The 65,360-nt window shown below is 39.7% G+C and overlaps 3 protein-coding genes and 1 long non-coding RNA gene across 5 annotated transcripts; 1 reads left to right on the top strand and 3 right to left on the bottom strand.

Moving 5' to 3' along the window:
• Nucleotides 1-26,464: 26,464 nt before the first annotated feature.
• On the bottom strand, nucleotides 26,465-29,194 carry LOC131311979 (uncharacterized). Its single transcript, XM_058339652.1, has 2 exons — nucleotides 28,813-29,194; nucleotides 26,465-27,581 (listed from the first exon to the last, which is right to left on the bottom strand). Exon 2 carries the CDS (start codon nucleotides 27,548-27,550, stop codon nucleotides 26,738-26,740), a length of 813 nt encoding a protein of 270 aa, XP_058195635.1. The 5' UTR covers nucleotides 27,551-27,581; nucleotides 28,813-29,194; the 3' UTR covers nucleotides 26,465-26,737.
• Nucleotides 27,636-29,117, bottom strand: LOC131309416 (uncharacterized). Its single transcript, XM_058336057.1, has 3 exons — nucleotides 28,920-29,117; nucleotides 28,813-28,876; nucleotides 27,636-27,808 (listed from the first exon to the last, which is right to left on the bottom strand). Exons 1-3 carry the CDS (start codon nucleotides 29,115-29,117, stop codon nucleotides 27,636-27,638), a joined length of 435 nt encoding a protein of 144 aa, XP_058192040.1.
• Nucleotides 29,195-31,610: 2,416 nt separating the features above from the next.
• On the bottom strand, nucleotides 31,611-34,511 carry LOC131311977 (uncharacterized). The gene is made up of 2 exons (XM_058339650.1): nucleotides 34,100-34,511; nucleotides 31,611-32,708 (listed from the first exon to the last, which is right to left on the bottom strand). Exons 1-2 carry the CDS (start codon nucleotides 34,414-34,416, stop codon nucleotides 31,865-31,867), a joined length of 1,161 nt encoding a protein of 386 aa, XP_058195633.1. The 5' UTR covers nucleotides 34,417-34,511; the 3' UTR covers nucleotides 31,611-31,864.
• An 8,099-nt stretch (nucleotides 34,512-42,610) lies between these two features.
• Nucleotides 42,611-45,829, top strand: LOC131311982 (uncharacterized). 2 transcript variants are annotated; one of them, XR_009195674.1, is made up of 3 exons: nucleotides 42,611-42,902; nucleotides 45,378-45,711; nucleotides 45,769-45,829. It is a non-coding gene; the product is annotated as an uncharacterized LOC131311982 (long non-coding RNA). The 2 variants fall into 2 exon arrangements; XR_009195675.1 differs by lacking the exon at nucleotides 42,611-42,902 and adding an exon at nucleotides 44,796-45,307.
• The last annotated feature ends 19,531 nt before the right edge of the window (nucleotides 45,830-65,360 follow it).

The following is a 65,360-nucleotide window of genomic DNA, read 5'->3' as shown; positions in this document are numbered from 1 at the left end:
CTTAGAAGCAAGATAATGCATATCATAAAGAAAGCCCCTCAAGGTTGCCAAATACAGCAGACTCAAAACTTGAAACAAATGCTATGATGTGGAGGGCCAAGAGGCACAACCTCCGACTCAGAGCTAGACTTAGACGACTCAAAAGACTCTGTGTTAGACTCAGACAAAACACCAATGCAAACTAGACGCGATTTGAAAATGCAATTTTGATAGCTACCCGTGGCTTTCTAAAAAAGAGGTGGGATCCAATGGGTGTCAGGCCTAAGCAACAGCACTTCGGCTTCCTCAGCTTCTTTGACCAAACCTACTCGGTGCTCCCATGAACAATGGACCTCAGCCCGTCAGTCCGCTCCTTTGTAAGCTCCTCATTACTGTCAGTCCAGGTGTCGGCAGTGAAGACCTCAATTGCCCAACCTACAGCCATCATGTTAATCTCCAGCTCAAACGGGATGGATACGATTGGTTTAGGTTGACTTTCTGGGACGATAAAGTGGCGAGGGTTGAATATGGTAGAGCTCGGGTTGATTTGAGTGGAGGTGATAGATATCTAACCAACCAGAGGGTCAAAGTGGTGTTGAGGCAAGGAGTTGGAAATGACGTTAGGCTTTGGTGGAACTTGAACCGTGCCATTGTCAATGAGATCTTGAATCTCATGTCGAAGACGATAACATGCGTCAGTGGGATGGCCAGGCATTTGGTGGAATGCACAGAAGAGGTGAGGTTTGTAACCAGAAGGTAGGACTTTTGGCGGGGAAGTTGGGGTCAAGGGTTTGAGATGCCCAGACTTGACGAGTTTTTCCATCACTGCGGACAGAGATGCCTCGAAGACAGAGAAATTTTGAGGCTGGGTTCGGGCCCGGTAGCTTTGGGCATTTTGAACCTGGTTGACATCGGCAGCGCGATTGGAGTCGAAAGCCTAAGCATCGTTCCCACTTGTAGCAGTATTAGAGTAGTTGTTGTTACCGAACAACATGCTACTATTTCCAGAGTAGGGCCGCGGTTTCGCTTTTTGTGAGGAAGACTCTCCCCTAGGCAGAATTCCACTCTGCAGTGCATCCTCAATGGCCAAACCAGAATAAAAGAAAGTCTCAAAGTTTGCAGAAGCTTGAACCAACACAAGGTGCTTGGCGAAGTCAGGCTGAAGATTGTGGGAGATGATACGAAGTTGATCCCTCTCGCTCGGGTGCTCAATCATTAGAGCGACTTTGGTTCTCCACCTCTTAACAAAATCCGCAAAGGACTCCTTTGCTTCCATTTTGGTGGACTCCAACTCCTGAGTAGTCATCTTGAGCAGAGAGTTGTAGTTGTACTGTGCAACAAAGGCAACCCCAATATCCTCCCAAGTTCTTCTTTTGGAGATGTCAAGCGACAGAAACCAATGGAAAGCAGGACCAGAGAGAGTTTGAGGGAATAGCTGAGACATAGCCTCGCTTTCCACACCCAACAGTTTCATTGCAGCATGGTAGCCAAAGAGATGAGTCTTGGGATCACCGCTCCCGTCGAACTTAACCAAGTTAGGCATCTTGAATTTGTCAGGAAGCCTAGCATTAGGGTACAAGTAGAGACGATCCAAGTCAATTCCTCCTGCGCTGATCTTCTCAGATTTTGTGATGGCCTCTTCCAACTTAGCCATCTTGGCCATGAGAGCAACCATGTCAGGGTTTTGAACAGGCCTAACAACAGCGGAGTTTGGATTCGGTGTAGGCACACGAGCCTCTCTAGGGGCGGGCTGAACAATGAGTCGGCCCTCACAGTTTGGATCCTCAACAAAAACGAATTCTGCATGAACATCCTCATCGTCCTCGTCCTCCTCTTCAGCTGCTGGTGGAAGACGAGCGTTGATAAGGTCATTCAAGTGAGTGATGTTAGCATCTGTATGAGTGGCCCTCTGTTACATAGCAGTGATGCTAGTCTGGATATTCATGAGGATTGTTTCCAAAGTGAGCGGTTGCGGTTGCGGTTGATCTGCCATGATTGGTTTTTCAATGGAGCTTGAAGAAGCTAAAGATGGGGAAGCCGGCGGCGTGGCTTTTTGCAATATCGATGGCGAACCCGACTGTAGGGCGGCCAACAGTGAACCTGGAGAAGCCTCTGTTGTGACTGACAGGGAATCTAGCCTGACAAGCCTTTGAATCGGATTTTGATGCAGACGTTCCCAAGTAGGTTTGGCTCTTACTTTCGGTACTCTCTTGTTCGGTGCAATGGTTCCAAACTAGACAGTAAAGCAATTGAAGGCTCAGTGACGTTCCTGCGGCATGCTATGTACAAAAATAATGCAATGTACACATTGTCGTCGGTGTCCTCCTAGACTCTACAACTACAGACAAGTCTGTCTCATGATGTTTGGACGCCGCCAAAATCCTCAGAAATCTTTTCAAGGGTGTATCCTTTGAAAAGATCGACTAACACTAAGAGATGTCAAAACAGTCTAAGCCTTTGGCTATTCCTTTTTCGAAGTTTCAACTTTGAATTCGGAACAACTCAGTATTGATGACATGACACCTTAACTTTGTACGCCGCGGTGTATAGTGACTTCGCATTTCAACCTGGGTAGTGCCAGTGTCACGGCATCCATACTTTGTGGTTTCTTATTTTCGGTTGAAACTTCAATCGGGCATGAGCCAAGTACTTAAAATGGTTTGATTTCCCAAAGTCTTGTTGATCCAAGAATTTTGAAAATTAGCAACGTGCACCATCGAGATGCACAACTCTTCATCGGGTCTAGCAGCGTCCTAATAGGCATGAGATAGACTCGAAAGAGAGACAACCTAAAAGCCACCCTAAACATGCTCCTACGCGAAACGGTATGCATGTACAGTGCATGCGATAGGGAAAGCAGTAACACATAGACAATATATGGGGTTAGATGCAAGTAGATCCTACCCTGCAGGTAGCTGTCCTAGTTTGGAGAGTTCTAGTGCTTTGTATATGCAAAGACTGGTTTTGGCTCGTAACGGGTTCCTCGGACTAGAGCCAAGATATACCTCCCACTTCCTGTGTAATCGCAGAGCAACAGTCAAACGGTAGAATGACTCATCATCGTCAAAGGTTGTCGGTCATTCGGGGTCCCCGGGCTCTAGTAAATCGTGCCGGATTGCCAAAACGATCCAACAAGGCTTTATCCCACATCGATGCAAATGAAGATGCTAAAAAAGTTTGATTAATGGAACAGAATCGCAAATTCACAAATGCCTTTTCAAATTTGACTCTCTTTATTGATCAATACTTAGAAGAAACTACACAAGAGAACAATCGAAAAAGCCCCAGTCAGGATGGCCGGACACGAGGTCTTGTTAAATCACCAATCCTTTCTTTAGCAGCGCGAAACTCACTATTTTGACAGACTTTTGTGGGATTGTTCTCAAGCATATTAAAATCTGAGTATAGACCAATATTGATTCGATCCCCAGCAGAGTCGCCACTGTGGGCATGCGTGCCCTTTTCTTTTCTTTCCTTAGAAGGGATTCCGTTCCTTTCCTAAAGAGAGAAGTGCTGGTTCGCGGGAGCGCTTTAAGCTGGACGACAAGCGCTCGCGAAAATACAGAGTCGCCACTCGGGTTTGAAGGTCCGACACTCAAGGAACCGTATTTCGAAGCACTTGCCGCGCTGTTTGATTTGAAAAAGTTAAGGAACCAGTCTGTCATAACCATATCTGGGTTCGGGAGCCAAGTTACGAGAGGGGAAGGGTTTTATGGCACCCCTCTTGCCCAATCCGGAGATCGGTCTCTACTTAGGCATTTGCGAAAAATGTTTGTTTGTGATTCTGTTTCATTAATCAATTTTTAGCCAATTAGGGCGGGGGAACAGTTAATCGGAGATTAAAACTATAACAGTTTGCAGGATGTGAAAAGATAGCACGGATGAGCAATTAGTGTAGGATGAGAACAGACTGCTGTGGGAGTTTAAACAAAATGGAAAGCTCCTGTTTTGGAGTGACGTGCACAGGAAGAAACCAGCATGCATTGAACAAGTCACTGCATGTTGTTCACTCCTACGTGCACAACTCCAAGACATGCGCGCGCCGGTGAGCTCAAGCCCACAACTCTTATTCTCAAACCCTCTGGGCTCTGGAAGGACCAGTGCACACCCAGGACAAACCACGCAGTTCATCTAACAACATAATATACAGTCCTAAGTAATGTTAAAGGCTAAAAAGCCCTGCAAATGAATAAAGCATCCCATAAACAGTGTGGGGATAGAATAACAGCCTCAATCCAAGTTACCCGTGCAAGGCCACTCACTGGTCAGAGGCAGACTATCGCGCGACGGAGTAAGTCTGTCGCGCGAGGGTGCGCCCTGGCGCTCTGTCGCGCGATGGAGTGAGTCAGGTGCACGATGGTGCACCCTGGCGCGGACCAGTGTTTGGTTTACACATTTCTGGGTTCTGGGACAGGTCCAGAATGATCCCAGTGGTACTCCAAAACAGAAGACATGCAAATTGAACTACGGCTAGCAATTTCTAACAAAGGAAAGCAGTAAACTGGTTTTTAACATGCTTAACAATGATCTATGTACAAAATAAAGCATGAAATAGTAGGACACCAATCCCCACGCGGTCCATCGCATGCAGCACCGGAGTGTCGCGCGAGAGAGTTGGACCATCGCGTGCTGGTTCCTACCATGACGGTTTTTGAAACCTTGCTAGCTTTAGGACCAGAACTGGTATTGATTACCAGCCTTGGCCCTGCCAGCCCCCCTTAGGGATCAGAACAGAAAGCAGAACAAAGGTAAGCTATACCTTTGGTTGAGGTTGAAAGAGTGTTTGAACTTTGAGGTTTGATTGTTGGAAGCTTTTTGAGTGGTAGAAACAAGGAACAAGATAGTTTGTTACTTGGTATTTGGGTTTGTATGGAGGATGGTGTGTGTAATTCTCCTTTGGACCCCAAAACTTGGAACCCTTTGAAAGAATAACCATGGGGGGTATATATAGGGGGAGATGGTGGATCTGGTTGGTGCTAGGAAAGGAGTTCAGTCAGTCCACGAGGCTGGCTGAGAGTTGCATTGGTGGCCAACTGTCTTCCTTCAGAAAGATTGGTGGTAGGTTGGACCGTCGCGCGACGGAGTCAGTCTGGCGCGCGAGGGTGCACCCTGGCGCTCTGTTGTGCGATGGAGTGAGTCAGGCGCACGATGATGCGCCCCGGCGCTCTGTCGCGCGATGGAGTGAGTCGTGCGCGCGATGGTGCACCCCGGCGCGGGATGGTTGCGCCCTGGCGCGCATCAGTAGGGTTTTTTGGTTTTTGAAGTGGCTTAGGCTAAGTTAGGTTCAAGGGTTTTGCAAATACTCAAAGCTCAAACACGCTATCATTCTCGGGGTGTTCTTGATCCATTTCATCATCGAGGAATCAAAAATTGTAAGTAAACTAATCTGGAAGCCCAGATTGGGGTGTCTACAATAGGTTTTCTTTTTGAAAAAAATATTCCAACTCAAAAAATACTCATTACCCCTGCTTCCAATCATTACTCTTATTCATTCTCATTTCTCTTTCTATCACTCTCTACTTATTACCCATATTTTCAATCATTACTCTCCTATATTTATTCTCATTTCTCAATCTATCTCTCTATGCTAATTACTCATATGTCCAATCATTACTCTATTTCTCTATTCACTTATTAACCAAAAACCAAACTCAAAAGTCTCAAAAACCTATCCAAACACAGCATTACGTTCTTGAAAAATTGACAAATTTTAGGAGGTAAGTATAAATTAAAAGGTAGTTTTTCGAGATTGCCATAGGTACGAGGGAGTAGATGTAAAACTCCAGAGGGAGAGATAGTAGAGAAGATGGAGAACAGGGGAGAGCTGGGCAAGCAGGTGGAGACTGGAGAGACCTACGATGGTTGATTTCATCAGCTGATGGTACGTAACTTCTACTTGTCACTTATTGAGAATTTAATATATGCATCGATATGATTGTGGCTAGTTTTATTATTTTTTACGTATTTCTTGTTCTAAACTAGGGTTTGTGATAGTTTGATTAAGGAAGATGGGCATGTCGATTGGGTTGTCTCTTTTGGCCTTTTCCCTCCACTTTCCATGGAATGCTCGAGATCTCCATATTTCTCATGTGACTCTTATGAGATGAAAGATGAGCCGCTCAATGGTTCTATTGGACTATCCAAACCGTTTATTGTATGTGCCTCGATGTTGTTATCATTCATGTCAAGTACGGATCCAAAAATTTGTATTAGTGGGGGCACATGAATTAGTAAACTTAACTCGTACATTTCTAATTCCTTGATTAATACATTTTTTGCCAGTATACAAATTTAGCACTCTAAAAAATAGATTAGACAAATATACTCGTAAAAGAAATTTAGAGTAATTTTTTTGGGGACACTATCGTAAATTTGTTAGGGATAACTGAAATATACTAACACTAGTGCTTGCTCGTGCCTACGACACTATGCATCCCGGTTGAAATTGTCTGTGCCTACGCCATTTTCTAGCTAGTGGCTCAAATATTAGTGTGTAATATGTAATCCTCTTCTTAATGGCACTCCCCCACTCCCCCAACTATACAATTAAGCTAGTTACAAAGAATTATCAATTTGTTTATAGAATTCCAGTAAATACCAGATAAAAAGTTAACACTATAAACCCATCATTCCCAGTAAAAAAAAAGAAAGCTCTCTGTTTCTCTCTCTCCAACTGAGAACCACTCCCACACGCACCCACTTAATTCCCACAAACAACAGAGTTTCCTTCTCTCAATACCCATTTCTCTTTTAGAGCATCTTTCCAAGTTAATGGGTTCCTAACCCATTTCTCTTTTAGAATCCCAATTTCGTTGATGGGCTGCTATTGCCTTTGGTAGGTCAGTGGTGGTATTTGGTGGGCTGAGCAAGAAACCTATTCCTAAATCAAAGACCATCATTCACCACATGGGAATGTGTGGTATCGGAACCCCAAGCACCAAAAAAAAATAAAAAAATGCATGTTGCGGGCATAAATTTCGAACTGAAGAGAACCCAATTGAAACAAAACCATAAAAGCACCCAATAAAAAAACACCAACCGACAAAGTCTGGCGGTATATGTATGTGGAGGAGAGAGGGGGGTATGTGTACGTGAAGAACAAAACACCAACCGTTTGGGTTTTGAAACAGAAAAACAAAACCCCAATTAGGCACTAACCTGAGATTGTCGGTAGCAACGGCGGTGCTTAAAGGACAATGGTGTTTGAGGGAGTCTGATGGAGCTGGTGGTGGATGGCGGTGGGAGTAATAATCATGGGCTGTGGGAGTAATGATCATGGACGGCGGTGGGAGATCTGAAGGAAGGGTTTGAGGGAGTTTGACGGACAGTTTCAAATTGATGGCAATTTTGTAATTAAATTAAAGAGCTTGGACAGTTTAATAAAAGGGAAATCTCACATCAGCCCTTTGATCAAATAAACCTCAGCCCTTAGATGTATTTGTGTTTGTGTGGAGGCCCTCACCCTTATGTTTTATTAGATAGATAATTTTACAAAATTGAGTTGGGGCGTGTGCCCCCACTTGGGTCCGTTCCTGATTCATGTCAAGAATCAAATCGACTAGATATCATCAAACACCGATCATATTTTTTCAAAAAATGTGGAGTTAGAAAGTTGGAGTGTGACCATTCATTTCTCTTGTGTCAAATATGTTGTATTCAGATCATTACTGACGTCCAATCAATATAATCTTTGCATGGATAACAAACATAATGAGGCCTATAGAGTTGAGTGAACGTCTGGGATCATCATATGAAATGGATTCCTCTTTTACATTATACAAGGGACCAAATCCGGCAAGAGAATCTTGGTAACTTTCCATGACAACCGAAGAAGCAAGAACAATATGGCATGTTGCCCCTAAAGACTTTGAACATTGATGTGGCTCAGATATAACTGTACAAACAGTGCGATATTGATGTAGATATGAATGGAAATAATCACATGTATGTGCACCTGCATAGTCGGTTTAATGACGCAAGTTACAACCGTTCAATGCCCCCCACACCCTGATTCTTTACTTTTAGGATCAAGGCGTGTATAAAAAAGAAAACTGTTTTTGGCATCCAAACAGTCCTTTGTTATAGCATATCTTATTTTGTTTGACTCGCCTATGGAATTAGTAGGCATTAGGCATTTTCCATGATTCCTTCAGACCTTTGACCAAATTTTCTGAATTCAGACCTTGGAAGGAGTCTACAAGCTGTCTTTTATTTGGATAGGCTTTTCAAAGGCCTCTCTTAGAGATGAAGGCCCTAATCTGCATCCTCCATGGCTTTTTAGAGTGATTGGATGATGCTCCCACTTTTTATCAGGCCTATTTCCGCCAACAAAGGCCTGTGTTCAGGTCTAATCGTAGAAAAACGATCGAACCATAAAAAAGGCCTGGCAATGACTGAACCTCCACTTTGAGTGCTCATAATAGTGATTAAGTCCTACAGGAAAGGTTTGAACTTCTGTTTGAATTGCTTATAATATTGGTTTGGGCCTAAACAAAGAGCTCAAAGAGTCTTCATACCTGTAGATAGGGCTTGTGTCCAGGCCTTGTCGTAAAGAAACCATAAACCCATGAAAGGCCTAAAAAGAACACGAAGTATGTTGAAAGGCTTGAACTTTTGCATGGAATGCTTATAATAGTGGTTCAGGCCTAAACAAAGGGCTCAAAGGGCCTTTGTCTCTGTGAAAAAGGCCTTTGAAAAACTCCAATAAGGCCTATTCAATGGCTGATAGGCCATGACGGAACATTTTAGAGTGCTTGTTCGGCCTTTGAAGGACTTTTCACTGGCTATTTAGCCCTTTTTACAACCACAACATTTTTGCGTAAGCCAAGTGAATAACTCTTGACTTGCAAAAAGACTTCATTAGACCTTCTTCTCGGTGGTTGCTTGAAAGGTCTGAATTCTGGTTGAATAGGCAATTTGCGCTCCACCAGGTTTCTAGAAAGACCTAGGAGCTCATCATAAGTCCAAGCAAAACAAGACTTGAACTCTTTTAAGAGTTGGATGAACTTATTCTTGACATTCTCTGGCAGAAGCTGACTAATATATACAGGTCTGGAATTCTCTGCATCTCCCAAGTTAACTTCTTCCAAAGGATCTTGCACGCCAGCCTTTAGATCATCTAACTTGGCCGGGGCTGTTTTAAGGTCTTCCAACTGGATTTCGTCCAGATCTTCAATCAGGTTTTCATCTTCATTGATTACTTCGGCTGCGTAAGCCGAATGATCTTCCTCTGACTCTAGAATACCTATCAGCCTCCTTTCAAGTAAGTAGGCTTCAAACTTTGACAGTGTCGCGTGAAAGGCCACACTATTCTTTTCTTCTGAAGGGTTTACTGAGATTGAGAAGGGCGTTTGAATGAAGTTGTAACCGACCTACTTGACTCCGTGATCATTGGACCGATTAACTCTTGAAAAAGTGCCTTTATTTTTTCCGCTGACTTGTTGCCGTGTATAGGAGCTTTCTTGTGGCGGCCATACTTGTCAAGGTCTGCCACTTTCATTGGACCAACCCCTTTATCATATAGATGGGTCTCAGCATGATTAGTAGAGGCTTGGAAAGGTCTGCGGTCAGCCCATATCACCTCCACGTCATCTTGATTCCAGAAAATAAGACATTTGTGAAGGGTTGAGGAAACTGCTAGGCAGGAGTGAATCCAATCTCTCCCCAACAGAATGTTGAAAGAAGAGTGTGAATTAACAATAAAGAAAGGGGTTGTTAAGGTCTTGGATCCTACTGTTAGGTTCATGATCAGAATACCTTGACAAGCTATCTCCTTTCTAGTGAAATCAGTCAAGGTTAAAGTGTAAGAGACTAGGTCTTGATCAGTCTTCCTAAGCTTTTGCATCATAAACCTAGGAATGAGATTGGCTGCTGACCCATTGTCCACAAAAAGATGATTGATTGGCATTCCATCAAAACAACTCGTGATGTACAAGGGCTTGATGTGTTTGTTCATCTTGATACTTAGCCTCTCAAAGATCACACTAGTTGCTCGATCCTCAGTCTTTCCTTCAGTCTCATCCTTTAGCACAATCACTGAAGGCCCACTCAGTCCTATAGAGAAGGACTCGTTTAGAATTTCAGCAGTCTACCCCATCTCCACAACATCTCCTTCCATGGCTGTTGGAGTGTTGTCTTTGGCTTCCAGATCTGCTGGTAGGATCACAACCATGTTGCATTGCATATTAGAACCCTGTCTAGGCTTGAACTCCTTGGCCTGTGGATTCAGATTCGACTTGCCCCCCGAGTCTGACCTTGTAGGTTCAAGGGCTGTCTTCTGGAGCAAAGTGACTTGTCTTGGTGGTGGCTGAATCCTAGCCTCCTTAAGAGTTCTTTCCAAGAGAGGTTGTTTCTTGGATACAGTTGCTTGCTTTGGAGGTGGTTTGGTAATGGCCTCCTTGTACGTCTTCTTGAACGGGATTTGCTTCTATGGTAAAGTTCTTGGAGGAGGCTCAACAATAGCCTCTTCCATAGTCCTTTCCAACGGCTTGTATACTCTTTTAGCCTAAGGTTTTTCGACCATAGGCTCTTCCACTGGGATCTCCATCTTCGTCTTCCCCTTCGGATCATCTTCATTCATGGGGTCGTCAAGTAGGTCTGTCTCTTCCTCAGCCCTTCTAGCTGCTTGTCTGAATCGTTGGCAGCGTCTCTTCTGAGATTTGGACAAAGGCGGAGGTTCAAAGGTAAACTTTGGATGTTCAACCCTATGCCACTCATTTGGAGGAGTGACTGGAGGTCTCACAACCCTTGGCTTGCCCTTGGAAGGAGCAAAAATCCTCAAATTGCCCAGCTCTTCTTCAACTTCAACCAACCCTGGCTGAATTTGGTTGAACACAGATTCACGTACAACCTTTCTTCCTTTAGACCTGTGTGACTCCTCAGACCTTGGTTCAGTCCTTCCCACGATAATGCTCTTCAGGGCTGGTTTGGTAGGCTGGCTAGGATTGGCATGATGACCGCACTCCGTGCATATCAAGGAACAGGTTGTCTTTTCTGGTTTCTTCACCCCTGTAAGTCTGGACCACCATGAATTCTGCTTTTCAAACCTTCTGACCCTTTCATTGCTGAAATCCCTCTCATCATAATAATGATCCCAGTACCTGCCTGGGTTGGACTTGTAAAGTGCCCTGGAAGGAGCTCCCAAACTTATCTTCTGCCCAGGAACATTCCAAGGCATGCCTCTCATGTTGACAGAGACCATAATTGTACTCAGCCCTAAGGGGAAAGGATTGCCATCGACCCCCATGAGCTGCTTGTCCTTCTCAGGAAATTTAAATTCTACCCGGTCAATTTTGTCCTGGATATCATTTCTAAATACTATGCAGTTATTAGTTGTATGACTCCAAGAATTGTGGTACTTACAATACTTTTTGCCCTTCAGTTCTTCTGGAGTTGGAATCTTGTGACCAAAGGGTAGTTTAAGCAACTTATTGGCCAGCAGTTAATCAAAGATAGCTTCAGCCCTACCAACGTCAAAAGTATAGGCCCTGGTTGGCCTATTAAAGGTGTTTTGGATTGGCTGCTTTGTGGGCTCCATCTTGACAAAGGCCTTGCAAACGTATGGCTTTTTGTTGATGATTTCAGCCACTGCCACATCTGGGTCTGCCTCTGCTTCAACTGCAGCAACCTCGTAATTAGGGTCACGGTAATACGTTCCTTTGGATGCTATCTTCCTATCCTGCTCTTCTGCCAAGAACTTTTCACAATGAGAGGCCTTAGAGGAAAATTCAAACAAGTCTCTGAATTCCGTCCCATAGAACTTCTTCTTCATTTCAAAGCCCAAGCCGTTTAGTGCTATACGCATGTATTCGGCTTCTGGAAGGACTACCTTGCACTTGAATCGAGCAGTCTTGAAACATAAGAGGTAGGACTCTACGGATTCTAGATGGGTTTGACGATAGCATGACAGGTCTGCTAGCGTCACTTCTGGTTCTACCCTGTAGAACTGCTGGTGGAACATCTACTCCAACTGTGCCCAGGTCTGCACGAAGTTAGGCGGCAAGTTGATGTACCAAATAAAGGCTGTCCCCGTAAGAGAATTAGGAAAGAGCCTCAACTTTAGAGCATCAATGGTTCCAGCCTCTCCACATTGAACCTGAAACTTGTCAATGTGCTCCACTGTTGACTGCACTTTCACCATTGAAGGTCTGAAATTCTGGAACTCTATAGCCCTTTGGGAAAGGTGTGTTGTCCACCTCCTCAGTATGAGGCTTCCTATACATTGGCCTTCCCAAAGGTCTGAAACCAGGCCCTAACTGCTCCTGGAGCAAGTTCAGAACTTGGTCCCTTCCCATAGCTAGGTCTAGCACAGGAGGCGGCTGCGAGTGTGCCTCTTGTGCTTGTTGGTTCTAGGTTGGACTTGCCCCCCGAGTATCAGAGCTTTGAGGAGTATGAGCAACTCTTTTGTCCTTTCTAGAGCCTTGGCCTCCTTGCAAAGGCCTTTTGTCCATCTTGTCAGGTTTGTTCAGATCTTCAACCAAAACAAACCTTTGATCGTTATTTACTGGAGGCGACTGGGCTCCTCCAATCATGACTCCCTTCTCCTTTTGCCCCCCGAGTGCAGGGCTGCTGGATGATGTAACATGATAGAATGTTTGAGGAGGGGGAGGTATCCCCAATAAGCCAGTTTGGTCTTGACCGTTGCCATAAACACCAAACTGTAGAAAGCCCTGCTATTGAGGAGCGAGTGGTAGCCTCTCTATAAGCGTAGCAACCATTTAATTTAATGCTATGGTCAGAGGTTTCAAGGACTGAGAGAACGATTGTGAAATTGAGTGTGTCACGTCGCGGGAGATCTCACGTCCTGCCAAAAACATATAATTTTTGACATTGTCGGTAGCGTCGCTAAGATCTTGAGCGCTGATCTGAGGACCAGCTTCCTCAAGTAATGGCACGTTGCTTTGATCACTCCGATGATAATGTGGAATAATACCCCAAGCGTAGGGCTTAACACGTCGGTTGAAGCATAATAAACTGGAAATTCGGGATCGTACCCAAGGGAATAATTATATGGCTTGGTCGGATTTGTAGATGCAAGTAAGGGCTTTCGGCTTTTAGACAGCCAACTTTGTTTTACTTTAAACGGTGGAAATAAAAGGCTAAACTAAAAACGAATTAACTAGAGAAAAGATAGGCTAGGTCTAAGAATTATTAACACTCAAGACTCGAGCTAAATCACACTCTTCACCCAATTACACAATTTAAGATACTTGAATAAAGTTCTCAAATCGGAAGATAAAATGATTTGAGAACCAAGCTAGCTCTAGAATTCATTTGGCAAATACCTCAAGCGAGAGAGCTCTAAGCATCATGTGTGGTGGGTAGGCGATGCTCCCACCTACACATGATCAAAGAGGTTAACACCTCGGTAATTTGTCAAACAAACCCGAACCCCACATCAATTTCAAATCAAAGATTAAAGCTTTATTGGGTGCAAAATGCAATTTTTGTCCGAGCCATGAGATGCTAATCATCCCATGACCTAACCTTGGAAACTACTCACCCATATAGAGAGATAGAAGCAAGTGAAAATCTACTTAACATAATGAAATAACAAGACTAGAAATAAACTAGAGATTAAGATAGATCGGGCGAAAATAAACAACTTTAATTGAAGTGACAATATCAAAAACTAACAACTAAAGGCAGAAATTGAAATATTTAAAACTGAAAATGAAGAACACTCAAGAACAATTTGAATTGCAATGAAATCTAATCTAGATCTAGAAAAAGGTACTATTGAATCTATGCTACTTTTTTGTACAAAAGCTTTTATACTCTGGGGATCCGCGCCTGGAATATTCCCAAGATGCTCAAAAAATCCGCTCTTAAGTCCCTCGGCATCGATGGCAACGGCTTTAAAGTGCTCTGCTATGGGGCTCGGCATCGATGTAACACATTACATCCCATCGATGCCGAGGTGGTTAAGGGGCTGGATCACTAAGGGGCTCGGCATCGATGGAACATGTCCCTTGACATCGATGCCGAGGTCAATAACTCAAAATTCTGCCTTGGCTGCCTGCCTCTTGCTCGGGCAAATCTAGTTCTGCCTTGGCCATTCAGCTTCTGCCTTGGCCAATTCTTGTCCTGCTGGGGCAAACCAACTTCTGCTCGGGCAAATCAACTTCTGCTCGGGCAAATGACTTGGCAATTCCTTGGTCATCGGGTTGTTTCCACCTTTACATGCCTTAGGCTTCATAAATTCCTCTATTTGGCGATTTATCTACAAAACAGAACTAAAACACTCTACAAGCAAATATTGTTAATAATAACTAACTAATTAATACTTTAAATTAAGCTAAAACTAAGCACTAGCGCACCCTACATTACATTCTCGGGTGCTTATCACACATCGACTGCGACTCCCTCAGGACTCTGTGGTGGATTCGGGATGGGTGGATCCGATTGTTGCTACTGTTGCTTCCTTGCCATAATAAAACCCTTAGACGATTAGGGTCCACCAGGCGTGCCAAAAGATGTTTCGGCTCTAAAGTGGCTCAAGGACTGAGCGGGCGTGCCAGGACTTGTCGCGTCCAACGTAAATGACTGAATGCCCCTTTTTTGACTTCTTAACCGTGAGGGCGAAAGTGCTGCAATTCTAAGGGCTGGATTGCAGTGTTGGTTCATGGTTTTTCCTCTACGAGTGAGAACTTAATAATTTCCTAACCGTGTAGGAAAAGAAGTAACAACGTAGAATAACTTTATTATGCCGTAATAATAAAGTTGGGGATATAAGAGAGATATGAATAACTTTGTTATGTCGTAATAACAAAATTAGGGGTACAAGAGAGATAGAAATGAGGGAGAAACGAGATAGTTGTTTCGCTGGGAAGACTTTGGTTTTAAGCGTTGAGCTTGATTGGTGTGTGAACCCTTTTTTCTTCTTGACTTCTAGTATTTATAGGCTAAGAGTCTTCAATTTTCTGCATGCAAGGGGCTTGTTGTCCTCTTCTCGTGGCGCCATGTGTCCCTTGTAACTTCCAATTTATGAGATCATGGGATAATGGGTAGTTATTGGAAGTTATAAAAGATCATGGGCAAATATTGCACTGGTCCAGATCTGAGCCAAGTTTCTTGCCTTCACCACGAGCTGACATGTGTCCCGAGTTGGCTCCAGATGTTGCCAAGTGTCCGAAATAACTACCCACTAACATATTTAGTACGATCATGGGTGGTTATTGGAGATTTAAAAAAAAATCCACATGTTTTCTTTTATCATGAGAAGTTACTGAAAGTTAATCAAGAATAGTGGGCCACCTTATGTCCTTGTTTCTTGGGAATTAAAGGATGATGACACATGTCTTCTATGGGCCTACTTTTCCTTTTAAATGGAATTCCTCCAGAATACTAATCACGCACCATAGCCATGGGCCTTCCAAATTATTTTTTAACAATAAAGCCCAAAAAGCTTTAAGCCCATTACTGAATTAAATTAAAATTAATCGGGCCCAATTGATACTATCTTGGCCCATTAATTTTAATCCAATAAATCATCGTTTCGTGGCTCAATTTAATCAAATAATAATTAAATAGCCTTCCAGCGCTGGCCCAAGATTTGGTGCAAAAAACGGGTGTAAACACTACCTATAGCAATTTTTCATAATAGCGTTATGAACGTTTTATTCAAATAAAAAATATTGCTGTACTACTAGAGAGATGGTGTATTCTCCCGCAGATTCATCATTTTCCCACACTCACGAAGCCCCTCCCATCCACCACCGCTTTTCCTCTCTTCAAAACAAAAACCCTTCTTTCTCTCTCTCCATTGCACCAATCTCTCCAACCTTATCATCAAAAACAAAAAAAGAAAACCCCATCTGCCGTATTGATGTATCCTCCATGAATCTCCAATATTACTCCATCAGGTATATCTCTCCAGAACACTCTGGCTATACACACCGTACGTGTCTACACAAGTTTGTATCACGACATATACTACTAGCATGCAAATGCTCCTAGACTTGTAGCGATAGAGAATTAGAGAATAGAAATCTAGAGAGAGAGAGAGAGAATGGGAGGATTGCACGACGGCGAGTGGGTAGAGAGGCCTACGATAGTCGATTTTACCAGCTGATTCTACATTATACTTCTACTTACGGGTACTTATTTACTATTATCTGCAACGATTTTGCTGTAGTTTTTTTTTTCTTTTCTTTTTGGCGAATTTCTTGTTCTAAACTAGGGTTTGTGATAATTTTGAATTTCATGTTCTGAACTGGGGATTGCAGTGGACGTTTCGTTCATTTCTCTTTCAAAAATGATACTCATATAACAATTCAAACACAACAACTTACACAACCTCTCACATGCATATGAGCTCCACACACACTACTATGTGTGGGCCACACATATATGTGAGAGGTTGTGTGAGTTGTTGTGTGAGTAGCATCTTTGTTTCTCGAGAAAATGATGGCCCAGGATATGTTTTGATAATTAATACCCGCCAAGGACATGCTAAGAACATTTGTTAAAACTGAAAATGTCCTTTGCGGGTATTAATTATCAAAACACGTCCTTAGCCGTCATTTTCCCTAGTTTCTCTTTTGACTAGGGGTGGCAAATTGATCCAAATCCATTAATCAATCCAAATCTATCAACTAAAAAATAGACCAAACCCAGTCCATTTATTAGTTGAGTTAGAATAGGTCTAACCCATCTAACCCATTTCTTAATTGGGTCTCAATTGGATCAACTTAAATGACTCAATAAATTATGAACATGACCCATTAGTGGTATGGGTGAGTATGGTTTGGATTGGTTCGGTTTTGTAGTAAACCAAGAACCAAATCAATATCTACGGATTATGAATTTTGAGAACCAAACCAATCCATAAGATTCATAAAACCTAACCAATCCAAACCTTTAAGATATAGATCGGTTTCGATTTTCAACCACGGTTTGCTTAAAGTTAAAATATAAATTTTATACATGATTTAAAGTACTCAAAATGGCATAGATAAGTAAAACCAAAACTTATATTTAAACTTAAAATTCTATTCAAATCACCGAAACTCATCAAAATCAACCATCACCAAAACTTGTGAACTAAGAATTTTAGAGCAATTACTATTCGCAGTAAAGGAATGTAGCGGAGAAGTGAAGTACTAAATTAAGAAGTCAATGCATCATGGCATAACCTATGTTTATTGGTGTATATATATTAAGTTAAAAATAAATAAATGTATATATATGGTCCGGATCGATTTGGAACCGCAACCGTTAATGTAAATCCACAAACCAAACCATATAACTCGGTTTTGAATTTTTTTAAAACCAAGACCAAACCCCACTACTTAAAAACCAAACAAAATAATTTGGTTTGGATTGGTTTGGACTGGATTCACGGTTTAACGGATTATTTGCTCATCCCTAATTAGTGGTCTCCTTGAAAAAAAAGAACTCCCGCTGAAGCTCAGCATCTCCTCCTCTCCCCGACATAACCCATTAGTTCGTCTCTTACATTTATGGGTTTTGTTAACGTATGCCCCCCAGGCATATGATAGAAACTAGTATTCACCTTCATTAATGTTTGTTTGTATGGAAAATCTAAACTTAAAACACTAACCATAAACTCTTCATTAATTATTTTTGACAGGATCAATTTTTTCCATCTTGGACAAAAATACCCCTAATCAAATAAACGTCCAAAATAGCATTTCCGTTAACCCCAGCTATTTTCATGGGCCCCACAACCATTAAGTGCCAAAAGAGTGAATAATTAAAAGAAAATAACAAAACGTTAAAGGAAGAGCTGCTCGAGAAGGGGAAAAGCAGCTAGTGAAGAAGAAGATGAATCTCTCCCAGACTTTTTCTCATCATATTACAACCAACTCTTCTTGCTCTCTTGAATTAATCACAGACAAAAAAATACTGTGAGGGAAGTTGTAAAATTTTGAAATCGAACTCTTTTTTTTTTTGGTAAATTATGAACTTTAACTCTGAAATCATACTTCAAAAAGAAGAAGATGAATACAAAAAGTCTGTCACTACTTCATTATGTTTTTCTCTCTCTACTCTACAACACACACATTGACTTTTATTCTTTGAGATTGAATCCACGAAACAACTTCCTTGTGTATTTAGATGACGGAACAACAAAATTGCGACGGAACGGCAACGGGCCTGACAACCATCACAACAGTATATAGAAACAGAACGACGATGACAGCGAGAGGGAAAATGGTGACAAGGTGAGTTGCAGCTGGAGAAGATGGTACTTTAATCTTCAAACCCTAAATCCCAAATCTTTATCAAATCAATAAACAACCAATAAACCGATGATGGGGGACGACGACGGGGAAAGGGAAAACGGCGAGAGTTGATCGCAAAGAATTTGGTGGGGGCAAACACTTTTGGGAGAGAAAAAGGAAAATTATTTTTACTACTAATATGCAGAAAGTTTTTGGAGGAAAATGTGTACTCCTATGTTTGAGTGGGGATATTTTTGTCCAAGATAGGAAAATTTGATCCTTTCAAAAAACAATTAATGAAGAATTTATGGTTAGTGTTTTAAGTTTAGATTTTCCATACAAACAAACATTAATGAAGGTGAATACATAGTCTCTATCATATGCCTGGGGGCATACGTTAACAAAACCCTACATTTATTATGTTTCTGGTGCATCATATCATATATACATGAATCTGACCCCTTCCTCTTCCCAGAGGAATTCCAAAAACCAGAGTCAAAATTATAGTGGTAAAATCATCATTGACACGTAGCATTAACTTCTGAATATCAATTATCATTTTAATTACCATACGATTTTTGTTTGCAAATTTGAAATATACCAACAGTTTGGCTAAAAATTTGGAAATTAAGCTCTATGAATTAAGAAAATTCTCGTGCGTTGAGATTTTAGTTTTATTAATATTCGCAAATACAGGATAATTATCCGCCATGAACACCCGATGTTGAAGCAAATTATGAGCCCTACAAGTACACGTAAACTTGACAATCAACCAATCTATCTATTTCTATTTATAAAGGAGAAGAGCATCGTTTGGTGCCACCGTTTTTTTGAAGCTGTATGGACTTTTTAAGTTTCCTAAATTGTCTCTAATCAAGCAGATTTTTTTGTGAGTCTGGGTTCTTCGATCTGTCTGTATCATGGAAGAGAGTTGAACTTCTAAAATTAAATGTGCAAGGGTAATATGGTCATTTCAGTGTACATAAGTATTATAGTCATTTCAAAATTTTAAAAATATATATGTAATTGAGTTAATGGGCGGGTCGGGTTTGATTTTAAATAAATGGGTCGGGTATGGGTTATTGAGCTCATAATAAATGGGTCGGGTTTGATTTTAAATAAATGGATCGGGTCGGGTATGGGTTAATGGGCGATGGCTATCGCTGGAATCCACCTCGGAAGGTGCCTCCGTGTTTAGTCTCTCATGTCAAGGTAATTGAAATTGTGGGTTTTCAAGGGTTCAAAGAGGAGCTGAAGTTATTGAAGTATTTTCTGAAGAATGGTGAAGTTTTGGAGAAGTTGATGATAGTTGTAGGTTGTGATGATTTGGACTATGCGAAAGAGTTGGAGGTTGTGAAGCAGAAACTTCTGAGATTACCAAGAGGCTCAAAGATCTGTCAGATTGAATGGGTTGATTTATTTAGTATTTAGAACATATATTATAGACTACTGTATGAATGAAGTGTCTGTATCTTTTGATGGAGAAGCCTTCTTTTTGTTACCCTAATCAGTTGCCATCAACTTGCTGATGGTTTGGCCAAAAAAAGGCATTGGCGTCTTACGGAACTTTACATATGTTCCCCATTTTGTATCCCAATGCTTTCTTTTTGATGTCAGTGGGATGGCTATTCCACATTGTGTAGCCCACCATCTTGTATAAATAAATAAACGTGCTCCTTGAGATTAAAAAAATAAAAAATCAACTTGTGCTTCATTATAAGCAGTCAGTGAAGTACATTTTTTTGGCCATTGTAAAACGAGAACTTCATATGTATACTCTAGAAAATTTCAGGAAACCGAGATCGAACGGAAATTGGTCCAGTCCGGAAAAAAATTGGCCTTACCCAGTCCGACAGAAAATTGAACCGATCGATCGGTTTTTTTTGATCCTTCGGTTGTTGTAACACCCATAATTATAAGCAGTCGTGCAGTACATTTTTTTGGCTGTAATCGATCGGTTTTTTTTGCTCTTCCCCTATCGAAAGGGAAATATTAGTCCACCTCTTGTTGGGATACTTTGGGATTTGCTGGGATACGTCGGGATAGAGATGACAAATGGGCGAATTTGGGCAGGCTGAACTGATCATGGGTTCAATATAAACGGATTGGTTATAGATCAATAGTGCATGGGCTGAATATGGACAATGTATATATTATAGGGAAAATGACGGCCCATGACGTGTTTTGATAATTAATACCCGCCAGTGACATTTTCAGCATTAACAAATGTTCTCAGCATGTCCTTGGCGGGTATTAATTATCAAAACATGTTCTTGGCCATCATTTTCCCTAATGATGAATGATCAAAATAGTACTACTCATACTTACCCCAAAAAAAATAGTACTACTACTCGTATACAAAAATGATCAAACTATCCCTACAACCAAAAACTAAATTGATTTCTTCGTCCTCTTTCTTGATTTGCTTTTCCAATTGTTAGGTTTTTCTTGTTGCTTGAATTTATGTAACAACCCTTGATTAGAATACTTTGAAGAGGATTAAAAAGATTACTTGAACCTTTCAATACTCAAAGCAAAATGAAAGTTACAAAGGCCTGTCCAGTGGAAAAAGAAATCTTCAATGTAACAGTTATTTGTAACACGCTCTCACATGATGTAGGCCCTGTGTATGTGTAGGTCCCACACTACATAAGAGGGGCGTTACAAATAATCGTTGCATTGAAAATTTTCTGGTTCAAAAAAAATAAAATATGAAGGCTGCCTACCTTGGAACAAAATGGTAGGCTTCGCAGTCCAAAAGGACAGGCAATTTTACTTAGGCCCATCCCCAGTGGACGGTTGATTTCACAAGAAGGAGAAGGAAGAGTAACAGGTGCTGGACCATGTACTAATGTGTCCCAGTTGGCAATGACAATCAGGCGGCATACTTCCTCCGCATCCTCCATCATGTCAGCCATACCCTCTACCTTAGATTGGAGAGCTTGAATAACGCCCCTAAGGGCTTGGACAGCCTGAGAAGCCACTCTTGTGGCAATGGCTTAGCAGTGAGGGTTGTTTGGTTGTTGTTAGCCTCCGCTCTGCCTCTGACATCAGAGCGGAGTTCCTGAATCTGACTCCTATTTTTATCCCTGATCGAGGCTAGGAGCAGAGCAATCCATTCAATTTTGGATATGTTGTAATACATATCCTTTTGTCATTTTGCTGCTGTGGTTTCCGTTCTGATGGTATATGCAGAAATGAAGATTGAAGTGTAGTGACTAAACCTGAAGTAACCGTAGTAATGACTCTTCTTCCATTTTGATTTGTTCTGCAGTTAAAGTAACAAGAAGTGAAATACTTGTGTTATGGCAGAGGAGTTATTAAGTTAAGCTGTGGAATGGCTTTTTAGTTTAGGTTTTCATCTTGTCCTTTCTTTTCCAGTCCATTTTGTGTTGTCGGTGTTCAGCGATACATAGTAAGACCTCCTCATGTTTACCTCTTGAAATGGAATTTTACAGGTTGAAAATGTCTTTGTTCTTCCTACCTTATAGAACTAGTTCTAAAAATCGTGCAGAAACGTGTTTATGCTGTACCATTAATGGCAAAGTTCGTATTTTAGCGTAAGCATATAACCACTAATGTTTTGCACTTTTTAGGCTTCAACTGTAGGATGTTTATATGATGATTGGTGTAGATGTATAGTTCTGATATTGTGGTCGCGATGTGTGCCTTAAGAAGATTACCCGGAATACTATCTTGATTATAAGATACGTTTCGATTATAAGATACTAGAAACGTATTGTTTCTTGCTTTCCGCTAGCAAATACTTGTCGTTGTTCGGCATAGAGAACAGGTTGGTTTCTGTTGGACATTCTACCAATAGAAGCATAGCTACTCTAGCCATCACCACTCTGCTGTAAACTGGCAATGAGTCAAGTGTAGACTGCTTGGTGAAACAAATTACTACCAATTTTATGTCTGACATTGCTGATAAATTTAAGATTGTTGTAGTGGAAGCCATTAGATCTTTGTGTCTAAAATTCCCACTCAAGTATAGATCTTTGTGTCAAAAACAAATTAAGTGAAGACTATTTGCTTAGATCCTCCACCCCGAGGAGTATAGTATCAGTGGCGGAGATGTAGAGGGGGTCCTTCGAATTGAAATCCTGACTGCACCGCTAGTAATATATCCTTGGTTCTGTAAAATAGTGGAACATTACGTTTTGCCCTACTCAGATTCAACAGGAGTAAATTTGCAGGTCCTTTGTGTTAATTTAACTCAATGTTTGTGACGAACAATCCTAATTCCTAAACCTACAGGTCCTTTCATAGTAGATTCTTGCTGTACGTTTAGTCACAGCGATATAGTTTCGGATAAATCAATTGTTGGAACATTTCCAAATATTTAATGGATATTAAATATAATTATTGGTGAACGGTTTTAATTCAAGAGGCGTGTCTATTCAGGTTAAATGAATAGACGTGAACATTAGATTTTTAAGCACAAAAGGTGTATCTATTCAAGTTAAATGAATAAACATGACCAGACCAAAATGTGTGACTATTGGATTTAATCAAAGAGGTGTAATCTTTGGCCAACGGTCACGATCTATGCCTATAAAAAAGCTAAGAATTCTACCAATAGGAAGTAGAGATAATCATAATCATTCTGATTGTTATTTCTATCTAGATTTATCTCCTAAATTTATTCTTGATGGGCTTGCAAAATCCGAAAGTATTCGGGTCTCTCTTCGTTAGTGTATAACGCAGTTAGACAACAGTTGGAGACTGTGCTTCATTTTATCTTGAAGGTGGCTTCGTTGTAACCCGCTGCATACCAGATTCTCTCGAACTGATGGGGACGAATATCGTCTTAAGAACAGTGACATTGTAATGTGACTTGACACATTTCTGTTTATCCTTTTTCATCAGCTACGACGACTTTTGCACCAACATCAATTACACGAAGTTGTCCGTCACGTTTTTTTACTGTTTTATTTAATAAGCACTGAAGAAAAACTGTGCACTACTGAGGTGAAAGGATGCTGGCCTGGATTACAGAACAAATTGCTGCTACTTTTTCGACCAAAAAAATAAATCGAAACTCCATTCAATTGTAAAATCTCAGAAAATCCAAAGACTCCCTATGCGCAAAATAAAGCGATATTAAACTGCTTCAGAGAATGACCGTCCAAGAAAAAATGGTTTGCAAAATCTCATGGTGGTAATAGCCAGGTAGTTTTGTTCCCCATTTCTTTCTCCATTTGGGTTGGCCAGTGGCGGCATGGTGGTGATCGGAGGCAGATGGTCAGCGTTTTGGGTTGTTTGCTGTCTGATCAGTGTGGCGTTGGTGAGCGGCAAGGTTGAAGGTTTCAACGTTAGGGTTTGTTTTGGGTTTTTGGGGCTGGGCTTAGCCTACTTTGGTGGGTTAGGTTTCTTTGATTATCCTATGCTTAATTATAAGATTTGGATTTTTTAAGTCACCTGGTGTATGGGCTTCATTTGTAAAAATGACGGCTCAGGACGTGTTTGGATAATTAATACCCGCCAAGGTCATTTTCAGCATTAACAAATGTTCTTAGCTTGTCCCTGGCGGGTATTAATTATCTAAACACGTTCTTGGCCGTCATTTTCCTCAATATTTAGGTTTTAGGCTTTTAGGTGTTTTGGGCTTTGCCCTTGGATGTGTAAGGGTTTGTCCCATCTAGTTGTATTTTTCCAACCTTTTCCCTTCCCATCCCCTAATAAAATGTGAGTTAATTCTGGGCCGGTCCTAATATTGGATTCCATAGCCTACCAAATCCTATGGGGTAAAAGTGCAATGCTCACTAAGTCTTGTGGGTGTGATTTTACTTTTGCATGAAAAAAAATAAATAGCCAGGTGTAATAGTCAAGCTCCAACTTACTTAGATTATTCTTCAAATTAATGTACCGGCCGGCCACATCATTGTGTAATTATCCTAATAATTTAACGGCTCACAACATTTTTGTAGTTTTGTTAAATACCAGTTTAATATAACTTGCCAATTTTTATAGAATACAAGACTTCTCTTCCGGTAATTGGGCCATGTGCCGATGCACCTATTATGGTTCAAAAGTGTGCACATAATCCCCTGTGATTTTGAAAATGTGTGGATAGAGCCTTAGCCGTCATGTTTTCCATCATTAATAGACCGGTAAGCCCTCATCCTCGCCCTTGATTCTTCTTCTTTCTTAAATCTAACCAATCCATCCTCTATATCAAAAATTGGATCCAAACCGTTGATATTGTAGAGTTTGATGAGTACTATATCCATGCAAAAATTCAAGTCGATCAAAAGATGAAATCCTCATGGCCGAATCAAATTTACAATGAAATTAAAATTTCAAATTTAAATTTACCAAGAATTAAATTACTGAGTTATTCATATCTAATCAAGATGATTTTTTATAAAGATACTATTCTTTATTTAATACATCATGAACAACTCATATTAGATTCTAGAGATTTGTGAAATACATGTCTGTAAATATGAGTAGAAAACATGACAGTAGGGGATTTATCTGCACATTTTGAAAATCATAGATGGTTATACGCACACTTTTGAAACATAAAGGGTGTATCCACACATGACCTTTGGGTGAAAGTGGACTTTGCCCCATCATAATCTAGATCCATCAATAATCATTTTTGTTTTTTTTGATAGCAATTCTTAAGGGGAACTTAAATAGGGATCCTTTCCTATATAAATACTTAAGTTCTCATCCTATTGGGTTTAAAAACTTATCTTTCCATCCTTAAATTCAAAAAAATCCTAAACTACCCTTTCTCTCTCCTAATCTTTATAATATTTTACTCTCCTTATCTTTCCTAGTTAATCTCATTCTCTCTCCTATCTTTTTCTCCCCCAATCTTTTCTCTCCAATTTTCTCACCCATAAAATCTAAAAACATTTAAAAATAAAACCAACATCTACCAAACTTGAAAATGAATATTCATAATAAAATTGTCCCTATAAAAACTAAATTAAGCTAAAATCATGACAAAATTTGGAAAAATCGAAATACACATACTGAAATCATGACAAAATTTATGAAATCACCATGAATCAAAAAAACGTCATGAATCCGTATCGTAAAATTATGTTGACATACACTACACTAAACCAAAATAATGACAAAATTTGAAGAAACCAAAACACATACCGAAATCATGACAAAAATTGTGAAATCACCATAAAACATAAAGTTTCGTGAGAATTGAGGATCATCAACTACAACAATCATTTCATGACAAAATTCTGCAATTTCACCATGTTTTATCACGACCCATTTCGCCACAAAATGATCAGTCAAACCATGCATTCAAATCAAAATCGACCATACTTCTCACAAATAATTTCTACAAAATTACCATGAACATCTACCAATTTTACAAGAGAGCATCCAAATTCGTTACAAAAAATCAGGCCCACCGTATATTCAAATCTTCTATATATTATCATGAATTTTTTTAGCAAATTTATAGTTAAAACTAAATCTCACCAAATACAGCCAAAGCAACGAGATCGCATCCATTACAGAAACCCACCAAACTGGATTAACTACGAAACATATTCCGGCGCTTCAAAATGGACGCCGACGGAAGTCTCACCATAGTGGAGCTTGCTGCCATTCTCTGCTTGCTCGGAGTAAAACCCGCTAGTCTCACCACGGACGCCGACAGAAGTCTCATCCCCGCCTTACTCGCCTCCATGGACGTCGAGACCAACGACACCGTTGAATTCAACAAGTTCATCCGTGAGGCAGATGTCAGATCCGACGGGAGGAGAATGGTGGCATTGATAAATCTATCTGTGATTAATTAGTATGACGATTTATGCTGTTGATTGAGTCGGGGCCAATTAATGGTGGGAGGATAATAGGCATGAACGTGAAAATAGGATAATCTGTTTCAATTGGATTACTTAAAGCCGATAATTTGGGGAGATTTGGAGGATTGGGACTGTAGGCCTATAACTAAGGAATAAAATAAAAATATTCGACATATATATTAATTAATACATTACTAGGGGTATAATAGGCAAGAAAACATTTTGAGAATGAAGACTTAAGTATTTAAATTCACATGGATGAACACTTAAATAACTCTGCCATATAGGATGCTTATTTAATTTCTTCAATTCTTAATGGAAGAAAAAACAAACAACAGAAAAGGGCGAGAACAAAAGCAAAATATACGTTACTTAAAAATTCTTACTATAAAGATCACAAGATACACAAATATGGGAATACGAACAACCCGATCAAAACATGAATAAAAACCCCAAAAAATTCAAAATATAAACAAAATCAAAACAAAGCAAACTAATTTACGTTTTTATTTTTTATTTTTTTGATCAGCAAAAAAAGTTCCCCTATCATTAAAAATGATGATACAAAAGTAAACCATGCAGTAATACATGGGAGCGTCAACAAAGATAAGCTCAACCTATCATTATATCTCACCTCACAATTTTTAAAAAAAAAAAACTGGAAAAAAAAAAAACTCCAAAAAGGTTGGTAATTAAGGAAGCAACACACCCCTAAAGTAGCCTATAACACCGAAATGGTCCATGCTTCGTTCACTTTCTGAGGGTTTCATACATATTTCATTCCCATTTGCACCTAATCACATGAGTGTGCTTGAAGTCATAGGTTAATACAACACTCCCATCCATTCTTTTCAACACAAATCTCTCAACCAACACATAACAACCAAACTTACTCCACACCCCGCCAATCCCTCCAAACTCCTCTGTTCTTTTCACCTTCACTTGTCTTCTTTCCTCCCTCACCCACCCTCCTCTCTCCTCCTCCCACTTCATTCTATCAACTATCAATGAACTTAACCCAATATTTACTTCTTCCACACCACCAAAACCCCTAAACCAAACCACCCCATCACCCACCCTATTCTCATCCCACACTGCTTCCCTCCCACCCACAAAAACCACTTCCCTCTGGACTAAAGCTTCCACAGTAACAGAATTCCCTTGACTACTGATATTGTTTTCACAAGCAAAAATCCTTTCCCAGCTTTGCTCAAGTGTCATCTCATAAAACAATAATTGCTTCATTTGATCCTCCAAATTTCCATCGTTTATAAACATGAAAGGACAATACCATTTCCCCACGACAATGGGAGAATTAAAATTTGGGAGGCGGGCACGGAGGGTAGCGTTGATGCCTAGGGCTTCACCAAGTTCATATGTTGTGGTGGGTTTGGAGAAAATTGGCCACCCACTGCTTCTCAGGAAGATGGGAGGGAACCCATCTGGTGCCACTGATTTTGCAAAAAACGTAGCATAATTTTCGCAGCCTCTTTGACAGGGGAATATCTGAAATTGCTGGTATATGTCATTGGGGTTAAGGGGTCTTGGGTCGACATCCTTAATGCTGTTGCCGAAACAACTAGGGGTCATGTCTTCCTGCCTTGAACATGCATATGCATCCCTATGACAAAAAATACAAGTAGTCAGCAAACTACTTGTACAAAGATGCAAAAGATTAGCATGCATACATGGACTGTTGTTGTAGCATTTTAGAATAAACCGTGTCTGCAAAATGAAAGCAATGGCAAAACCAATCTAAGGATTTCGGATTATAGTAGCCAATAAGGGGAACAGAAGCAGGAAACTCAATCTCGAAATGGAAGCTTGAAATGTGGTCCAAAAGGATTGCTGGAAATGTGAAACACTAGGTGAAATGAGATTAAGGAAGGATGGTAAAATCTGGAAAATCCCAGGCGTGGGATTGCAGTAAATGAGCCTCTCGTGGCTCATGAACAGGGCTCCAAGTTTTGGCTATAAATTGAAGTCCTCTGCTTTGGGTTTTGTATCTCAGTGTGAGTGAGATCTTTGAGAGGCCAGCAATGTAGAGATTATAGAGAGAGAGAGTTGAGAGAACTCCCTTGAAAAGCTTGTCTCCATATCAAAATATTGCTCTAATTCCTCTGTGGATGTACCCAATTTTGGAAAATCACATAAATTCTGTGTTTGTGTGTGTTTGGTTTTGATCCTTGGGGCACAACATAATTTACAATTTAATTTAGTACGCATCTAAGCATCTTCCATGCTAGATGCTTTGTGATGAACATAGCCACAAATGGATGAAGAAAAAATGCAGGTTCGCAAATAGACAGCGACGCAGGACAAGATTTTAAGAGTTTTCTTTGATGAAAGCTTTATTTTGGTAATAAATTGAATTAGAAATTTTTTAATTTTTTGGCATTGAGCCAGGCCAATCATTGCTCTGTACCACTCGACGTATCATTGTAGCGAAAGAACTACCAGAGAGAGAGAGAGAGAGAGAGAGAGAGAGAGAGAGGTGGACGTGGTGCAAGAAACTAAAAACAGAAAAGACATGAATCAATTTGTTTAATTCTCCTCTAAAAAATAATTTCTTCAAATTTTTTTATTGTTTCGTCATCCATATTTTTTTATCTTTAGTGATTTTTTTGGTAAAATTTTTTACTTTTTGAATCTATATAACGTATCTCTATTCAAAAAATAAAAGAGTTTGTTATAATGTTAAATTTTTTTACTAAAGACGAAAAAATATGCAAACTTATAGAACTTTTTTATCTCAAAAATAAATCTCAAAACTGCAAACCAAACACAGTGATTGACCTCTACAAAGAATACTAGTGATGTAAACATGAAGCTGGAAAAAATTGTAAACATACCCTTGACGCGATCCGTGGGGCTTAATTGCATAATACCGATTCGAAGAAAGGGGCTAATTGAGAACTGGAATGAAGGTTGCATCAACTTTAGAAGTGAAATCGCCTACCGAATACACAACAGTTAAGTTCCTGTTCTGAGGGAAAGGGAGATCTATAGGATGCCGAGTTTTGCACAATCCGAAACAAGTAGTAGTCTCTAATTCCTCATCTTGTATCACTAAATAACCAGAGTTTGGACCCTCTGGTGATGGTGAAAGTGATTCAGGGGAGCTCAGGTAGTGGGATAGAGGCCTTGTCACATACATTTTCTTTTTCTCTCTATGAGGACTTCCCTTCGATCGTTTTGCTTGTTTTTCCTAGTGAGATTTTTTTGTTTCGGATTGATCGACAATCCCAGCTGGTATCAATATATTCTACTTGTGATCCGTTGACATGTCCATAGCTACAAGTACGTGGATTGATACCAAACAAATGCTGTGTTGAATATTTCAACGAGTTTAGCACATTGAACAAGTAATCAACTTTGTTTATTTCTACGGGAACAGCTATGGTGCACACATATGGTACGATATACACACATAACATTTATCACTGAGAGGCCTAATATTTACCAATGAGAGACGTAACATGTTACCAATAGGCGTAACATTTTATCAAAAAGTCCATCTATGGTACACATTTTTTTTTTTTTTTTGGTGTATGGTACTCAAAAAACCACTTTAGTGAAAAGTATTCCACATTGAGTGATAAATATTTCATAAAAAGTGGTAAGTATTCTACTTTATGTAATAAGTATAGAAATATTTGTCACTCAATGTGGAATACTTACCACCTCATATGAAATACTTATATGTAGTGTGAAATTATTTCATGTGAAGTAGTAAGTATTCCACATTGAGTATAAATATTATACATCTGGTTACCATTCCACATTGAGTGGTAGGTATTTCATAAGTAGTAGTAAGTATTCCACATTCAATAGTAAATATAGAAATACTTGTCACTCAATATGGAATACTTACCACTCTGTATGAAATACTTACTACTCAGTGTGAAATTATTTTATGTGAAGTGGTAAGAATTCCATATTGAGTGATAAATATTATACATCTGGAATATTTACTACTCAATATGGAATACTTATAACTCTTTATGAAATACTTACAAGTCAATGTGGAGTACTTACTACTAAAGTGACTTTTTAGATATCATACACCAAAAAGTGATTTGTATATTATAGAAAAATTCTTTATCAAATAGGTGTAACGGTGCGTACCGTATGCATTCTTAACCATTGAGAGACATAAAAACAAAAAATGATTTGCAAGACGTGGAAGAAACCTCATGGTGGTAATAGCCAGGATATGGCGTAATAGTCGAGGTCGAACTTATTGGATTGTTCAAATTAATGTGCCGGCGACACGTACCATTGTGCAATTATCCTGATAATTTAACTGCCGGCCCACAACATCTTTGTAGGTTCTTTGGCCGGCTATGATGCTCCCGCATGGTTTGGGAGTATCATGCTCCCAAGTCATTTTTTCCTTATTCTATGGTAAGTGTTGTCAGTAACGTTGTAAGTGTCGTCAACAAGAATAGTAAGTTTTTCTTAAGAAAGTATAGCCATGTAACATAGTGAGTATTGCCTTAACAAATGGTATACATGTACAAAACATGATTATGTGGTAAGTAATACTACGTTTTTTTGCCAAAAATTCTTAAAACCATCTCGTTTTTTGGCAAACCCATCCTACTTTTTGTGAGTTGTTTTGATCTAAAGACTGTAATTTACCTACTTTTCAATCTAAGGGTTCAAATTTAATGGGAGTATCATACTCCCATATCATTTGGGAGCATTGTTCACACTCTCTTTTTACAATCTACACTCTTTTTTGTCTTAAATTATCCACATGAATTTATAATGTTGCTCTTAGATGTATGGAAAAGTGTATTAAAAACAAGGCAAAATATTAAATTCATGTGGATAAAAGACAAAAAAAAAAAAGGAGTAAAATTGGATTGTAAAAAGGGCCGGGAGTGTGAAAATCGCTCCATTTGAACCCTGTTTTTGCCTTTTTTGCTTTTTATTTCATTTTATCTTCAGTCAATACTTGAAATAGAAATATAGGATATACACTGTATTTGTCTGTGTGTGAGAAAACATTAAAGTAACTACAAGTCTACAATACCTTTCTTCAAGAATCTCTGGTGGCAGTCATTTTCAAACTTGATAAAATTAGTCCAAACTTTTTTTTTTTTTTTATAGATAAATCAGCTTGAAATTGAAAAAGGGCTAACCGAATATATAGCCAACCAAACTTGTTTTTGAGCAGATCGATGTAGTGCACCTTCTGAATTATTTAACCATCGTGTCTAGCTGGCAGTTTTGAGGAGAAAAATACCCAATTGTTTGGACAGAGCAGGCCGTTCATTCAGGTAAGCAAAGGGAATAGCTGAAAGCCTCAAAGAAACAAACAAGGGTGAGTGACAAATGGCTTTAAATTGAGAATCCATTTTGAACGTTTGACAAGAATAGATTGTATAAATCAATTGTTCAGAATCCTTTCTCAAACTCATTTTCTAAGAAAGAATCCGAAAACTCAGATTATCATCTTGATCTAATAGAAGGTGAAAGACCACCTAATCCGAATTGTATAATGATATTACTCTCTCCACCATCAATGACCGCCAACACCCACCACTCCCACAACCGTGGCCACCGCCCACCACTGTCACTTAAGTTTCCTCATCACATCCTAATTCCTAACTTAATTCTTCATTGAAAAGAGAACAAAGAATCAAACAAAAATGTACATTACCCTAATATTCTTCTTGTGAAAATCACTAGATACACCAGTACATTTTACAACCAGATCAAACACATGAATACATAACCCCCCCACAAAGGTCTAAATAAAAACCAAATCAAAACAAACACTAAAATTTTGGTATAGCACGTATCCTTTTCTTTTATTGCCCAAACTGAAAAAAATCGCAATTTACACACCAAATGGGAGGATAAATGACACTTTTTGAGGATTTCATACACATTTCATTCCCATTTGCTCCTAATCACATGAGTGTGCTTGAAGTCAAAGGTTAACACAACACTGCCATCAATTCTTTTCAACACAAATCTCTCAACCAACACATAACAACGAAACTTACTCCACACCCCACCAATCCCTCCAAACTCCTCTGTTCTATTCACCCTCACTTGTATATTTTCCTCCCTCCCCCACCCTCCTCTCTCCTCCTCCCACTTCATTCTATCAACAATCAATGAACTCAGACCAATATTTACTTGTTCCTCACCACCAGAACCCCTAAACCAAACCACCCCATCAACCACCCTATTCTCATCCCACACTGCCTCGCTCCCATCCACAAAAGCCACTTCCCTCTGGACTTCAACTTCCACAGAAACAGATTTCCCTTTACTACTGAAATTGTTTTCACATGCGAAAATCTTTTCCCACCTTTGCTCAAGTGTCATCTCATAAAACAATGATTGCTTCATTTGATCCTTCAAATTTCCATCCTTTACAAACATGAAAGGACAATACCATTTCCCCACAACAACGGGAGAATCAAAATTCGGGAGCCGGGCACGAAGGGTAGTATTGATGCCTAGGGCTTCACCAAGTTCATAGGTTTTGGGGGTTTTGGTGAAAATTTCCCACCCTCTTCTTCTGAGGAAGTGGGGAGGGAACCCATCTGGTGCAACTGATTTTGCAGAAAATGTACCACCATTTCTGCAGCCTCTATTACAGGGGAATATCTCAAATTGCTGGTATATGTCATTGGGGTTAAGGGGTCTTGGGTAGACATCCTTAATGCAGTTGCAGAAACAACAAGGGGTCATGTCTTCCTCCCTTGAACATGCATATGCTTCCCTATGACAAAAAATACAGAAGTCAGGAAACTTAATACTACTAGTACATTCCATTGGTGCAAATGATTCGCAACATGATACATGGACCATTGTTGTATCATTTAATAAACAGTGTCTGCAAAATGAAAGCAATGGCAAAACCCATCTAAGGATTTGGGGTATAGTAGCCAATAAGGGGAACGGAAGCAGGAAACTCCATCTCGTAATGGAAGCTTGAAATGTGGTCCAAATGGATTGCAGGAAATGTGGAACACTAGGTGAAATGAGTTTAAGGAGGATAGTTAATTTACAACTTAATTTAGTACGCATCTAAGCATCTTCCATGCTAGATGCTTTCAGATGAACATAGCCACAAATGGATGTGTAGAAAAAAAAAATGCATGTTTGCAAATAGACAGTGATGCAGGACAAGATTTTAAGAGTTTTCATGTATGGAAGCTTTATGTTAGTAATAAATTGGATTAGAAAATTCGAAATTTTTTGCATTGAGCCAGGGAAATCATTGCTCTGGTACAGCTCGATGTATCGTTGCAGCAAAAGAACTGCCAGATATCGTCCTAATAGACGAATATGGTAGATATTGAAGTGGTTTTGTTTGATCTTGTACTAAACGAGAGAGAGAGAGAGAGAGAGAGAGAGAGAGAGAGAGAGAGAGAGAGAGAGAGAGAGAGAGAGTTGTCTAAAACAAGTTCATGGTAGAGGCTCCCTCAGAGAAGTTGGAGGCCTCCAAGTATAACTGGTGATATGACAATTAGTCAATTACATAAATTAAGGGACGCGATGAGAACTTTATACAAGATTTGATGCAAATTTGGTTATCCCCACCAGCGTAAACCATACAAAATCAAGCTTTGGATCAACTGAATTTATGAGAAATGTCTCTTAACAATTTTGAATATTTAGTTGTTAGACATTTTCTACTTATTTGACTGGGAAAAATTTTAAGCTTCAATTTTCTTGTTTTTGCTTTATAGGGTTGTTAAATTATAGACTCACAAAAGACCTCTGAATCATAATATTGAATCAATGGAACCTTTTTAAGGGCCAATATTTGGCAAATGATTTAATAACTTAAGTTATCCTCCGAACTATTATAATCTTTTTGAGTCATTTAAGTCAATAAATAATAAACATTTTACTGGACCTCTAATTTTGAATGAAAATTGGTACCAAGTCTGTGATTTGAATAGATGAGTACTTCTAGGTGCATATATAGATCCTGGGCAGAGCTTTTCTTGGCAATAACATCCTGATATATACACTTATCACCCAACTCGGCAATTCTATAAACTAGCATCCATCAATGGACAATGATCAAACAACTGCTGTGCAAGAAACTGAAAACAGAAAAGATACGATGACAAAATGAAGCTGGGAAAATCGTAAACATACCCTTTACGCGATCCGTGGGGCTTAATTGCATAATACCGGTTCGAAGAAAGGGGCTGATTGAGAACTGGAATGAAGGTTGCGTCATCATGAGAAACATGCCGGTTCTCGCCCCCGCCCGACGAGTACCGAACAGTTAAGTTCTTGTTCTGAGGGAAGGGGAGATCTATCAGATACCGGTTTTTGCACAATCCGAAACAAGTAGTCGTCTCTGATTCCTCGTCCTGTATCACTAAATAACCGGAGTTCGGGCCTTCTGGTGGCAGTGAAAGTGATTCAGGGGACCTCAGGTAGTGGGATAGAGGCCTCGTCACATACATTTTCTTGTTCTCTCTCCGACTATGAGAACTTCCCTTTGTTTTTGCTTGTTTTGTCCTAGTGAGATTTTTCGTTTTGAATTGACAAATCCCACGTGTCCATTTTATACATTCTACTTGTGATTCGTTTGACATGTCAATGTCTAGCCTAAGAGTACGTGTATAGATACCGAACAAATGCCGTGTTGAATATTTCAAAAAGTTTAGCAAATTGAACAAGTAACAAACTTTGTTTATTTTATGTGGGAACGGCTCGGGTGCACACATGGTGTGCGATATATATCCATATCATTTATCATTGAGAGGCGGGCGTAACATTTTACCAGAAAGGCATAGTGGTGTTGTATGCACTCTTAACCATTGAAAAACATAATATTTACTGTCACTTAGAGGCATAATGGTCCCGTCACGCTTTATTACCGTTTTATTATTTAACAATATTCACTGCAGAAACACCATGTGCTATTGAGGTCCAAGGATGGGATAAGGTGGATTACAGAACAAATTGCTGCTCTACTTGTTCGACAAAAAAATAAATCAAAACTCCATTCAATTTTGTAAAATCTCAGAAAAATTCGAAGACTCCCCGAGTGCAAAATAAAGCAATATTTAACTTGTTCAAAGAATGACCTCCCACAGTTCCACGAAAAAACGGTTTGCAAGACGTGGAAGAAACCTCGTGGTGGTAAACTGGTAATAGCTAGCCAGGAATATATATATGTGGTGTAATAGTCAAGGTCCAACTTATTATTACTCATTAGATTGTTCAAATCAATGTGCGGCGACACGTACCATTGTGCAATTGTCCTGATAATTTAAGTGCCGGCAATATATTTGTAGGTTCATTTAGAATACAAGTTTAATAATTGGGCTAGCTCAGTTGGCCATGACTTTTACATCTCACTAGGGAGGTTAGGAGTTCAATTCTCCCTACCTGCGTGTGGGTATTCTTCTCTCAGAGGGATTTTCTTTTCCTTCTTTGTTTCTACCCTATAATGGGTTTATTTATTGTATTTGTTGAATTGTTGGGCTTGGTTGTCTAGTGAACTCTCACAATTGATGTAGTATCCTGGGTTTGTACTCTGTACGTCATTGGATTTGGTTGTCTCGTGGACTCCCACAATTAATATAGTGTCCCGGGTTTGTACCAGTTTAATATAACTTGCCAATCTTTTTTTAGAATATACAAGATTTCTTGTCCAATAATTGTTGATTCATACTTGGAACGCGTGTTATGATTTGTTCAAACGCATGTCAATGGTACACGGCCGGTGCCTTTACATATTGGAAATCAGAAGCAGGGCTGCAATCGAGTGAGCTGCTTGAAAGCAGCTTGAGGCTCGGCTTGTTAACGGTTCAACTCGGTTTGATTCGTTTAGTAATTAAGCCGATCTTGAATTCAAATTTTAGCCTTGTATAGTAAACGAATCGAGTTCAACACTTTAAAGTTTGCCTCGTTTATATAGGATTGACTCGTTTATAGAAGCTCGTTTACCAAACAAGCCGAGCTCCAACGCTGTAAAGCTCCGCTCAAGTCGACTCGTTTACAATTAACATTAATCAGAAGTAACCTGCGGTTGGTTTACTGATAAGCATTAGACAATTGATTGATTTAAGAAGGCCTTTGTTTTGTAGTTCAATTCAACAGCCGCCTGCAATCAATTTGATAAGATCACATCCAAAAGTTAAAAGAAAAAGAGAGAATGGAGAGAAATTGATCACTTCGAGAGAATATATAGAAACCTCCAACTAGACCACTACGAGGTGATCGATCAAACCTCCAAAGCCTTTAGGCAATTGCGATTTTTATTCTTGCATAATGACCAATATGACATCTCCATTTTTGTACATGTAAAAAGGGAAATGCAATCAAATGACACAACTGATTGACATAATATCCTTGAAAGGAAATGCAATCAGATGACACAATTGATTGACTTAATTTCCTAGATTTCTTTTTTTTATTTTTTAAAATTGAGAAGTTTTATTGATGTAAACCTAAAAACACTTATAATACGGAATTCATTACAAGTATCTTTGACAAAGGTAAATTAATCGTCTAATTGATACAAAACAAGAAAAGTACAAAGCGGTTTATGTTTGCATGCACATTCTGTTGAATTTGAAAAGCATGTGATTATTAAAGTAGACTAAATAAAAAAATAAAATGATTAGTATACTTTAACTACATTAGACTTGGACATTTCAATGTACAAACGTAATATATTGGAAAACAAAAATTTTACATTATAATAAAAATATATATGTCTATTAAGCCAGTCCCCTGATGTCAAAATCCTAGCTCTACCACTGCTTTCCCCAAAGAAAAGAAGAAATTGAGTCTATTTTTTCTTTTTTTTATCCTTCATCCCATATTCATATTTATTAAATGCAAAAGTGAAAGAAAAAATGTATTAAAGTATAACCTAAAAAATGGAAAAGTGTAACGACCCGGATTTTTGACTCAAATTTTTTTTCTAAATATAATATTATTATAATTATTTTCCTTAATGCAATTCTTTTTTTTTTAAATACAATTATGCATACAATATATACATGCATTTTTTTTTTAAATTTTTCTACACATACATGCGTACATGCACACTCCTTCTCCTCCCTCACCTCAAACTCTTTCCGTCTCTCCGTCTCCTACTCAGTCTCTACTTCTTCCCTAACCTTAAAACCAAGCCAAATTCGTCCATTCCAAATCCTATGAATCCAACCCCATTAAATTCACTCTTATTCTCTTCCACCAAAATTCTCCTATAAATATCCCACCTCATTGACCCACGAAATTTACACCACAATATTCCCCACGCCCCACCAGTTCAAAAGAGAGAGAAAAAGCAGAGAAAATCAAGTTTCAATCCATGGAGTTTTAGAGAGAGAAAGAAAGAGAGAAAAAAGTGGGTTTCATAGCCACGAACAACCGAGACCCGAATTGATCATTCCAATCACTTCCCTCAACCCCAAGCATCCCCAAGCATTATTCAATTCGAGCTCAAGATCCCTCGATCGCCAAAACCGATGTTGTCTTCTTCCTCAAAATTCAAGATTCGTTTTTAAATCAATTCGATCCGATTAAAGGTACTATAATCCTATTCAACCTCTTCTCTAAGTATATTAAGTGTTTATATGCTTAACCCTATGTCCCGAACGAAAAAAAAATATAGTTTACTGCGCGTTTTCTGCCGTATTCACCAATTTGATATTATTTTTGGGCCCGACACTTTATTTGTAATTATTTGCAAAGAAGATAACCTTTCTGATATTCATTGTACAATCCATCTGATATTAATATTATGAAAAACTACTGATCTGATAAATAATATCATCTTAATATAAAACTTATTAATTATATCAGTTTAATTTATCTTGTAGATTGAGTTGGTTTTAAATGTTTCGAAACAATTTTGCGACCTTCCAATTTTTTTTTTGACGCCCGAACTATTTTTTCTAGACTTTTCACACCTCAAAGATCATAACTTGTTAATATTATATTTTTTTATTTAATTATCTATTTATTGAATTATTTATTAGTTATCTTTCAAAGTTTACAAACGAAAAATCTTTGCGACCTTCCAAACAACGTTTTAACACCCAAACAAATTTTTCCCAGACTCCTTACATCTCAAAGATGATATTCTGTTGAATTAATATTTTTTTAATTTAAATTACTATTTATTGTTATTATTATAGTGTTTCCAATTAAAATTACCTTACGACCATATAAACCTTATTACCAATGCCCGAGTAATTTTATTTAGACTCCCTACATTCTGTAGATGAAACTTTGTTAACCTCAATATATTTTAATTAGTAAATTATTTATTATCTATTTACTTCACTTTTGGCCACTTTATTTAACGTCTTTATTTAAAATAATCCCGCGACCCTTCAAACCCAACTTTCGACACTCAACTGGTTGCGTAGGATCTTTAGGACTTTTATTTAGGTCATGATAAATATTTAAATATTTTTATCTAATTAATGTATTTAATTAGTTTTTAATTAATCTATTATCTTAGAATTAATTAATAAGAGCCCAGAAAATTTTCCTTTAAAACTTTTACTTGATTATTGACATTGTGACCATACAAGATTAAGGGCAACGGCCCATCCATAAAAAGTTGCGTGATTTCATTATCTAGTAATTGTTTTAATTATTATTGATTAATCGCATATTGTGCCGATACTCGATTTGGATGCTAGATTGAACCCTAGAGATATAGGGTGGTATCGCGAAATAGAATTCATCTAGACGATGCTAGATAATGGATAAATTGGAAAGTTTTTATTTTTTATTTTAGATTGCCTGCAGGCGGGATTTTGAGATGTGATGAGTTGGATGTGATGGTTTGAAACTGGCAAATTAAGCCCAGTGTTGATTGATGAATTGAAACTGGCGGGAGTCCAGTGATGATATAAAACCTGGCAAAGTAAGCCCAGTGATGTTTTGATAAAACCTGGCAGGTGATCCAGCGATATTTTGCGACAGTAAAACCTGACGGTTGGTCATTGATGTTTGTGATGATAAAACCTGGCGGTGGTCCAGCGTTGTTTGTGATGATAAAACCTGGCAGTGATCTAGTGATATTTTCTGATGATAAAACCTGGCGGGTGTCCAGTAATGAATTGAAACTGGCAAAGTAAGCCCAGTGATGTTTTGATAAAACGTGGCAGGTGGTCTAGCAATATTTTGCGACAGTAAAACCTGACGGTTGGTCAGTGATGTTTGTGATGATAAAACCTGGCGGTGGTCCAGTGATATTTTCTGATGATAAAACCTGGCGGTGGTCCAGCGTTGTTTGTGATGATAAAACCTGGCGATGGTCCAGTGATATTTTCTGATGATAAAACCTGGCGGTGGTCCAGCGATGTTTTGATAAAACCTGGCAGTGATCTAGTGATATTTTCTGATGACAAAACCTGGCGGGTGTCCAGTGATGAATTGAAACTGGCAAAGTAAGCCCAGTGATGAATGTGATGAATGATGATTGGCAAAGTAAGCCCAATGATGAATGATGAATTGAAACTGGCAAAGTAAGCCCAGTGATGAATGTGATGATTGTGAAGTGGTGTATACAATAAGCAAACCCTAGTTGTGATTCAGGCATGATAAGTTTTCCCCTTGTTGTAGTGATTGGGGTGCACACGCTCGGTATAACTGCGACAGCAAAGGGAAGTGATCTCATGAGACCGAGCATGGCTAGCGGTTAGTGAGGAAAGATCCCGCGGATGAGATCTTAGATTACACGACAAGTTAATGGATAGTAATAAACTGGTTTATGTGAAACAAACTTTGTCTTGCTTTTTTGCACTATTATTATCCTGCTGCTTGATATCTGTAATGTAAGAGGGGTGGTTGGGTTGGATTATTCTATTGGGTGATTTATCACTCACGGATACGTCTGTATCCTGGCAAATTGTTTGCTTCGGCGATCAATTTGCTAGAGGGCGCAGAATTCACTGGAGATGATTCAAAGATGTTGCAGTTCAACACGGAAAGAATATCAGGAACGAAGATCGAGTATGTTTCGAATTTGTATCAAGCCTAGAGTCAGCTCTGAAATTAATGTATTTTGAATCAACAAATTTATCTTGTGACTGTAATAGTTAAACTTTATTTAAAAAAATTATATTTATTTAGCAAATTTTCTGAAAATTTTATTTTATTTTGCTTCCGAAAAGTCGGGGCGTTACAAAAAGTAACCTAAAAAATTCATGTATCTCTTAAAAGGTTATATTCTTGAAAACTTGACAAATTTTGGGAGGTAACTAGAAATTAAAAGATAGTTTTTCGAAGTTGCCATATAGATGAGGGAGTAGATGTAGAACTCCAGAGAGAGAGAGAGAGAGAGAGAGAGAGAGAGCTGGGCAAGCTGGTGGAGATTGGAGAGACTGATTGATGTAGATTGGGTCGCATCCACGTTCCTTGAGCGACTGGACCGAGCACAGCCCAAACCAAACTGGAGGCGGGGTGACAATGGCAGAATGACCCGTGGGCCATAGGGTTGAAGCAAAACGGCCCACTGATCAATACTCATATTCCTTCGGAAGATGGCCAATGATGCTTTTCGGCCGTTCGATGCTGTCTAGCCTTCCGAAAGGCCTAATTTGCCGTTTATAGTAATATTTAGATTGCTAATAACTTTTGATAGGAAATTCTGTTTTAGTTGTCTCTTATTTTAGCAAACTTAGATTTCTTCCTAGTATTTGATTTTCCAGTCAACGTAGGATTTTTCGTTTTTGGTAAATTTCGTATTATGATTAGGGACTAATTCTCAGCCTTAATTGTTTCCAAAGTTGTTAGGGTTTCTATCGCCCTATTTCTATTCATTGTAGGCCTTAGGGCACGGCAACTTTTGATATTGAATTAATAAAAATCGAGATTTATCTCAAATTCATTTGTTCAAAAAAGGAGTGCCTCTGGCTCAAACATTGTTCGTGTATTTTTTTGCAAACAGTTTCGGAAAAAGAGGTTGCGCTGCATCACTGATGCTACGTAACTTCTACTTATCATTTACTGGGAATTTAATATTTGCATCGATATGGTGGTAGTTTTTATTATCTTTTTGTACGTATTTCTTGTTCTGAATTAGGGTTTGTGATAGTTTGATTAAGGAAGATGGGCATGCCAATTGGGATGCCTCTTGGCAAAATGGGAATTTAGGGTACACTACTAATACTCCCTTTTGGCCTTTTTCCCTCCACTTTCCATGGAGTCGAGATCTCCATATCTTTCATGTGACTCTTATGAGATAAAACATGAGCCACTCAATGGTTTTATTGGACTATCCAAACCGTTTATTGTACATGCCTCGATGTGGTTATCATTCATGTTAAGGACGGATCTAGAAATTTGTATTAGTGGGGTACCCGAATTAGTAAACTTAACTCGTACATTCTAATTCCTTGATTAATACAATTTTTTCCAGTAACATAACAAATTGGGGAGTATGTATCTAACTACATCTTAAAATTATGGGTAAAGTCCACTTTCACCCCCTGTGGTTATCGCCATGTGCGAATACTCCCCTCGTGGTTTAAAAGTGAGCACATAACCTACTTGTGGTTTCAAAAAGGGGGTATTTCGTTTACGCCGTTAACGGAAAAAATGAAATGTCAAAAAAGCCCTTGTATATATAGCTATACACACTAGGGTTCCACCGTACATAAAATTTGAACGACGAGTAAGAGAGAGAGAGAGAGAGAGAGAGAGAGAGAGAGAGAGAGAGAGAGAGAGAAAAGAGAAGCGACTTAGGGTTTCCCCTCCTCCATCTGTCGATCGACGAAGAAGGCGACGAGGTTGAGATTTATGCTTCACTGCGCTAGAAAGGTAAACGCTAGGGTTTCCTCCATCTCGATCTTCGAGTATTCATGTTTTGTATGGAAAATCCCTTTTACGTAAAGTATTCCTTTTTGAATATGCGATACCTTTCAAACCCGTTGTTTTCGAGTCCGGCTCCTCTCCAATCCTCCTAAAATTGGAAGATCCTCAAGTTCTGATCCAACGACTGAGAATTTAACACTAAACCAATCCATCTAAAGGCCATACAGATGAGCACGCCCAATTATTTAATCACCACCCCCTCTCTCTCTTTCCCCACCCCCGTTCATGGCCATTAACAATAATTTTAAACCAACCCATCTAATGCTAATTTTATTCACCAGCCATTCACGGCCATCCTCAAGTCCTTCTACGTTGATAATCAAATATCTCATACCCAGTGATTAAGGTTAGGCTAGGCTACGGCTTGGAAGCGGCAGCGAGTATTGACGATGGATTCATCAGAGGAGAGGAAAGGGGTCGGAAGGGGCAGACCGCGGTGGTGATGGCTAGTGACGTGTGGAGGGAAGAGGCGTGCTTGGAAGCAGCATCGGGTATTGGCAATGGATTCGTCGGAGGAGCGTCAGAAGGGGCGGACGGTGGTGGTGATGGCTAGTGGACGGAAGAGGCGTCGATAGAAAGAAAGAAGACAAAGGGAAATTATTAGGTGTTTTTGATAAATAACAAAGATTCTGTGGCCATTAATGATCTGAACCGTTAAAATTTATAGTTGCCATGTGTCACATTATTAATAGAACTTGAGGATCCTCCAATTTTAAGAGGATTGGAGAGGAGCCGGACTCGTTGTTTTCACTTTTGAATTTGTTAAATTTGTGCTTTTCGAACATGGATACTTTATGGCATTTTTAAAATGTTTGTTGTTAGGGTTTTTATTTGTTTATTTGTTCCGTATTTGAAAAATATGTACTTCTAGAACATGGAGTCTTTATGGCATTTGAAAATGTTGTTAGTTTTTTTTTTTTTTTTTGTTTATTTGTTCCACACTTTTTGTCTTTCCCACATCTGAGTACATAATGACCTTGTTTTTTTCTACTTCTTTGTCTTCATTATTCAGAGAATGGCAGACACAGAAATTAATTTGCAAATACACCATGGGGGCCACTTTGAATGGGAGCATGTATCCTACAAGTGTGGGCAGGTTAGTTTTATTCCCATTGACCCTGATATGCTGTCATATTTTGAGTTAAAGGACATTTATAATGAGTTGGTAGGTGTGCAAGACAAGTCAAATGTTGACTTGTATTATAGGTTGCTTGGGTTCACTTTGGCTGAAGGCCTGACTAAACTTAATAATGATAAGGATGTAACAAAAATGAAAGAGACCTATGAGGGTTTGATTGTAATCATTATTCATGGACAAAAAATAACAGAACCATTGTCTGCACTTGAGATAACTGAACCTGACATAAACTTGTCTGATATAGAGATAATCTTTGAAAATGGTGAGTGTGAAAATGGGGAGGTAGTGCAACTTGGGGATGAGGGGTTGGAAAATGGGGATGAGGAAGTGCAAAATGACAAAGATTCTGAAGATTTTGACTATGTAATGGAGTGTGAACCTACTTCAGACAGTGATTCTGATTCTGAAAGTGATGATGCCAGTTGGTTGTATGAAGGCTTAGAGGGCCCAGATGTAGATATATTTAACATTAACTCACATAACAGAGTTAATGAACAACCTAGGTCCAATGTAGAACAAGTAGATGAGGAGGTAAACTGGTACTCTGAACCTGAAAATGATGATTAATTGAAAAGTCTAAAAGGATCTAATGATGAGGAATCAAATGAACAAGTGGAGTTCAATGAGAAAATACATATAAAGAACCCTGAACTAATTTGTGGCATGAAATTTCCTAATGCACAAACATTTAGGAAATATTTGAAGGAATGGAATGTGGTACATGGTTATGACATTGAGTCTGACAAGAATGAGTCAAGTAGGATAACTGCCAAGTGTAGACTGGGTTGTACATGGAGGATTCATGCCTCTAAGGTTAGGAAAGAAGCTACCTTTGCAATCAAAACTATTAAGGGTACACATGAGTGTGGAAGGCAGTACATTAACAAACAAGCAGACTCTAGATATTTGGAAAAGAAAATTGTGGATGAGGTTAAGGACAACCCAGGAATTGATATTCCTTCTCTGCAAAAGAAGATTATGAGGAATGTAATGATTGATGCTAGCAGATTTCAAGTATACAGAGCCAAGAGGAATGCTTGGAATCTGATTGCAGGGGATATGCAAGAACAATACTTGAGGATATGGGACTATGTAGAGACTATTAGAAAGCAAAATCCAGGCAGTCACATCATCATCAAAACAGATCCAGATTGTACTGAGCCCACATTTCAAAGGATGTATTATAGGCTTTCTTCAATGAAAGATGGATTTTTAGTTGGTTATAGGCCTATCATAGGTCTAGATGGCTGTCATTTGAAAGGGATTTATGGAGGGCAATTGCTAACTGCCGTTGGGAGGGATGGGAATGAGAACTTGTTCCCAATTACTATGGCCTTAGTTGATATTGAGAGTAAGGATTCCTGGAACAGTTCATGAGGATATTGGTAGAGGATATTGGAGATAGTCCTTGGACATTCATATCAGATAGGCAGAAGGGGTTGGTTGAGACATTTGAGGAACTCTTGCCTACAGCTGATCACAGATATTGCCTCAGACATATGTACAGCAACTTCAAGTTGCAGTTTCCTGGGACTCTGATGAAGGAATTATTTTGGAGGGTTGCTTCTACATACAATGTGAATGCCTTCCATTACTGGATGAAGAAGATAGAAGAGGCAGACCCTAAACTCACACCCAACCAGAAGACAGCTGTAGATTGGTTAAGGAAAACAGATGCCAGGTTGTGGGCTAGATCTCATTTCTCTACAAACTCTAAATGTGATGTGCTGGTGAACAATTTTACTGAATCATTCAACTCCTACATCCTCCAAGCTAGAGATTTACCTATCATATCTATGTTTGAGTGGATTAGGAAGAAGTTGATGGAAAGGATTATGTTCAAACATTATGGATAAGTTGGAAAGTATCAAAGTTGATAGTAGGGTTTGTGTGGCTAGGTGGTGTGGTGAGAAAGAGTTTGAGGTGGATCATTTTGATAGGTGTTACATAGTTCATCTAGGCAACAAAAGTTGTAGCTGCAGAAAGTGGGACATGACCGGTATTCCTTGTTGCCTGGTGTTACAGCTATCCAGAAGGACCGTAGTAAGATTGAAGACTATGTGCACCCATATTATACTAGAGATGGGTGCTTGGCAGCATATTCATGCATGATTCATCCAGTGCCTGATATTTATGAGTATGTGCAAACTGGTTTACAACGACTTAATCCACCCCTTGCAAAGAAATTGGGGGGTAGACCTAAAAAACCAAGGAGGAGGCAAGCAGATGAGCCCAAGAAGAAAGGAGATGAGTAGATTGCATCTAGGAAAAACTTGAATGTGACATGTGGTACGTGCTTGCAAGTTGGACACAACAAAAGGACATGCAAAAACAGGCTCCACCCCAAATCCAAGATGATGAAGGTCACTTTATGCTTTACTTTTTTGCCTTTATTTCCTGCAGTGACTTGTGCCTTCTGAATTTGTCTGGCAGAGGTCAGGACATGCTAGTGTTGGAGCATCTTCTTCCCAACCAACCCCTAAGCTGCACCTACAGCATCTTCTGGTCAAAGACCATGGACTCGGGTGAGGGCTATTTATTCACTCACATGCACCTTGTCATTTAGTTGCATATGTACAATGAATGCACCATAACAACCATCTGTAATTGCAGCCACCTAAGCTACCCACATATGGAGGAAAGGGAAAGGGTGTTGCTGCATCTGCTAGTGGCAGTGGACAAGGAAGGGGTGTTAGAGTGGCTACAAGTGGGAAGGGACAACGAAGAGGTGTTGGAGAGGCTGGAAGTGGGAAGGGACAAGGAAGAGGTGTTGGCATGGCTGCTAGAATGGCAACCTCTGTAAGTGGGAGGGGACAAGGGAAAGGTGTTGGAGTGGCTGAAAGTGGAAGGGGACAAGGAAGAGGTGTTGGCATGGCTGCTGGAATTAGGGGTGGGTAATAGGTAATTTCGTGTCATTTTCGTGTTATATATCAAAATCTTATTTATAAAATCCCACAACATTTTTCAACTTATCAAATCTTTCGTGTCATGTAAAGGTCGTGTCATTTTCGAATTGTGTTGTCATGTCAAAAAGTCCTACTTTTCGCTAAATTTTTATTTTTTTTAGTTGATAGTTCATCAAACTAATGTCCAATGTATAGAATTACCCATAAAAATATTTATTTTTAGCTCAATTATATGAATTTATGTTGTTTTTCGTGTCAGGCATGCCCACCCCTAGCTGGAATGCTAGCATCTGTAAGTGGGAGGGGATAAGGAAGAGGTGTTGGAGTGGCTACAAGTGGGAGGGGAAGAGGAAGAGGTGTTGTGGCTTCACTGAGTCAGGTGCTTGAGAATATCAAAGCAAGGAAGAGGGGCCAAGTTGAATGATGTGTTACTGTGTTGACAAAGACTTAGGACTCTATGTATTTAACAAGACTTAAAACTTCGACTTTATGTATTTAACTATTGGTACTTGAGCACAACTTTAGGTGAATGGTTGGCCAACCACTTTTTGTGTTGCCAAAGTCAGTATTTTGTTGTGGCAACTTGGAGTATTATCTGCAGTCTCTTGGGATATGTATTTGACTATTTTGGGGTCTATATTTGACTGTTTTGGGATATGGAAAATGTATTGACTGTTTTGTGGTTTGTGTTTGTTTTGGAAAATAGAATGTTACATGGATGGCATGCTGTTGATAGAGACTGTTACATGAATATTTGCTACTCATATTTCATTTAGGCACCAAAACGCATTGAAATTCATTTCTTCAAACTACAAAAGGGTGCAAACTCATTACAGACCAAACATATCACCAAACTCCTACCCAAACACAACCAAACTCCTACCACTACAAATGGTGCTAATACAAAGGGAAAAAAAAGCACCAAACTGATGCCAACCGTTCACTTGACCATAAGCACCAAAATGGTGCAAAACAAAGCAAACACTGTCACCCAAAAGCTCCACTTCATCATCAGCATCATGCCATTCATGTTAGCTTCAAGCTTCATCAATCGAAGCATGACCTGATCTTCATCAAACCCAGAATGCACAACCCTAGGACTCTCCTCAACAAACCCAGAAGCTACAGACATAGGCCTCTCTTCAACAAACCTAGAAGCCACAACCCTAGGACTCTCTTCAACGGTTTGCTCTCTTCCCAAACATTTGATCCAAATTGGTTTACACCAAGCCCAGAACTCGCAGCCATGGGGCCATTTCTCACATACCCAGTAAAGTTTGCCTTTTGATGCCTTTTCTGAGTTAACAATCTTCAAGTCCGCTTTGCAACCACAATTGCACCAATGATAAGCATACCTAACATCCATGGAGTCCCCACCAATTTTGCTGCTGTGAAATGAACTTGCCATTGCTGCAAAATCGTGATGGAGAGGAAGACAAGAGAGAGAGAGAGAGAGAGAGAGAGAGAGAGGGAGAGAGGGGGATAGAATTAGGTTTGTGGGTGGAGAAGAGAGAGTGAGTTTTGTTAAACATTTGAGGGCAAAATGGTCATAAATCTATGCCTCACACGCTTATCAGTCGCGTGTTTCACACTTGGCGTCAAAATGGAAGGAAAAGGGTCTATCTGCTCATTTTTTGAAACCACAGGTAGGTTATGTGCTCACTTTTAAACCACGAGGGGGGTATCCGCACATGGCGATAACCACAAGGGGTAAAAGTGGACTTTGCCCATTAACAAACAAAAAGGGGTGTGTTTGCAAAAAAATAATATAAAGTACAAATTTAGAACTCTAAGAAATAAATTAGACAAATATCCTCGTAAATGGAATTTAGAGTAATTTTATTGGAACACAATCATAAACTTGTTAGGGATAATTGAAATATTTGCAAATACTACCCTAATTTTACACAATCGAGTGGGGGCTCGTGCCCCCGCGTGCTCTCACTTGGGTTCGTTCAAAATTCATGTCAAGAATCAAATCAAATGGATATCAACAACACTAATCGTATTTTTGGAAGAAAAATGTGGAGTTAGAGAGTTGGAGTGTGGCCATTCATTTATCTTGTGTCAAATATGTTGTATTAAGATGGTTACCGATCCAATCAATGTAATCTTTGCATGAGTTACAAACATAATAAGGCCTATAGAGTTGAGTGAACGTTTGGGATCATCAAATGAAATCTTTGTGAGTCCTCTTTTGCATTACACGAGGGACCATATCCGGCATCACATGAGAGAACCTTGGTTACTTTCCATCACAACCGAAAAAGTAAGAACAGTACGGCGTCGCCCTAAAAAACTTTATACATTGATGGGGCTCAGATATAGCAGTACAAACAGTGTGATATTGATGTAGATATGAATATGGAAATAATCGCATGCACGTGCATGAATGCTTGTCTAAATGTCTGCAAAGTCGGTTTAATGATGCAAGTTGCAACCGTTCAATTGGTCTTCTTTAGATGTAGGAATGCACCAACACCCAAAAATACCAATACAGGTAGTTCCATCTATCACTTCCCCAGTCGGTTCCATGGTCGATCTAGTTCTCGAAAAACCCGAAATCTGGTTCTCTCTCTCTCTCTCTCTCTCTCTCTCTCTCTCTCTCTCTCTCTCTCTCCCTTTACGTATATATAGCATAGACAACGAATGCGTAACGTAGTTGTGCATATGCTTGTGTTTTTCTATATCTGCATACATTTTTGGATTTATATGCTTATGTACTTGTATTTCATTAACTTAGCGCTATTTGTCTCGTTCTCCGTAGCCTATCTTGGAGTTGGGGCTGTAAAACGAACTGAGCAACTCGTGGCTCGGCTTATTTAGTAATCAAACTGAGCTCGAGTTTTGGGCTCGTTTACTAAACGAGCCAAGCTCGACACTCAAAAGCTCGGCTCGTTTCTTTAGGCTTGACTTGTTTAAAGAGTCTCGTTAAGTAAATTAGCTAGGCTCGTCGTCTTGTTAACGGGCCGTTTGGATGAAGGATTTGATTTTGGTGGATATAGAATGAGGGTGAATATGTAAAAAGGGTGGACCCACCTCCTAAAAATGGTGGATTTGTAATCTAGAGTTTGGATAATTTTTTGAGAAGGAGAATTTGGAGGGTTAATATGATGGGATAAAGCGTAAAATGACTCAATTGCCCCCTTTAGTTATTTAATGGACAAAAATGTTAATTTTATTATAATTAAAATAAATACATATTTATTATTAATTGTGGGATAAAAATAAATTTATTAAATCTTTAAAATGTTTAAACCTCATTTATGATTTTTTAATTTTTTTTCGGGAAAAAAAATATAAAACCGATTGTAAGCATGTGATTTGAAGAAAAAGAAAACTCCTACGTGTATGGTGTATCAAAGGGGTGGCATCCCAGCCATTGGATCAAAGCCCATTGATAAGAAAAAGAAAGATAACAATTGAATAGGATTAAAACCCAACATTCATTCCCAATTCCAGATCTAAAACCACGACCACAACCCAGTGACCCACAGATTTCGACCGAAGATCAGCAGCTCCGGCAAGAGCGGTAATCTTCTTTGTCTTCTCCTCCTCCTCCTCCTCTCTCTCTCTCTCTCCGGTTTGGTTTGAACAGATGGAGTCGTGATACAAGATAAAAGGCAAGGGCAAAACAGTCTATATCGCCCCCGCTTCACCAACGACAGGGGGCACCCTGTCGTTACCTAATCCGGGAAGAGGGGAGAAGAAATCCGAGAGAGGCTCAAATCCCCCTTCCCATTTTCACTCCCAAACACCGGATTTGAGTGGGACCAAGAAATCATATCCGAGCGGCTCCAAATCCGGCATCCAAATAGGTCGTAAGGGCTCAGTTCATTTACAAAAGAGCCGAGCTCAAGCTCGAGTTTTAGGCTCGTTTAGTAATGAGCTGACTTGGCTCAGGTCATTTACATGGAGTTAAGTTTTTCACTATTTTTCATGGAAGCTAAGCTCTCCACCAGAACAAACAAACAATCAAACATAACCGGAGTCGGCTTAATCGGCGACATCATCGTCAGAAGCAAATTCCGGAACCTCCTTTATAGCCTTGATGCCTCTCAGTGTTATATTCTGTAACTATTTTCCGAAACCGAGTAAACCCTTTATTTATTTATTTTTTTTGCAATGAGCATAAAAAATAACGTTGTATTCTCTGGTTTGTATGGTACCGCCGTATTTTTGCACAATAGCTGAATGCTTTCCCACCGTATTTTTGCACACCACCGTATTTTTGCTCACGTTATATGTGCTCTCCGTTCCTTTAATTGGATTTATTTTCCAAAGCTCACCCTTTTTTTCTATGCCACGAAGTGCACCTTTTCTCTTGTGGCCAAGACTTGAAGAACTGCTCGATTAGGATTTTCAAAATACCAAGTAAATCCTTTTATTTTCTGCGGCAAAAAGTCGTAATAGCAACGCAACTTTTCTCTGAATTTTCGATTACATGAAATCGTGTACTTGTGTAGACAATAATTTTGCAATAGCAATAGAATAGCTGGCAATTTATTTTGTCCTATACTATTGGGTTTTGCACGGCCACTGCCACAGCTTCTAGTCCCATGAAAGAAAAACACTCTGATATGAACTTGCATGGCCAATAATTTTGTAAGAGCAAAGGGCAGTCCTTAAAATGCAGGGAGAATGATGTCTTTGCAAAATCATTACTCATCCGACTAATGCCTCTTCTGTTTCGATTATCACAGCTCATTGATTGAATTTTCTTTCCTCTTTTCTTGCAGATACAAAGAATTTGTTGCTTCATCAGAGAGCTTTTGGGTCTCACTTTTCTGAACAGTATTTTCACCTATCTTAATTTTAATAGCCACGCATTGGATTCCTTTATGTTTCTGACTATTACCCTCTTTTTTTTGTTGCAGACTCAGGATTTGTTGCTTCTTTGAGTTTTAAGCTCCGTAGCTGTTATTTCTTCAAGCTCTGCTCTGCAGCTTCTTCGAGCTTTTAGGCTCCGTGTTACTACTTCTTCAAGCTTTGCTCCGCCGCTTCTTCGAGCTTTAAGGTTTTGCGAAGAGATGACCTTGTTCAATGATCGTTCGATAGATGATCATCAATTTCTGTCCATTAGTTGCGAAGGCGCAGCACCAGCAACTCAAGTTGACCTATGGGTTCATGATCCGGCCATTGGAACTCTTGCCCTATATTGGGATCTTTCTCCTGATTCACACCATCTCTCACGATGGTATATTGAATCATCTCGTGAGCTATTCGACAATGGGAAGTCTACTTTTATCTCCGACGATGCATTATTATTGCGATCATCTCTACACAAGAAGTACAATGATTCTGAGTCCTTCCTTTTGTTAGGCGATCGAATCACCAATGGAGATGCTAAATGGGGTAACAAGACTCCTCAGTTTGGGGAAATTTCTTTCATTGACGGATATTGGGAGTGGTTAGAAGATGTGCTTGCATGGAATGAAGACATATGCTAACTAGTGCGAAGATATATGATGTTGTCTTTGCATCGTTAATTACTTATGTTCGCAACACAAACCTTATTCGCTCATTTTGTGAGCTTTGGTGTCCCTCGACAAATAGTCTACACGTACCAATCGGAGAAGTATCTATTTCCCTATGGGATCTACGCCCGACTGGGGGACTTTCAATTAATGGAATCTTCTACGACGAGATCGTGCCTTCTGCTAGAGAACTCACTGGTGTTGACAAAAAGGATGTGCCACTTCTCCCTCCAAGTTTCAAGTACTTATTTTTGGCGTACCGCAAAATTTACTGTGCAAGCGAGACTTCAAATGTTACTATCCATGACTGGGTAAAATTTTGGTTTAAAGAGGAATCCCGTACAAACAGCCACCTATTAGAGTTCAGCAAAAAAGGTTGGGCGAGCCTAGGATATCCAACAATCCAACTGGCTTTATTGGAGAGAAAAAGCCACGCTCCAAAGATACAGAAAAGGTCTTTGACGACTTGGGTGTTGAGAAGGACATGAAAGAAGAAACCAATTTGGCTGCTCTTCTATCTTGTTGGCCATGCATTTTTGTGCTACCTAACAAGAAAGTTGATCAAATTCGTCCAGGAGTCTTCAAAGTAGCAAGTATGATGGCTCAAGGAAAGAGGTTTTCTTTGGCAGTACCTGTCCTTGCGAGCATATACCATGGTTTGAGAGAGATCACATCTTCACCTAATCCAAGCAAATGTGGCGCAACGTTTCCCATCCATTATGTTTATGGGTGGCTCGGTCGTTATTATGATAGTTACTTCTTGTCTGCTTTCACAAAATTTAATAATTGTGGTGCCCGGATGGTGAGACTTGCCGGGGAAAAGAAGGCTAAACATTTTAGTTTTCAAGAAACTTGTGATCTTTTGAAGAGCATAACGCCATCGACTCTGTCGCACTTAGCTTTTGGTAAACCACAACAAGGAATTGTCACCGACCATGGAAAGCATTCGGACCCTTGGAATGATTACGTCATCACCCTCAGATCAAGCTACTTGACTATTCGCCGTGGTAATGAGCATATTGTTGAGCCATACAGCCCTCACCGACTTGGTCGACAATTTCGATTTTGTCAAGACATTCCTAAAAAGTTAAGAGACGAACTCTCAACCGGCACTTTGGAAACAATATACCAACTTTGGGAGTCTTGCATGAGATTAAACACAAGGGCTGAATTTATGATTCCGTCACATTCATCTGAAGGCCTTGCCACCAAAGAGTATGTTGAGTGGCGGACAAAATCTTCGAGCAACTTCTGCAAAGATAAGCTTGCATGTGAGAAGCCAAAGTCACCTCTTGCTGCTCCAAAAGGAAAGAATGTCATCATATTTCGCACAACGAAGTCCAAGTTGGCTACAGAAGTTACTCTATCTCTTTCAAAATCTAAAGAAAAGGAAGCAACCAAAGAAAGTAAGAAGGCCGCAGTAGTTAATCCAAAGACTCTTTTGAGTATTCCAATGTCTAAACCAAAGCCTATTGTTAGCAAGGCTTTGAACCAACGGGTGAAAACAAGAAGAGGACTATCGTAGTTCTTTTAGAAGGAAGTTGTTCCAACAAAGGTGTGCGCCATTGGAAGCGTTTGAAAAAGAAAGCAGCAGATTCTAATTCGCGAGAGAAAGTGTGGTTTCTGATTTGGCGAAATTGGACTTTAATTTGGATGGCGTCCTTGATGATTTGCCAGACACTTCAAACCATGTTGAGGTATTGGGTAAACGAGTAAGCTTTAACCACTGCTTTCTTTTGTTCTTTACTTTATTTACTCTTTAAAGAAGTTTGGAATTTTTTTCATCAAATGTCTTAATGAGTTATTTCCTTCTACAGTTGGAAAACCAGTTTGCATCAGATGAGCATGAAGGTTCTGTTGATGGTCCAGACCCTTTTGATCTTGCATTGCGATAATAAAAGAATTCTATATTTGGGGCAAAGGAAATCCATCCTCCATCTTCTTCCAAGCCTGCTATGTTAGGTTGAGCGGCGCCGTCAACTGCTACCTTATTTGATATAGGGAATACCATCCATTAAGGTTGTCTTTTGGCCGCGAAGATTTATGATAGCAGTATTAAGAGTATCTTGGGAAAAACTCCTTTTGAGAAGCTAACATCTTTAAGACCAAAACTGCAAGTGATTTATGCTGAATTTTCGAAGCTTGAATTGGATTGTTCCCCGCTCCAAACTCAAGTAGAGAAATATATACAAAATACCACCAACTATGTTTCCATGAGGTCGAATTTTGCTAGCGGTATGACTTTAGAGGCGAAGGAGCAACGATTGGCGAATGTTGATACCAAGAGAGGTCAACTGATAGAGGAGCTAGAGCAGTTAGACTTGGAGGCGAAAAAGCTCAGAGAATCGCTCGAAGGGATTGATGACAAAGATCCCAGAAGCATCATGTTGCCTCAACTTTACAAGCAGAGCGAGCCATTATAGAAGCGACTGAGGTGATGGAGCCGGCAGACATGGAAGTGGCTAACAATTTGGAGCAACTTCTGAAGTCCGAGTTGGAAGAGATCCAAAATTTGGCTTGGCTAGACTAGTGCTTATTCTGCTTTCCTTTGTCGTATTTCTTTTATTTAGGCTTGTTTAGTTTACTAAATGGATGTACCATTTTTTAGCAAACTATGCCTTTGTGTTAATGAAGTTTTAGCATAAGACAATCACTTTATTATTTAAATAAAGTTTTTCTCATACTCATTCACAATTTATTCTCTCGTGAGTCATGAGTAGCAAAGTTGTGGTTGAAATTTTTTTTGATGGATTGACTGAACTTAAGAAAAATTCTCAAGTTGCCTACGTACCCTTGGAAGGGATCAAGTCAAAACGTAGTTCAAAGGTAAGATGAATCTTTTTTTTTTGAATGATTGAGCTCGAAATTCAAGCTACCTACGTACCCAAAATGGGATCAAGTCAAACGTAGTTCATATTTTGAAATTTTTTTTTGGGCCGTGCACAGTTTTAGCTCATGCGGGCCAGGAGCAACATGCAGTTTAGGCTCATGCGTCATGGAGTAACGCTTGCTCTTCAAGGGTAGTAGCACTTCAAGAATTTGCCGTTTATGGGGCCAACTCTTAAGCCATCTTCAGCAACCACTTTGTAGGTGCCACTTGAGTAAACTTCTTGCACCACATATGGTCCATCCCATTTGGAAATGAATTTGCCACCGATTTTATGGGTGGTATTAATGGGCCTTCTTATAGCAAAAATCAAGTCTCCTTTCTGAAAAGAACGAAGACGAACCTTCTTGTTGAATGATTTTGACATGCGGGCTTGATAACACTCAAGACGTTGTTGTGCCTGAAGTCTCTTTTCATCAAGTGCTTCTAATTCTTCAAGGCGCAAGTGTGCGTTGTCTTCATGAGTGAGACCTTCTTAAACGGCCATCCTTAAAGATGGGATTTGACGTTCAAGCGGCAAAACAGCTTCCACACCGTACACTAGCGCATATGGAGTGGCTTGTGTAGGTGTTCGATATGTCTTTCGATATGCCCAAAGAGCTTCTTCCATTCTCTCAGGCCAATCCCTATTTGCTTTGGCAACCATTTTCTTCAGTAAGTTCCCAAGAGTCTTATTGAATGCTTCCGCAAGACCATTTGCAGGCGGGTTGTACATAGTAGAGGTATGTTGCTTGAAGCCAAATTTTTGGCAAAGTCTGGTCATGGCACTGTTGTAGAAATTCTTTCCGTTGTCCGTGATGATGCAACGCGGTATGCCATATCTAAAGATGAGGTGAGTACGGATGAAGTTGACGACATTTTCCTTCTTTACCGCTTTCAGCGCGATTGCCTCCGCCCATTTGGAGAAGTAGTCAGTTGCAGCCAAGATGTACAAGTGACCATCAGAAGACTTCGACAAGGGCCCCACGACATCCATCCCCCATGCATCAAAAGGCCAAGAAGAGACAGTTGGATGGAGCAGTTCTGCCGATTGATGTATAAAATTGGCGTGGATTTGGCAAGCATGACATCTCTTGGCGTACTCCATGCAATCCTTGACCATGGTTAGCCAATAGTAGCCCATTCTTTTGATGCGAAAATGAAGTTTGGGGCCAGATTGATGAGCGCCGCATATTCCAGAATGAGCTTCTTCCATAGCTTTCTTGGCTTCATTTTCTTCAAGGCAACGGAGGAATAACCCTTCAAAAGATCGACGGTAGAGCATGTCTTTATAGTAAATGAATCGAGGTGTTCGACGCTTCACATCCGCTCTCCTATGTGGATCATCAGGCAATTTTCCATGTTGCAGATAATCGATAATGGGTTGGCGCCAATCCTCTGTTTCAATTTCAAGCACTGAGACAACATTCATTTCCCTTTCACCATTGTCTTCATCCTCAAAGATTGGAGGTATGACCCAACTTCGGCATATTGGAACGTGCGTCTCTTGGTCAGGGAAAGCAAGTGTAGAAGCAAGCTTTGCAAGTGCGTCTGCCTGCCTATTTTTGCCTCGCGGTACATGTTCCAGAGTGACACCACCAAGCCATGCAATCAAGCGATGTGCGTAGCTATTGAAAGGCATGAGTTCAGGCTTCCCCACTTCATAGATGTCGAAGAGTTAGTTGATTATCAACATTGAGTCTCCATATAGCTTGAGTTGCAGATGCTTTGCTTCAACTGCCATCTCTAGTCCAAGAATGAGAGCTTGGTACATAGCTTCATTGTTTGAACAGTTTTGTGTAAGGGTGAAAGCATAAGGCAATACATCTCCTTCTGGGGAAACAAATACTATGCCAGCGTCTGCGCCACTTCGATGTGACGCACCATCAAAGTACATTGTCCATGGGGGACGAACTTCTACCACCATGACGTTTTCATCAGGCAGTTCTTCAGATAGCTCCCACTCGGCTTGTATAGGATGATCCGTCAAGAAATCAGCTAGAGCTTGCCCCTTAATGGCCTTTTGAGGTACATAGATGATCTCGTATTGTTGAAAGAGAAGCGGCCATCTTACCAATCGATCAGTGAGGATCGGCTTTGTCATGACGTATTTGATTGGGTTAGCCTTGGAGATGAAATGCACAGTGTGAGCTTGAAAATAGTGTTGCATCTTTTCAATCGCGAACACTAGAGCTAAGCACATCTTTTCAATTGTAGAATAGTTCAATTCATGAGGCAGCATCATTCTACTCAAGTAGTACAACGCGCCTTCCTTCCCTTCATCATTCTCTTGAGCAAGCAAGGCCCCCACTGAACGCTCTTGGGCTGCAACATACAAGATTAAAGGTCATCCAGGTTTAGGAGCGGTGAGAACAGAAGGTCTCGTCAAATATGATTTAATGCTCTTGAAGGCATTATCACATGCTTCATCCCAATCAAAAGGATTCCCTTTCTTCATGAGGCGGCTAAATGGTTGACATCGCCCAGCCAAATTTGATATGAAGCGACGAAGGTAAGTCAATCATCGTTGAAAACTCTTCAACTCGTGAATATTTCGAGGTTCAGGCATTTTCAAGATAGCGTCAATTTTAGCTTGTTCAATCTCTATGCCGCGGTGGCGCACAATGAACCCAAGAAACTTTCCAGACGTAACCCCAAAAGCGCACTTCAAGGGATTCATCCTAAGTTGGTACCTTCGCAGCCGCTCAAACACTTGCCTCAGATCATGAAGATGGTCGGCTCGTTTCTTGGTCTTCACGACTAAATCATCGACATAACACTCCACATTTTTGTGAAGCACATCATCGAAGATCTTTTGTATTGCCCTTTGGTATGTGGCACCTGCGTTCTTCAAGCCAAAAGGCATAACTTTGTAACAGTAGATGCCTTTTGGTGTACGAAAAGCTGCGAGCTCTTCATCTTGCAGAGCCATGTGAATTTGATTATATCCAGATGAACCATCCATGAATGATAAGACCTCATGTCCAGTAGTGGCATCAACCATGAGCTCTGGTATAGGGAGTGGAAAGTCATTTTTCGGACATGCGTTGTTCAAATCATGAAAGTCCACACACACTAGGATTTGCCCATTCTTCTGCTTCACTGGGACGATGCTTGAAATCCAAGTAAGGTATTTGACTTCTCGAATGAAACCAGCTTCGATGAGTTTATTGATCTCTGCTTCGATTTTGGGGACCAAATCTGGTCGGAAGCGTCTTTGAGATTGCTTGATAGGTCGGACGCCATGCTTTACCGCTAGATGATGGACTGCGACTCTTGGGTCTAATCCAGGCATCTCCTTATAACTCCAAGCGAAGACGTCCCTATACTCACGTAGAAGCTCGGTGTAGGCAATTTCTTCTTCAAGGGTGAGCAAAGCGCTGATGTAAGTTGGTCGCGAGTCATCTTTAGTCCCTAAATTGATCTCCTTTAGATCGTCAATAGTGGACCTCACTCCTTTTTCTAACTCTAGTGGAGCATCTTCAGCATCTTCTTCTACTTAAATTTCATTACAAGTTGCAGTGATATAGAAGGAGGAAGTGGCAAACTTTTCATCAAGACAACGATCCAATTCCTTAGAAGGTACTCTGGTCAGCACCACAGTTTGTCGCCTTACTCTTAGCAATGCATCATCAATTGCCACAACAAGAGTAGTTTAGCGCTACATGCGAGAGGGTATTTTACTCTTCAATTTCTTGTCATCTTCTGACAAAAGAGCAGTCCTTCGTTTTGAAGCCTTCTCGATAGCACTGCTTGAAACACCTAATCGACTTTGGACAGACTTTCGTGGAGCATTTGTTGAAGATATCTCATTTGGTAGACCCAATCTACTTTGGATAAACTTGCATGAGACAGAATGTGTGGAGCTCTTGCTTTGTGGCCCTAATCTGTCTTGAATGGGTCCTCTCGTGGGGGTTGGCGAGACAACTTCTTCTTGAGGAGTCAATCTGTCAAAGACTGACCTTTTTGATTTCAGAGCACTCAAGCGATCGAAGACCGATGCCTTTGGTGATGAAGTACATTCTTCTGCCGTAATATGGTTATTGCTCGACTTCTTTATGAAGATGCGAGCAGGAGCAAGTGCAATGTATCCAAGGCCTGCTTGGGACTCCTTGATAGAATATCCCTTTTGCTTGAGCATTTTCTGAGTCGGGTTCAAGCCATGTAACTTTTCGCCAGTCACTTCAGGCAAAAGTCTCCCTAGAGTGGTTGAACTTTTTGGATTATGTTCAGCCTTTGCAAACAGCTTGTAGGCATTGGGATCGAAGCCATTTGTCCTCTGTGAAGCCAGGTATTCATACTCCACTTGAGGGCCATGTGTGGCACGAATGAATCCTTTCAGGGGTGGAGCAACCTTTGCTTCGTCAAGGTCAATGACTGGGAGTGTTAATCCTTTCAAGGTCGACTCTTCATTTTTTTGCAACTTTGGTACATAACGAAGTGTTGGCGTGCCTTTCGTCTTTGATGGATCTTCCACGCGATGCTTGCCACCTTGACCATTTTCCTCCTTTGCCTTAGTAAGAATGTTGGTTTTACCAATTTGAAGGTCATTAGCTTCAGAGGGTTTGTAACTTGATGAAGAGGCAGCTAGCACTAATTCTGTCAACACCATGTTTGCCAAATAGAATTTAGCATAAGCAAAATGGGATTCAGCCTCGCTAAAGGGTTTGTCATCGGCTACCACCTTTTTTGTCACACCATCTTTGCAGTACTTGAAGCATTAATGGAGGATTGATGGGACAGCGCCATTCTCATGGAGCCACGGCTGCCCTAGCAATACATTGTAAGAGGTTTTGGCATCAATGACATGGAGCAATGTGCTTGAAGTCATGTCATCGATGACTAGATCCAGACGAATGACACCAACAGCTCTTTGCCCTCCTTGATTGAATTCTTGGATCATGAGACCACTAGGTGCTAGATCTTCCATAGAGATATCGAGTTCCTTCAGAGTACGAAGAGGCAAGATGTTGACCGCAGATCCATCATCCAGGAGCATCCTATTGACTCTTTGTTCGCATAGGTATCCAGAGACAAAAAGCGGATGATTATGTGGAGTTGCGCCAAGCAATAAATTTTCGTCGGAGAGTGTAATGGCTCCAACGCAAGCAAAGCAATCTTTGGCACAAATGGTAGAGCCAAGATGGATTGGAGAGTGCTTATATGCAGGAGGCGACTCTAGTTCCATCTCTTCAGTTTCTTCACAACTCACAGTATTGCATGAAGCTTCAAAAAGACTAGTGTTGTAAATTGACTCGGGTAAGAAGTCCCATAAAGTAAATGGAGTGCATAGTCTTTGGACAGGGATGTCTTCTTGCAAGTTTGAAGCTATTTTCTTCAGCTTCTTCCTTCTTTGTTGCCTTCTTGTATGCCTCCTTCTGAGACTAGGCTTTGGGGCCACGGATTGAGGATGTTTCGCTATTGGCTCGCACTTCTTCTTTCTGCGAGTAACAAGGGTCCATCCTTCACCATCCTTGTCATCTACTTTTGCCTTGGCACAGATGCTGCCCTCAAGCTGTTGAACAAAATGACATCACACTACCTCAATTGGATCGGACGACCCAAATTGAATCTTCACACTTTGTGGCGCTTCAAGCTGTTGAGTTTCGTCTTGTAGAACAGCCACAATTTGATTTGTAGCTACGGTTTCTTTTTCTTCCTCCAAGACGATCTTTCATTGGCTAGCGAGCTCCACTACCTTTTCTTTGAAGACAAAGCATCGTTGGGTTGGGTGACTAACCAAACGATGGTATTTGCAGTAGTTTGGATCATTAACTTTGTTAGCTTCCTTGGGTCGCTTCATCTCCGGGAGCTCAATGAGTTTCAGATCTAACAGTTGATCAAACATTGAAGGGACCTCTGAATCGGGGAAAGGATACACCTTTTCTTGCATCTCCTTCAACGTGAGTCTTTTACTCTCCTTCATTTGCGACGGAATGTACCTCTCTACTTGTTTTTCTTTAGGTTTAGTAGAGATCTTGAATGGTGCAGCATTCACAGCCATGGATTCCTTCTTTCCTTCTTTGACTAGAAATTTGCCCTCTTTGCGAATATCTGGCTTGCTTCCTATGGTGCGAAAATCTTGCGCTCTGCGAGAGTCTTGCACCGGTAGCCCTTGCCTTCCATTTGCCGTGATGGTGAGCTCCATGTCATGAGCTCTAGTAGCCAATTCTTCGAAGGTTTTAGGCAGGATTCCTTGAAGAATGTATTGTAGATCCCACTACTTACCTTTGATGCACATCTTGATTCCAAAAGTTTCAGACAGCCTATCCTTGCAGTTTAGACTCAAGTGCCGCAATCTATTGATGTAATCAATGACAGGCTCATCCTTCCATTGGCGAGCATTCGTAAGCTCGAACATACTAACCATACGGCGAGTGCTGTAGAAAGGGTTAAGAAATTATTATTCCAACTGCTCTCAACTGTCAATCGTGCCGGGTTCAAGGTCGCAATACCAGTCGAAAGCATTGCCCTTGAGTGTTCGAATAAACTGCTTAACGAGGAGATCACCATCAGTCCCAGCATTGCTGCATGTTTCCACAAAGTGAGCAATGTACTGCTTTGGGTTGCCTTTGCCCTCGAATTGTTGAAACTTTAGTGGTTGATAACCAGCAGGCATCCTCAAAAGGTCGATCCTTCGAGTATAAGGCTTAGCATAAGTAGAAGAAGACATCGGTGCCTCTTCGTACTTTTGCTTGATAGTGCCTAAAATGAAATCCTTCAGCTGGTCCATGGGAATTGAACCATCACCAGAAAGTGAAAATTCTTTTGGTACCTCATTCTATTTGTTTGAGGACCCAATTTGAATTTAAATCCCCCATAGTTTCTATTTTGTTCTTGAGGAAGGCAATTTTTGAATCGCGCTCTCCTACGGTTTTTGACAATCCCTTAATTGTTTTGGCCAAGGAAGCAACTTGCTCTTCTAGACTGACTGCATATATCGTCATAACATCCATGATTGAAGAACTGCCAAACTTGGTGAAGGCATTGAGGTTTGATAGAGGAGTGCTTCGAGAAGAGGTGGAATCATAACTGCTTGAATAGCCTTCCTCCGTGTTCTTCTGAAATTCTGAAGCAGACTCATGAAGCATGGGAGGATAAACAAAGAGATTCTTAATGATGGTTGCCATGTCTTTTGTTGCCTCCATGGTAGAGAGACCTTCGTTCCCTTTTGGTGAGCTTGTGAAGGTTAGTGATGCTTTCGGTAGATCAGCACCAACGGTAGAGTTTGGTTTAGGTAGAAGTGAGGCTTGTGCATATGCTTGAGCTGCAGCCTTTGACTTGCTTCGAGTTATTGGACCACCACTTCTAGCATGAGATCCAGAGCCAGGATTTGCACTTGGTTGAAGACTTAAAGCGTGCAACCTTAGCTTGAAGAGCCTTTGAACTGTTGTTCTTAAGAGCCTTTGAAGCCTTTGAACTGTTCTTCTTAGCGGCCATTAAGAGTTTGCTTGATTTGTTGAAGAGAAAAGATGAGAAGTAGAGATAAGTCCCACCGGGCGTGCCAAAATCTGTTGAACACAAATTTCGAGTCTGCGAAAAAGACGGAAAAATGTTGAACAATAGTCAATTTTATTGATGTATGATATTAAGGTTTACAATCTCTGATGTATTTTCTAATTAAAGAAAATAAAGTCTTCTGATTCTTCTCTTTGGTTGTTGAAACGAGGGCTTGATGCTTGATCTCGAATCAAACGGCGGAATCTTCTCCGTGATTTACGAAGAAGTTGATGACTTGGGTTGAATTATCTTCGAGGCTTTGAGGCTTCGATTCGAAGAACCTTCTTGTTGGATGCACACTTGAAGAATTCTGAAGGACTTGAAGGCTTCGGTCTTCAGAGCTCTGGAGTTTTTGTGCTTCAATGTGCAGATGGAAAACAATATGAGAGGGAGCACCTCTATTTATAAGGATTTGGGTGGAGACTCCAACCCTAACCTTCCATATTTATCTCTTTAATTATTTCCTTTATTGAAAAAGAAATAATAATTATTTGATAATTACCTTTCCTTTCTTTTTATGTTAGAAAAGGTAATTATATATAAAGAGATATATTATTATTCACCAATTAGCCTAATTTGATTGGCCGGATTTGATAAAATAATAACTGTGTCATTTTGACACGTGGCACCATTTGATTGGTCCATTTACATGTCTCTAACTTTTGACCACGGACACTTGGCATCACTTGATTGGCCCATCCATGAAATTTTGACTTTGACTTACAGGCACTTGGAAGCATTTGATTCGCTAATTTGTATGCCCTAGCAACACGTGGCAATTTGTGATAGGCTAGAATTTTTACATGCCCACAAAACCAAAAAAGTGGAATAAGTTGTTAATAGAATAGGGTCTTAATGTGGTTTTGTTTCTCATGGAGTTATCATTGCCAACTATAATAGCTAACTATTTTGTATTCAACGTGCTCATAGCATCTCAAAAACGAACCAGACAAATTTTTACACTACCAAAAACACCCAACAGTGCGAGATATAGAGAGGGGGAGAGCTTGCTGTACGTGGGGAGAAAGGAAGTGGAGAGAGAGAGAGGGAGAGAGTGTGTGGAACTAGAAATGGGAGAGGGAGAGGGAGAGGAGATAGATTTGGGTGGGATTCCTTACACACCTACCCAATCCTATCCCCTAAATTGTAGTCTTGTAAACCTAGAAGAGTGTGGGAGAGAGTTGGGGGGAGTTGCCGTGGAGGAGGAGGAATGATACACACATACAAAGACCTAGGTTGTAGCCTCTCTACCTACACTCATGCGTACAAAATACTCATTGAGAGAGGGGGATGCCGTGGAGATGAGTGGCCGCCTGCCCCTACCCATAGCAATTTTTCATAATAACGTTATGAACGTTTTATTCAAATAAAATATTGTTGTACTACTAGAGAGATATATGGTGTATTCTCACACAGATTCATCATATTCCCACACTCTCGAAGCCCCTCCCTCCACCACCGCTTTTTGTCTCTCCAAAACAAAAACCCTTCTTTCCCTCTCCATTGCACCAATCTCTCCAACCTTATCATCAAAAACAAAAAAAGAAAACCCCATCTGTCATCTCGAAGTATACTCCATGAATCTCCAATTTTACTCCATCAGGTATATCTCTCCATAACACCCTAGCTTTATATACACACCGTGCATGTCTACACAAGTTTGTATCACAACATATACTACTAGCAAATGCTCCTAGACTAGCAGCGATAAAGAATTAGAGAGTAGAAATCTAGAGAGAGAGAGAATGGGAGGATTGCACGATGGTGAGCGAGTAGAGAGACCTACGATCAGGGACGGATTTATGCGGGGGCACGTGCCCCCCCCCCCCCCCCCCCGCCCGCGTACCCTGATAAAATAATTTTGTTATATTTTTGTATATTTTGGTGTAATTATAAAATTGTGCTAATATATAAACATGCACACTTACATATATCTCAAAAATACACATATAGAATTAGTTTAAGGACAAAGCTATGGTACACAGGGTATACCGTATGTCTAAATTATGACAATTTGTGATTTTTATTATGACGATTTTTGGTTTTCTAATGCATATTTTTTATGCTAGTTACAACTTCTACTTTAAAATTTATTTGTTGAACAGGTCATTAGCAGGTTACCCATAGCTAAAAAATATTGTTATTATGTAACAATAATTATTCGTACCAGAAACCGTAATACTTGTACCTCAACCAAATATATGTGTATAATATCACAAATTAAATAATGCTACCCACAAATATTATGACAACACCATAAATTGGCATTATCTTACCACAAAGAGTCGTACCAAAAATTATTTGACAGGTATGATATTCCGTAACAAAATCAAAATATGTCGTACCAGAATCAACAATTGTTATATCCAAACGAAATACATGTGTAAAATACCACAAATTCAATAAAATAACCAAATTTGTTATAACAATACCTAAACTTGTCATTTTCTTACTACAACGTGTCGTATAAAAAAAACATATTTAAATACTACAAATTATATAACAAACCATAATTGTTATGACAATACCATAATTTGGCATTTTCATGCCTACAACTGTCATAGCAAAGAAAATTGATATTCAGTAATATAACCAAATTTGTTATAACAACACCATAAATTGACGTTTTCATACCAAAAACGTGTCGTATAAAAAAATTCAATCGAAATGTTCAATTAACAATAAATATAATTAGCAAAATGCCATATCAAAAATTCAATAATATAACCAAATTTGTTGTGACAATATCATAAATTGACGTTTTCATACCCACAACGTGTCATATAAAAAAATTCAATCAGAATATTCAGTTAACGATAGTTATAACCGGCAAAATACCATACCATAACTAAACATTGTTAGCGAGTATATTTTTAGAATGATCGATCATAACTGTTAGAATATCAAGTCATACGATATTCAGCATTGTCACCAAAATTAGATATCGACAACTGCGTAATCGAAAAAAATTAATGTATCCAGATACAAGAATGAAGTTGATCGCTTACCATTAGATCCTTAATAAGACAAAAAAAATCCTTTTACTATTGAATTCAGGTGCCGATGAAAGGGCTTTCTGAAATTCAGGTGCCGATGAAAGGGCTTTCTAAACCCTATCGAGCCAAAAAATTACGTGGATTATTTAATCAATAAATATAATAAAATCAATGGTTTTGATCATCATTATTGTATCGCGGTTGCAAGTCAACCGTACATTTCACCAGAGAAATTAGTTTTATATCAAGTATATTGAATGCACAATTCTAAATATTCCTTTGGTACGACACATTGTGGTAAGAAAATGCCAATTTTTTGTGTTGTCATAACAATTATGGTTATGTTATATAATTTGTAGTATTTTACAAATGAGGGAGAGGGAGAGAGAGTCAAGAAAGAGAGAATAACCTATTATCTGCTAAGCCATTTTTTCATTTTATTAATTGATTTAATAAATGTATGGTCCAGATTATTCACTTTTAAATTCAAGGGTTTAAAATCATAGTACGTGTGGTATACCCCCTAATAAGAGGTGTGTACCATAGAACTACCCTTAGTTTTATACTTAAATTTTACACATAGTACATTTATATTTATTGCTTTACGAGCTATTTATCTATTTAGAGCTATTCTTTCTTGATTTTTTTTATTTTTAACCATTTGGTAGAAA

Source organism: Rhododendron vialii, chromosome 12a (genome assembly GCF_030253575.1).
Source record: "Rhododendron vialii isolate Sample 1 chromosome 12a, ASM3025357v1".
NCBI classification, from domain to species: domain Eukaryota; kingdom Viridiplantae; phylum Streptophyta; class Magnoliopsida; order Ericales; family Ericaceae; genus Rhododendron; species Rhododendron vialii.
Note: the sequence above shows the minus strand (reverse complement) of the source record. Positions and strands in the feature narration are given on the sequence as shown.

What these genes read in the sequence shown, in the direction of transcription:
- LOC131311979 (XM_058339652.1), bottom strand. Translation starts at nt 27,550, where the DNA reads ATGACCCCTAGTTGTTTCGGCAACAGCATTAAGGATGTCGACCCAAGA.
- LOC131309416 (XM_058336057.1), bottom strand. Translation starts at nt 29,117, where the DNA reads ATGTATGTGACAAGGCCTCTATCCCACTACCTGAGCTCCCCTGAATCA. An exon ending in ACTTAACTGTTGTGTATTCG is followed by an intron (nt 28,877 to 28,919) that starts GTAGGCGATTTC and finishes CCTTCATTCCAG; the next exon opens with TTCTCAATTAGCCCCTTTCT. An exon ending in CCCCACGGATCGCGTCAAGG is followed by an intron (nt 27,809 to 28,812) that starts GTATGTTTACAA and finishes TCACATTTCCAG; the next exon opens with CAATCCTTTTGGACCACATT.
- LOC131311977 (XM_058339650.1), bottom strand. Translation starts at nt 34,416, where the DNA reads ATGTATGTGACGAGGCCTCTATCCCACTACCTGAGGTCCCCTGAATCA. An exon ending in CCCCACGGATCGCGTAAAGG is followed by an intron (nt 32,709 to 34,099) that starts GTATGTTTACGA and finishes TTTTTGTCATAG; the next exon opens with GGAAGCATATGCATGTTCAA.